This window comes from Lycium barbarum, chromosome 11 (assembly GCF_019175385.1).
Source record: "Lycium barbarum isolate Lr01 chromosome 11, ASM1917538v2, whole genome shotgun sequence".
Classification (NCBI taxonomy): Eukaryota; Viridiplantae; Streptophyta; class Magnoliopsida; order Solanales; family Solanaceae; genus Lycium; species Lycium barbarum.
In genome coordinates, this window is record NC_083347.1 from 5,925,201 (window position 1) to 5,997,289 (window position 72,089).

Consider the following 72,089-nt stretch of genomic DNA (forward strand, 5'->3'; position numbering starts at 1 on the left):
TCAAACGAGTCGACGAGAACGAATTTTGGAAAACTGGGCATTATACGGCCAAACATACTGGTCGTATAAAACATAAGGGTTGTATGTTCAACCGTATAATCAGCCCAGATTAGCACCTCTCTCTGGACCAAATCTACGGCCAGACATACGATCAGTATAATTTATACGGACCGTATGTTGGTCCGTAGAAACTGGTCGGGACAGATTTATGTTATTAATAAGGGACCAAGTTTTATTTCGTTTCATTTTCCCCTTCACACCACTTCTCTCTTGAACTCTCTAGAACACTCCTCCCACAAGAATTCAAGAAATATTATTGATCAACTACATCAATCTAAGTGAATCAAGTGTAAGAAGCACATTAAAGTTCATCCAAGCCAAGGAATATCAATGGAAGTGAACTAGGGTTTTGGTGCAAGAGAAGTATTTCAACTCAAGGCTTATTCCTACACCATCTAAGGTAAGTTTCATGGTATTTTCATGTTGTTTAAGGTATTGAAAGGTTGAAACACTTGGATTGTAAAAGGATATAGAAAATGAGTCATGAATAAGGGAATAGTGCCATTTTGAGTAGTAGTTTGGAGTGAATCATGAATATTGATAGGTGGTGATTATAAGTACGTTATAAATGACATTTAGAACATGGGGTAAGTATTATATGTGAGAAAACGCGATAGTGAACTATAACCACAATTATGGAGAAATTGAAGTGAAATTGTGAAATGCGGATAATGTAGATGAATGATGATTTTTGTGTATAATATTGTGAATGTTGTGATGGATGTTGGGAGTTGTTATGTAAAATGAGGAAAGTTGTATAAACAAAGGAAATGCTTCCCAATTTTCTCTAGCATTAGTAAGCACGTTTATATAATCAAGTAGCTAATGTTGAAGCGAATTCCTTTGAAGGTAGAGATGTGAGCGTTGAAGGAGAACGACCAAGCGATAGAGTAGCAAAGCAAAGAGGTATGTAAGGCTAGTCCCTTCTTTCTAAGGCATGACTCCTATGACATGAATCTTTCTAATTTTCCAAAATCTTCCTAAATAAAGGAACTATGAGTCCATGACTGGAATGAGCTATATATGTATGAGGTAAAGAAAAGAGATACGACAAGCAAGATAATGATGATGGTGAGTTTAAGTATAAAGAATCCTAGAGTAAAGTAAGATGTCCATGAAGCTAATGATTCTAAGTATGGTTCCATTGATGCTTTTTCCTTGTGTACACTCACCTTAAAATGTTAGTCCCTTCAAGGTGAGATATGATGATGATGATTACTCCATAATATAATCGGGAGTTCACGACCTTATGTCACCCCGACATAGCCATAGTTGCCTTCAAGTTCTAATGTACGTTTTGATGATAAATGTATAATGATGCTAAGTCATGATATGTCTATGAGATGTACAATAATGTAAGTTTATAATATGTCTATGCCATGTATGAAAATGTTAAGTTACGATGAGTATATGACGATATGATTCCACCGTGCCCAAAAGGCCGGACATGTCACCGCTAAGGCGGGCTACTTATGATTCCACCGTACCTAAATGGCCGGACATGTCACCTCTAAGGCGGGCTGCTTATGATTCCACCGCGCCTAGGAGGCCGGACATGATCACCACTAGTGGGTGGCATATGATGGTTACCCGAACGCGGGTTAACGATGATGATTTATACGATACGATGACGTACGCGCTATAATGATACATGTACTACGGTTATGTATATGATATATGTATGAAATGTATCCAGCCTTAAAAGTTACGCAGGTTGTATCTTCACCTTATGACTTATGATTTCTCTATTATGTTCATTTCATTCATGCCTTACATACTCAATACAATGTTCGTACTGACGCCCGATTTCTTTGGACGCTGTGTTCATGCCACAGGCAGACAGAGAGGTGATCCAGACTCGTAGAAGTTATCAGCAGATCTACAAGAGCACTTCATTATTCCGGAGGTGCTATTTGGGTTATTCTTTTGTGTATATACATATACGTATTTTGGGCCCGACGGGGTCCTGTCCCGTCCATATGTCTAGCACTCTAGTAGAGGCTCGTAGATACGCATGTGTGGGTAGTATGGTCTCACGATGTTACTATTGGTTTTTGCTATTATTTTGATAGCCAAGAGACTTATGTATATAAAAGTAATTATGTTTCCAAATGAAAAATGGTTTTCCTATGATTTGAGTATTATATTAGTGAATGTACGCTTAATGAGTATGATGAGTAATAGAATGAGTGGTGCTTGGGGGTTAGCCCCGGGTACCCGTCATGGCCCCTAGTCGGGTCGTGACATCACGCCTCGAACCATGGCCTGGGCGTAACATGGCATTCGGTGCCTAACTGCATGTCACCGAGCGAACCAATTGGCTGGCTGGATCAACATTTGGTATCACTGAAAGCATAATATGAATACCCAACACGCTGATCTACTACAAAGTCTGGTTGAGTTATCATAAATGCGGAAATACTGAATAAGTCTGAAGTATAAATAAGTAGCCGACAAGGCTAACACAAAAAGCCTGTTGAACATCTGACTGACTGCAACTATAGTCTATGAAGCCTCTAAGAATTATGAAATACTGACTGTTTATCGGGATAAGCCCCTCGACATACTCGACTAACTAGGAATACTGAAAAGATTGTAAAGTGCGATAACGCCCCAAAAGAACTGGGCTCACCAAGTAGCTGGTACGAGAATCCTAGCGCTCTGTATCGTCAACCTGTAAATCATTACCTGCATCGCGACATACAAGCCCCGGGCAAAAAGGACGTCAGTACATTTGAATTAGACTGGTATGTAAAACCAACTAAAAGAATAAATAGTTCTGGGGTGCTCGGAAAAGGGCAGCCCAAAACAATAAACAGATAAACCACTAAAACAGAACATGCTGATAGTTGAACTGAAACAGAGAAGTAAAGTCATGAGTACTTCCTGTTCCGAATAGTGAATCACTTGTTTAACTGAATTAATAATCTGTGGCCTGGGGTATGTATCGTAATGCACCATAGTTCGTGACATGGCGGGTAACATCATCAACTGCCAGGATATGTATCGTAATGCACCATGGTTCATAACATGGCGGGCTACATCATCCACTGCCAGGCTATATATCATATTATCATGCACCGTGTTTATAACATGGCAGGTAGCATCATCCACTACCAGGATATGTACGTGACCGTAGTTCTAACGTGAATTTTAGAGTCATACTGTAATACTGATGTAGGATACTGAGAGTTTCTATACTGAGACCTGAAGACATACTAAAGTGTTGATATGCAGTACTGACTATTACTATACAGAACTAAGGCATGAATTCATGAACTGATCATAACATATTGAGTTTTCATGACTGAGACTCATGGAATATCAAACACTATTCTATACTGATTACGAACTGAGTTCACGATGTTTGGAATGATAATCATGAATGAATTGTGAAAATATGTCATCTAGAGCATAGAAGTTCTATAACTATTCCACCACTACAAAAAGGGGCTTTAGCGGCAATTATTTAGCGGCTATAAGTTAATTGCCGCTAATGTATTCACGGCAGGCAAAACATCAGCGGCTAATGTATATTGACCGGCAATAAATATATTTTTAGTAGCAATTTAAAAGAATTGCCAGTAAAACATTTAGCTTTTGCTTATTTAAATCTTCCATATGTCCATCTTTACCCCATATGTCTCTATTTTTTATATAATTACAAAGCATGATTATTATTGTTTCAAGTTTGATTTTCTATGCTTATTGTTTGATATCTGTTGATGATGGAGTTTTGGGATTTGTCTGGTTTGGGTGAACAAAACAGTGGACGGAAATTGATTTGGGTTGTTCCGGTATTAAATATGAAAGTCGGAATTTCATGATTTTTACTTCATTAATTAGATGTTTCAGACAATCAACACATCAAATATTACGTATAGAATGTTTATTAATTAGTGCGAGTACATGAGTGATTATCAATTTTTTTGTCATGGGATTAGGATTGAAATAATTTCTCTTTCTTAATTCCTTCATCTTTTTATCACGTAAGTAATCTGTATTTGTGATTCTGTTTACAAGCTGTTAAATTTCAGCATATATGTTAAAACATGTTAGCTAACGAAATTTAAAATTGAATTCCCTCAATCTCAATTATGTGTCATAATTTCTTTTTTAATTTGTTCCAAAAAAGAAAAATGGCATACTTTCTTATCTAGAAATAATTTAATTTGAAATTTCTAAGGAAGGCCATAGTTTTATTTGAGATCTTCTCGAATCTTGTAGGTTTTACGGGATCTTTCTTCTTCAATATTTTGCTTCCAGGTACCCAAACACTTGAGCCAATTTGTGATTTTGTAAAAGTAAAGCTTTTTTTTGTTTGCCAAGTGATATTTGTGATTTCCGACTGCTATTAATTTGATGAGCAATTGTGAATTGATTCCTCTGTTTCCCTCACTATTTTATGAATTGTTTCCTCTGTTTGCTAAGGCTGTTGTTAATATATTCAACTTCTCCCGATCGTTCGAAAGTTTTCTCACTGTTATTGATGAATATTGATGTTTCAAATGGAATATACAACATCGGGAGCACTCTGTTATTGAGATTTCTGTTAATTACTTGAAAACAAGAATATAAATTACTACCTATAAAAACACATGAATAAATTGAGCAGTAAACATAACCGAACTTTTTGACACGCTGTTGTGGTACATTGATCCGTAACTTTGACTTGAGGGTGTTATTAGATTCGGACTGAATTTAGTCTTGATTTTGGGATTGAATTGAAGAGGCATGTTTGATTTTTAAGCTGTTTTCTCTATGTTTAGAAACTGAACACTTTACCCTGTCTCCCTGTTGAGGTCGAATTGTTGAAGTATTTGAAACCAAGTCGAGTTGCTGAGATTCAGTTTTCAGTTTGTCATAGTATTGTTTTAACAACTCTACGATTTCTGCAGTTGGTAATTCGAAAATTACATTGTTCATTGTTGAATTTTGTTAGAAGCTGCTGTGATTAAAGATGAGAAGGACTTAATGACCTTAGTCTACATTTTTTATCCTGGAACTGAAAAGAAACTGGATTCCGTTTGAGCACAAAATTTGAAATTTAGCTTGGTTGTTTGAACTTGTTTCTGGGAAAGTTTACATGGCAGTTTAGCTACACTTATGTCCATTTTTTTTTTTTTTTGGGTAGCTAGATGTATTGTATTACCAAGGGAAAATATTTACTAGGAGAATGGAAGAAAACTACCAAGGGAAAATATTTACTATGAGAATGGAAGAAAACTAACCACAAATGGAATTACTGAAGGGGGTTTAATCGCATTAAAGATTTGATAGCAAGACAGGAAGGGAAGAATTTCAATTTGGATGAACTAGGAAGCTTAAGATTTATTAAAGAATTCAAGAAAAGGGATACCACGTGACTTGCACGAGATGATTCTTGTCCGATGCTCCACTAAATTCAAATTCGCGCCGTGTAGGGCCCATTCGGGTAAAATGCTTCCTACCAAAAATTTTTCATACCCAGGGCTCGGCAGCAGTAGCATTCCTATAAATTATAGTGATAATGACGGTAGTGAACTACTCCCTCCGTCTCATATTACTTGTTCACATTACTAAAAATATGTCTCAAATTACTGGTCAATTTATAAAATCAAGATAAATTAAAATTTTCCCATTTTATACTTAATATTAAGTATTCTTGAAAATAATCAATATTGATTAGAGTGCAATATATTGGAAAGAGATAAAGGTAAAATAATAAAAATACACTTTTTATTTATGATTTCTTAAAGGGAGTGTAAAAAAAAAAAAAAATCGACAAGTAATATAGGACGAAGGGAGTACTCCTTTGGAGTATGAAGGTCAAATAATTTAATTCTTGGCTTGAATTTGAATATAGATTTTTTCAGTTTATTAAAATAAAATTTATATATTTGAAAATTAAATGAGGAGTACTATAAGTTAATATAATTAATAATTCAGAATACTTAAAAAGAATTTGAGAAAATTGTTGTCAAAAAATAATTATTGGCTCCCCAAATAGTGACATCGCATAAAATGGGACAGACGAATAGCAAAAAGCGAATAGTTTCATTTCCTGAGTTACTGTCGATATTATAACCAATATTGAAATAGGATGAAGTTCTAATTTTTATTTTATTCTAGGGGAACAGTGTTTGTTATAGCATTAGAAATAAGAAAGAAATTTTGTTGATAACGTTTGAACATTGTACCATTTGAGTGCAAACTGAAGATTCAACCTTTGGTTGCAACACTAACATTCTATAATCTCTCTTTTAAGTTTATCGTTTTTTCTCTTTTCCAATTTCATGCAGCTTTGATGTTATTTTTGGAGATTAATTTTTTTAGAAAAAACAAATCCTTAACCATGACAAAGAATTTTGTTATGACTACTAGGGGCAAATGAAGTGTGTCTGTGTCTGTGTCGGGGATAGAGAGAGACTGAGTTTTTTTTGTTTTCTAACCGGTGTTTGATATCCGCATTGAAGCCCGACTAAATTCATATTTGCACGTGTAGGATCCATTGAGAGAAAACGCTCCATACCAAGATTTTTCCATGCCCAGGGCGAGAGACTGTGTGGTTAACCTTTAGATGACCAAGTTATTTTCTCTAATTTCCTTAAAATTTGTTAGCTACGTAGAAAGTGAATTTACTACATTGATCTAAGTTACATTTGACTTTTAAGATCACATATAAATTTATGTTAATCCATCATTTCAAGAAACTGGTTATACTTGATTTTTATTTACATGTAAAAGGTTTTTTTATTTAAGAACTAGTTTCTAGATATGGCATATATTAAGTTGGAATTTATTTTTATGGACATATATTCGCACTGAAGTGTCCAATTTAGTCTTTTAACGTGTATGGGGTGGGGAGTGGAGGTTCAGGTGTGGCGGGGTGTGGGAAGGTTGAGGGGTAGGGGTTGGGAGTATTGGGGTGGTGGGGAGGAGACAATGAACTTACAATGTTACTTGTGGAACTTGTTTTCCCTACTTCCATTAAGAAAGTCATTTTCCTCATTTTTCAAGAAACTTGTTTCCTAGAGAAAATGATTTCCAAGACATTTTGAACAACCAAATATGGGAAAATTGAAAAATATTTTCCTCCATAACAAATACACTCTAAGAACAAAATAGAATAATAGATGAATATAACAGAGAATAAGATGCTCAAAGAAACGTATGCAACCATTATTGGAGATGGGTAGATCATTACATGGAGAAGACAATGAATGTAGATCTTACCACTGCTTTTGTGGGGGCAGAGAGACTGTTTCCGAAAGATCCTCGGCTCAAAGAAAGGGAAAGAGAAGAAAAGAAGAGAAAGGAAAGTGAAAGGAACAGAAAAGTAATTCGAAGCAAATACAAAAAGTTTAGGGGCAAATGTCAATAGATGGCAATGCACATCGAAGAGTAAGGAACTACGGGAGTACTAAATAAATTAATTAGTGATGGAAAATAAAATTAATTCATTCATTTTTCTCTTCGACGCCGACACTTAACATACAGCAAGCCAATTTTCTGGGATTCCCATAACGTTTTCCAGAACTAGTAGCAGTTAAGCAAATAAAGAAAGCCATAGCATAGCAACAAACAATAGGCAATTGACCTTACTTTACTGGTATTAAAACCAATAAGATAGTTTGTATTTGTTTGGTGCATTCGCTGAGTTTTTAATATAAACAAAAAAAAAAAAAAAGGTGTGTGTGTGTGTGTGGGGGGGGGGGGGGGGGGGGATATGAAGTTACTCGTTTAAAGTAGTTTGCTTTTACTAATTTCTTCCCTGCAAAGTGTAAACCTTCATAATTAAAGTCAAATCTCTCTATAACGGCATCATTTGTCTGGAATTTTTTTGGTTGTCATAAAGAACATATAATACAACATAACATGGAAAATCGATTCCGAAAATAACTTGATTGTTAAATAGTGAAATGTTGTTAGAGAGGGTGACCATTACATTTCTAATTTTGTTTATCATCCTATTATTATTAGTACTATATTACTTTTCATGTGCATTTTCGTACTCTGCTTTTCTTCCATCAGGGTTCATTCCCAAATACTTGTTGGATTGTTATTTGAGGGGTCTATATTGTGAAATTGTAGATATACTTCCCCCAATATGTTAAAAAATTCTAGCTTTTTTCCTCATTACTTTGATGTTATTTTCAATGACCTTTCCTGTTTTTCTCCTATTGCAGCTTACTGGAGGCCATTGATCTCAATCTTCAAGGAGCTCAAAATCTTGTAGTCCCTATAGAAAACAGATTTAGGGTGTGTTCAGTATGGAAATTACTGCAGAAATCTTGATAAAATGTTGTACCTTTCACAATGACCGCGAATTCTGTTGGCTAACTCATGGAGATGTGATAGATATTTCCTCAGCTTTAATTGGATTGTTCTTGCCCCTTCAACGTTCTCCATTGACGCCCTTGACATCACTAGACCCGAGTTTTTGTGACATTTAACATGTTATATTTTCACGGACATTTAGAGTCATTGATCTTAGGAGATTTTGATTAGTACTTACATAGTGTTGTTCTAATTATTTGTATCTGGAATGAGGAGGAGGCTGTAGTGAATATCAGAAGATAATTGTACACATCTTTTTGTTTTCTCTTTTGTTTCCATATGACTTAGTAAGATCAACACTTTGTTTTTCTTGGTTCCAAACTTCCCTCTCATGCCCAATTCCAACTGGTAAACAAAGGTCCAAGCTTTAATATTACTATTCCCACGACAAAAAGTTGTCTTTGCACAAGAAGCACTAACCAAAGTTTTAAACAATAGATGAATAAAAGACGAGCAGAATATTTAAGTCTAGTTGAAATATGTTCTTATGCATCTACAAACAATATTTGTGCAGTCAATGTACGTTATTTGATGAATAACAGCATGTACTAGACTTTGGCACATTAGTAGTCAATACCAGTTCTTGTAGGAGGCCTTCATTATTCATAATTCTCCATAAAGATTTCAGTAGGTTCAAGGCATCCCCTTAGTGCATCATGCCCAAGTTGGGCTCTTTCATTGTCTCCAAATCCAAAGACCCGTCCACAATTTGTGACAACAACGGTGTGGTATAAGCCGGTGCTAATTTGAGATATGTGGTGGGATCTCAAGCTCTCCAGGATCCGGGGCTTTAAAACTTTATCTGATGCTCCTCTGTCTAGGAACCCGAGGCTGCCAAAGCCCATCCAGCCAAAGCCATAAACAGAACCGTCGTCCACCAGGACAAATGTTTTCCTCTTACTTGCACAAACCTACCAGAATAAAAAAATTTAATAGAAGTCGATGATTAAGAAAGGTGGAAAAGGAAACTGAACAAAGGAGAGACGGGGCAGGCAAAATACAGCTAGGCCTAGGAAGACTGTTGTATACTTTACAAGCCTCAAATTACTTCTTATCATACAGCCATTCAGTTATTCGTTGTGCTAGGGCTGGCAAAATGGTTAAGAAAAAATAAGTAACCATCCATCCGACCCATTAGACATGGATTGGATAACTGACTTTTAAAAAAAGTACTATATCCATATTGTGTGCTTGTTATTTTTCATCAGTTGTTACTTTGTGGAAGTCTAAGCTTATTTTAGCTTTTAGCTTGTGTTCCCGCCTGACTATTCCTGACACCATGGATAATATGAATATCCATATTATCCGTTGGTTAACCCATTTTTTATCCGTGTCAAAATACGACGGGTCAGATATTTTAACCATTTTTGTTTAACCCATTTGAGACCCATCCATATCCGACCCGGCCCGGCCCGTTTGCCACACGTACTTGTGTTATGCCCTAGTTTGAGATATTTCATATTTCCAAATATTGCCTTAGCTATGCTGATCTTGTTATACCAACTAGCAAATGTAAAAGAATGTCAGACCTGAACAGCTAGTTGGTTCTTAAGGCTGGTCAAGTGTGATGGAGTAGTCTTATCAATCTCATCACCATGCCCCAATGCACCACAGTAACCTTTCCCCCAAGTATATACCTGCTATCACGAAAATCAATAGTCAACCAACTTTTAGCATACATCTTTATCAAATGAAATTGAACTATCATATGTTTTTAGGTACAATGACTTACATATCCAGTGGAATCCAGTGCCACAACATGCTCATCGCCAGCAGAAACACGAGCCACGTTAATGCCCTTCCTCCTAAACGACTGGATGGCACGTGGCTGAAGTTCATTCTGCTGTTCTCCATGACCAAGGCAGAAATTCGTACCGGAACCAAAAGAGTAGAGAGTCCCATCATCAGACACTGCAAGTGCATAACTTGGACCAGCCGCAATCTGAAGTACAGAACCGATAGATGCCAGTAGTTCTATGCATGTTGGTGTTGGCCTATCCAATGTGTCACCATGGCCAAGTTGACCATGTGCATTAGTTCCGCATGTGAACACATGGCCTTTCCTTGTGAGAAACATAGTAAAGCTGAGACCTGCAGCAACCTGAACCAGTTCCAACAGTAGTGAGCAGTGTATTTATGACCAAACTTTACATCGCATTAAATTGATTTCCAATTGATTATGATCAATACTAAAATGGATCTAATTTTTTTTGCATGACATTGGACATTGCCTCAATTCATTAGATGATGACTGGAACCCCCTGTATCATTAATTTGGCATTTTATTTAGTAGTTTTTTAAGATACTAAAAACATGAGCCCAACTCTATAGATAAAGTGATAAACGAACCCAAACATTTACAGACAATGAAAAAATGCAGAAGAGCATCACATTCACATTGCTGGGAATCGATCAGTTCCGCGTTAGCACCTAAACAAGGTATTTCTAACTTGCCACCAAAATTAATAGACATTTCATAGGTGTTGCCCAACTCTGTTTTCCGCCATTCTTAGTTGTATGGGGAAAAAAAGATTTATCCTTGTGAGGCATGGGCCTTCTATTTTGGATCCTACAATACCTTTGTTTTAACTTTTAGTCTTCATTTGTTCAATAGTGGCTTGTTGAGCCATTTTTATCAAAAAGCATTTGAATTCTGAAGAAATGCGCATAAAGGGGTCAAGTTTTTTCTTTCTCCATTTTTACTGCTTTAGTTTCTATTTTTTACAATCTCTTTCTTATCCAATTTCGCCACGAATCTGGTAACCAGAAAAGCGTGAAAGCTGTTCAAAACTTCATTTGTTAGCCCTGTTATGTGCTGTTCCTTGAATCTCCCTACTCTTTAGTTAAGGCATTATCTTCTATCATTCTACGTGTTAAATTGCTGAAAAAACCCAAAGATTTTGAGTTCTCTGTTCAGTCGGATAGAGTTCTTCAAATTTGGGCTAAACATACCACTCAGATAAACGAAGGCTAGAACTGCGACCCGAAGTGCCACATGAGCCGAAATTGGATATCCCCAAAAGCAAGGGCTAAAACTATTAATTTTCATTTTGTATCTTAGTTGTGAAAGATCCATTATTTACAAATCTTTTCATATAACTACATATTTATTACCTCTGTCCCAATATTTTGTCTTGCTCAAATTACAAATAATGTTTAAACTATGTACATCTCAGAGTGCCCAAAAATACAATCAATGCCACTTTAGGACAATAACTTATGAGTAGCTCAATATTGGAAAGTAACAAATAATGAAGGAAAAAATTCCCACTCATGGGCACAGAACAGCACATTGAGACAGACCAAAAAAAAAAAAAAAAAAACCAACAACAACAAAGAGAAATATCAAGCGTGGTGGATGCTATAACTTCTAACAATGTGCTAACCCGATGAAAGAGTGCGGTTAAAGGTGTTAATCTCTGACCTATCTCCTAGCTGTTTTGTTTCTAGCCTAGTTATGATGGCAAAGAAACAAGGATATCAAGGCTTATTGCAAAAGTTTGAAGATATCATACCATAATTTATGACAAGAATGTGATCAATATTCAATTTAGCAAAAACTTGATTAGAGATTAGAAGCAAACTAGTTTTGATACACAAATCCTAGAGCTTTTTGGTTAGAAACAGGAGACATTGATCTGAACCACCATACAGGCCAATTAGATAAATGAATAAATGTAAGTGTTTTTTTTACATTTTTATGGCTATTTCATAAACCTCAACAATGGATAAAGCATGGCAACAATTTTCTCAACTATAACATAGCTTTCTTTCTCTCTTTCTCACCCTTCAATTCCCCATTTCTTTTGTAGCTGGTCTTGATAAGAGGAGACAAGAAATTCCTTTTTTTTGGGGGGGATGACGTATATTCCTGGCAGTTTCTGATATCCTCCTAGTTTCATGACTTTAAGTTGCAGATATTTCAAATCAGATTTTCAGCAAAGAGGAAAAAGACATACAAATTATCACATCATTTTTCTTTTCCAGTTCTCCTCCAAACAAAAGAATAAACCTTGAGGCAGTATCATTTATTCCCATAAATTGATCTAGCAGAACTACATGATCGACTTTTTATTTAATCGTTAAATGTTTCTTCCAGAATTATCTTGGAACTAGGGATCTCCAGATCTCTCTTTGTTATCCTAGTAGCAATTTAGTCGTAAACCTTGTATAGAATCCCAAACTCTGTTTAACTTGCCTTTTCAACAAAAAAAAATCCCAATCTCTATACATGTATTGAGGTAATCATGCCAATTAGTTGGTACAACATTGTAGAATGAAATTTACCTGCTTGACAGGAATATTTTTCAATGCTTCAACCATTCTGGGCCTGAAGATTGGGCGTCCGGTGTCTCTATGCCCACAACAGTATGATGAGTTGTCTCCACATGTGAACACCTATATCAAGAATTGTAAACCTTATGAATGATAGAATACTCATTCCAATAGTGTGTATGTACATATATATATATATATTCTGTATTGTGGCAAACGAGTAACCATGGGAGTTTTTAGCATACTTCTAACAAAGAACTATTCTCTAACACACTTCTACTATTCCACGAGGCTACTTCTCACCAACATAGATACTGTATAACTCTGTCAATCAAGGCTTGGACAAATGAAAACAAATCATCACTGTATTTTTGGTCTCTACTAGGATTTGAACCTTGGTCTCCAAAATTTGCACCCGCTTCATTGACCACTAGGCCAGTCCATTCACCTCAACTATTCCACCGGGTACCTGCTACCGCCCACCAGCAAAGTATCAACTCACTCTGCACACTAAAGCTTAGCCAAATAGGAAGAATCACCTAGTTTTTTGTCAATAGTATCCAGAGTTTGCACCCACTTCATTGACTGTGATCACACCTTGTCCGTAAGTTTTAGGTCTAACTCGTACTAAAACAGTAAGAAAACCATTTGCAGAGTGGCATGGTGTGGCAGTTCTTACATTTTTCAAAGTCAACATATATTTCCACAATATTAGTATCAGTCTTCCAAGGGAGCCTCTCAATAAAAAAAATCTCAAGAAACCCAAAATGAGATTGAATTGCTTGTCTTTCAGTTTCATTCTTCTTCTTTCACTTTCGTTACTTTACTCCTCAAGAGAATGACGATTTCTTCTTTTTTTTACTCCTTTTTGTCCTTTTTCTTTCTTTTTGTAACTGCAATAAAGTAAGAGACTTATCCTCAACTCTCATAGTTTCTTCCCTCTAAATTAGATTTCCTTCTTTGCTTTCTCTCAGGAGAGAGAGAGAGAGAGAGAGATGCATCCAGAAGAGAACAATCTAGGAAAAGAGATATCATGGCCAACAAAGTAGATAAACTAACCACAAATATAACATGGAAGACACACAAGTCATTACTTGAGGCAAACTAATACTCCCTCCGGATCAAAAAGAGTGTCCACTTAGCCATTTGCACACCCCTTAAGAAAATACTAACCCCTAGAAAAGGTAATTTGACTAAGCTGCCCCTAATTAAATAGGTATAGGGATTTGATCACATTACACTTAATAGGGGCAAATCTGGAAAATAAGGTTAATTCTTTCTTGATTTGATAAATGGACACTCTTTTTGACCCAAGAAAACAAGGCTAAGTGGACACTCTTTTTGATCCGGAGGGAGTATCATCATGCATGCAAAAAACAAAGTGCACATACAACGTAAATTAATGTAATAAAAAGAGGAGATGTTGATAAATATAATACGGTTGCCAAACCTGTCCAGCCCCTGTGACAAACGCAGCATGATTATGAGAAGCTGAAACTTGGGCAACTTGTACGGGAACAGGAAAACTAATTCGAGTAAATTCCACACGCTGAGTTGTTTCAGGCCCATGACCAAGGACTCCGCATAAACTGGAACCACAAGAATATGCTGCTGATTCTTTGATTAGCAGTGTATGATACCTGCCACTCCTTATTTGCATCTGCCAATAACTTGTTACAGTAAGTAACCACAAACGATGAAGTCCCAGCTGCAGATTATCCTAGTAAACCGATTAACTAAAACTAGAAATATTCTTTGATCAAGAAAAAGGACCGGATATGGATCCGGGGATACTAAAATCTAGAAATATTAAGGCCAGAAAGATAGAAATCAATCAGCAACTAAACCTCAATCACAAAAATAGTGAGGTTGGCTAATGAATCATCTATATCCATTCAATTCTACTTGATCCCTTTTTTTTTTTTGTTTTTTTTTTTGTTTTGCAATACTAAATAATTTACCTAAACCTCACATACAAGTCCCTAACCAAACTCAAAAAGATACCCTTCAAACACGCATATACCGAGTATTTACTGCTATATGTGAAACAGAGGAATCACGTGCTCCATCGACAAACGTATCTCACTAACAACAAAGAACTATAGTTTCTTAAAACATTCCATCTATGTATATTTTGATAAGTAACATTCCATCATATATTTATTAGTCCCAAAATAGCAAAACAGCATTCTACCAAACAAAGTGAACATTTCCAAAGGCATTACTCTCCCTCCGTTCCAATTTGTTTGTCTGAGTTTGACTGGGCACCGAGTTTAATAAAATAAAGAATACTTTTGAATCTTTTCGTCTTAAACTAAAGATGTGTGTAATGTACCAAAATGCCCTTTAACCTTGTGGTATATGCATATGGGTTGCCAAATTAAGAAAAAAACATTTTTTAAACAACTAAAAAAGAAAGTAAGACAAACAAACTTAAACAGAAAGTATAAGTTTTCCAAAGAAATAGTACATTGCCTGCAGAAGTTTCAACCATATCAGAGGACTGTTCCACAGCCTGCAAGAACCTCAAAAGCCGCTTCCAATTGTCGTTACATCGACTCAGTAGCTCTTTCTGAGCATTACAATGCAAAGAAGCATATATTGGACTTAACCCACAGATCAAAAATGCAGCATAATCTACCAAAGACTTGAACTTTTTAGGAAACAATCCATGTGTTCCCCTAAAAGTCCTTGAAGTTAGCTCCAAACTTATTAAATCAATAGCACCTAATCGACCCGATGTCAATATTTCAAGAATCAAATGTATTGGCAAATCCTCCATTAAAGTTGACCTCAAACGATCCCCCATCTTTTTTTTGTCAGTTAAAAGATCAATTTTTTAGACAAAAATGGAAACAATTTACACACTTTTATGAAGAAAATTTGATGAAATTGAGTAGGAAAATGAAGGAATTGGTGGGGAAATTTTATAATCTAAGTCCAAATAAATCATCAGAAACAAGAACCCCAAATGAACAAAGCGAAATTAAACTTTTTTTTTTCTAGCAAATTACAAGAAAAAGCCACCAAGATAGGAACTTTCTAACCCCAAGTGGCAAACCTGAATGAAACAAATGAAGCTAAACTTTTTTTCTAGCAAATTACAAGAAAAAGCCACCAAGATAGGAACTTTCTAACACCAAATGGCAAACCTGAATGAAACAAACGAAATTAAACTTTTTTTCTAGCAAATTACAAGAAAAAACTGTAAAAAAAAACACCAAGATAGGAACTTTATAAGTCTAAATTTGAGCAAATATCGGATCTAAATAAAACAAAATTTTGGATCAAATTGCAATACGTGGGGAGCTTGATGGACAAGAAATTAGGGGGAAATGAAAGCAAGTAGGTAAAGAAATAGTCTAATAGTGGAATTTCTTTAAATAGAAAGAAAGTGGGAGAAAAGAAGAAAGTGACTAGAGTTAAGCTTTCTTTTGCCCCTTTTTTTTCGGTGCTAATTAACTTAGACTTAAGGTATATAAGTCTAAGTTATAATAAAGTATTGAAGATTGACAAGCAAGGCAAAGAAAAAAAAAGAATAATCAGAGACAAAACTGTCCAACTTGGAAAGAACCAAAGTTATAGGCGAAGACTTTTTTGTTTTTTTCCCTTTCTTGTGCTTGCTTTATGGTCACATTTCCACTCTGATTTTATTCTTTTTTAAAAAAAAAATTAATAGTATTTCTTTTTTCTGTTTGTTTTGATTTGGTCTGAAACGTTTGATTGTTATGTTGTCGTCATTGACAAGTACATTTTGCAGCGTGGACAAATTACAGTATCACACGTTGGATAGTTTTTGCGAAATTCTCTCTCAGCTGACACGGCTTTGGAAGAGAAAAGAATAATCAGATGCAATTTTTCAATTTGCACTTCTCTCTTAATTCGTTTTTACTTGTTCATATTTAACTTTATATGCCCAATAATTAATAAATAAAGTATATGTTTTACACGTATTAATTAGAATATAGTCTTAACAGATTTAAAAATGAAAAATTAATGTAAAGAGTAAAAACAAAAGGAAATATTTGTCTTTCTCTTGATATATTAAAGTGGATAAATAAAAGTAAAAATTTACTTTTAGTATAGTATAATAGGCAGCAAAAGTGTACAGGGAGTATCTTTTTCTTTCATTTTTTTTTAAATTGCTAAGGATTTGAACAGTTCTTTGAAAATAGAGGAACTGATCTTATCGAATCATTATTAATTTTTCTCGATAAAATTATTATAGACCTTAAAAGATTTTATGTCTTTTGAACCGGCTTTGGGTCAGCAATTCAGTAATCGTTCTAAGATAGACTTTTGGTTTGAGAGCATATAATATTCCCAATTAAGAGATAATGGTCAAAAGTGTGTGATGAATTAATTAGCCTATAAAATTTCGTCCACATGACAGCTGATTCATTAATTTCAAAGTGTATTTTGAAAAATAATTAGTGTTAGTTCATGTAGAAACCGCAAACACCTTATATTTTATGTAGGAAATTGGCAAAAAAAATATCCTTAAGGTGTGTTTTTAACTTTATCTCTTCATTGTTTAAAAAAAAAAAATTAATTCCTTTAATTATCAGCATGGGGTGCCATTTGGCACCATTTTTAAACAAAAAATAGAGTGTACACCATGCACCATTGGATACTAATCAATGTGTGTTTTGAGAAATAATTGGTAACGGTTCAGATAGAAAACGCAAACCCTTAATAGTTCAAGTAGAAAATTCACAAAAAAATAATACTTCAGTTATGTTTTTGACCATTATCTCTTAATTAAGCTATACTTTATATGTCATATTTAAAATTGTTATGTTTTACACATAACTAACGAGACATCAGAATGATCAAACAATACCAATATCGCAGAAACATTGATTGAGTCAGTTTCAAAAGGTCTAATTTTAATTATATATATAAATGAGTAATTGAAAATTGTTAAGATATAGACTTTTTGAAATACCGGATCAAACCAAACTAATGACACCCAAATTTTTTACTTATGTTTATTTTTATTAAAATATTTTATTACTTACTTTTTAGTCTACGATCCTCATTCCAATTTACGTGATATTATTTGATTCATCATAAATTTTAAGAGTAATTTATTTATAATTTATTATTTTAAATATATCTTAATATTAAAGGTAAAACAAAAAGTATAAAAAATTATAAATTTTATATACAAACATAAAAATACAATTTTTTGGGACGAAATCATTTTGGAGTTATATATGGTTTGCTTAATTTCATTTAATTAAAAAATGAGTTGAAGTTTGAAGCATTTTTATTATGTTACAGAAAAACCACAAATCATTTACTACCATAGAAACCCTTCTTCTTTGTATTTAATTCCTTTTGTATCCTTTAGTTTCGACTGGCGACTGCTGCTGTGCATTTCGTTATAGAGTGGAGAAAGAAGTGAGTGATTCTCAGAAACAGCGATAGCCTTACGCCGTTCCGGGTAATATTTCTGTGTCTCTGTCATTTTTAATTCTCATCCAGGGGTAATAATATTACTGTACTGATGCTTTTTTATCATTTCTTGGACCGGGGTGAAAAGGTATATTGGGTACCCTCTACCCTAACTAGACCCCACCACCTAGTGAGATTTTACTGTTTTATATTAGGCATAGACGGATTCAAGATTTGAAGCTTGTGGTTTTCAGCTAGCAGTGTGTGTTGTTACTGGTTGTCAGCTCAAATTTCTTATATATTTGAACGGTTTTACATTATAAATACAAGATTTGGATAAAAGTTGTGTTCCTGCGAACCCACAGCGCCCCTGATCCTTGGGTACATATTTTGTGAAACCTAGGGTTAATGAGTTTCTGCTCTACCATGAACATTGTTAATTTTGCTTGAGAATTATTTGCTTCAATAGTTTATCTCTTATGTTGAAGGTCTAAAAAGGAACTCGGTCGATGGTAACCATTTTGATGCCAAGTAGACAGCTTTTTATCTGGGAAGTAGATTGAGGAAAGGGGAACTGGAAACCATATCAATTCACTCTTTAACATTCAAAAGAATAACTTTATCAAAGGCAAAAAATGGTGTACATAGAAAGACAACATTTTGAAGAGCTTATATTAGCTGTAAAACTACCAATTTCGAAAGTTAGAACTACCGATTTGCTCAGATACAGGGAAACAAGCAAAATTCTGTCATTTTTTCTTCTTTTCGGAGAATATACGGGTCACAACTACAAAGCTGCAACAGCTAAAAAAAAGAAAGAGTCAATTTTTCATGTTAAAAAAGGGTACAACATGGCAAGGAACACCCGTAGACCAAAAGTTAAAAATGAAGAAAAGGCCAAGATAATCATATCATCAAGTATATAACCAAATAGGTAAACCTTGAAAAAGATCACCTTTTTTGATCAAGTAATTGAATTCTCCATTGGATGTTAAGATTCATCAATTCCTACAAGTTACAAATTAGTTACCTTTGCACTTGATAAACTACTACATCATCCCTACAATTTGATCTGAAAGAAGATCAATGAATCAGAGACTATGAAACAACAGAGATTTTGTTTCCGCTAGACCAACAAAAAATTCCCACTGTAGATGTTTTTTATTCAAGGGGACATGCCAATACGATCTCGAATTCGACTTGATCTCCTAACTGGGGTTGTCAACACCACCTTCTTGAGTTCTTCTCCATCTTTCTCCACCTTTTACTTTAAGATCTTCTTTTCAGCTGTAAAGCTTCATATGATGGAGAATCTGTTACAGGATAATCCACAACAGATGGCTGAGCAGGAGGTAAAACAACTTTAGATAAATTAGTGTTGCTCCCTTCTGCTTCAATCATGCTGTTTTTCTTAACACAGCTTCTAAGAGCTGCTGCTCACTTCTTCAACCATCATCTCACTTAGTAGTTCAATCTCTGGAGCTCTGATGTGGCTGATCTCTTTCGACGCTTCCTTTGTTGGTCCACACAAAGATGAAGTTTGTGTAATGGATCCAATGGCAGGTGTTCTTCTCTCAAAGTGAGAGATTCTGAGATTTTCTGATGGATCATTCATGTGGTTCATGTAAAGTTGAAACGTTTACAGAAGTTTCATTTTTCCTCTCTAAGAGTTCCCCAACACTAGGTACTCCAGCTCGAGGAGTTCCAATGGAAGCTTTTGGTTTGCTTGATAACATAGATGATAACCAAAGATGCCACCAGAAGTACTGAAGCTGCTGAAACTCCAGTGATAATAACTGTGTTACTCAGTCCAATTTCTTTGACTTCAGCATTCTGTGACTCTATTTCAATGTCAAGATTGCTGATTTCTAATTCTGTGGCAATTTCTTCAGCTCCTTTTGATACTGTCTCCAATATTTCTTCCTCTCCAGCTCGTTCCTGAGAGATTTTTTCGACCTGCTCAACCTTGTTGTCAGCATCTTCTGCTTGCTCAAATTTGTAGATTGAATGAGCAGCACAAGTACTTGAAATGTCATCAAGCAATGGTTCAAGGTTGAGTGGAAACTGATAGATAATAGGATCCTTCTTATCAAGAAAGAACTTGGTCCTTCTGCAGCTGCTCATCAGAACCTTCAACTTCTTCCTCATTCACTTCATTGGAACTAGTAACTTCACCAGCAGCTGTTGACATGGTCTCCTCCTCTTCATCACACTGACTAACCTCAACCTCTGTGCTGTCCTGGTCAGCAATATCAATATCTGCACTTAGTCCTTCCTGTGGCTCAGTTGTCTTTTCCAGTTCAGCATTTTCCACTTCCAACAACCCCATTAAGTTCGACCGCATTAAGTTCGACCGCATTAAGTTCATAAGTAGTCTCTTTTTGACTCAACTCAAGAAAACCAGTTTGAGAATCTCTGGCTGATCCACATATACACCTTCACTCCCGTAAATTTCGTGTAAACCAGCTTCAAAGATGTTCTTGCGAATCTTGTTGCCAGTATCTGAAGTCATTATCGAGTTTGTGGAAGATAAATTTGCTCCTGACAGAAAGAAAACAACCAATATAAGCAGAAGTTTGAAAACACCTTTCAAATTCCATTCCTGATCCACAACCTCCTCTTCCATTTCTTCTTCATCATCCTCAACACTATCCACCGCATCTTCATCATTCTTCGTCTCCATGTTATGTTTTTCAGGCATATGAGGAATCTTCAGCTTGCTGCAATGACTCTTGATTATCATTACATTTCTGAGGGTCAAGAAATGTCCCACTTCGTCTGTTTGGTTTGTAGCATAGATACTTAGGCCTAGGGCCGAGGTCATTAGTGAGAGAGTCATATGGCTTAAATGAGGACTCAACAACAGAGTTGTTTTCTTGATCAACTCTAGGAAGAACTGGGTAATTTTCCAGAACGATGAGAGGGTGAGTTTAGGGATTTTGTTTTAGACCCAAGATTTGAGGCTTTGTGAGAAAGGCTTTCACATGAGCTGGCAATTTCATTCCTTTCTGCCAAAATTTTCTTTCTAATTGGAACTGAAGCTTTGGAAGATGCAGATATGGTGGGTGACATGAAATTCTTAGTCATGGGTTTCTGGTCAAGTGGTTGCTCCTTTTCATTCGTTTCTCTTGACCCAGAAAGCGAGTGATTTGGAACTGTAGAAGGCTTAGGTGAGCTCAATGGTGGAGTTTCTTTCCGTGGAGTAGCACCCATATCTATATTTCCTCAAATCATGATTTCAGAAATTCCTCTTTTTTTGAAAGTTTTGGTATATATGAACAATGAGGGAACAACCTTATTCTCCGTTGTAATCCCTAGAGCTAGCTTATCCTTAATTCTCCATTGACACACCTTAGCTCCTACCGTATATTGTATTTAATCAAAGCAATTTTGTCTATCATAAGGAACACCAAATCAAACCTAGTTCACTCATTTATGAAGCGGATTAAATGAAATTCTGGGTATGTTGTTGTATAAGAAAGAATAATAAAAAAATTTGAATACTGATTCTTTGTTCGTAAAATATATGCTAGTTGGATGAAGGATTGATGATTTTTGTAGTTTTAAGTTCACAATTGCTCAAATATAAGGAGATTTTCAGAAGTTAACAAAAATGATGTTCTGAAGCATGATAGTAGTAATGCATAGGGTGATCAAAAGGAGAAGGTTTCCTGTTTACTGTTTGATAATACATTTGCTGCATTATGTCATGATTGAAGTTTGGGGGCAATAAGACACCTACATATAGGGTTGTTGTACAATGAAAATGTAGATTTTTCCTTCATCGTAGTTTTACACGTTCTCTTTTCTCTTTTCAGCTTTTCTCCTTCACTTCTTTCGCTTCCTCTGTGTGTATTATCCGTTGCATTTCTTGGTGTTGTTATTTTCTGCTGCACTGTATGATGGAAAACCAGTCGCTTTGTGATGATAACATGAAGGAGGAGGGGGAGGAGGAAGCAGAGTATGTATTGCTTGATCTGGATGGCCTTCCTCCTGAAGTTCACATACCCCCAAATGCACCATATGTTCTCTCGGTACTATTTTCTAGCCCAAATTTACTTTTCTGTTTAATTGTTTTGATGTTCTTATAGACTCAAAGCTAAGTGATATCCCTTCCTTCTATTTCTTTTGACTTGTTAGGTACTCATTGTTTTCAAGTTGCTCCACAATACACTGGGTTGGTCTTGTAGCTTCTTTGCACTACAATTGCTTTGCTTCTTCAATTTTGTTAATTTTTTTTTGCAGGGCCTAGACACATTGAACCCCATCTTGACCATTGATGGCAAAATCAAGCTGGTGAGTTGATGGTTTTGAGGCTGATTCAAGTGCAAAACTTTTGTGAATATTACAATCATGTTTACAATTTTCTTAATTTCTTGAAGTTATATATATCTCCTTAGTGACATTAGCTGTTACAATGGTAAAAGTTTTCTAAAGTAATAAAATCTCCTTAGTGACATTAGTCATTACCATGTTCAAACATCTTGATCCCCGCTGTCATCCTACACCCCAATAGTGTGCCACACTTACGGCAGTACCATTAGGTATACTTTATTGTCTCACCATATCTTGCAATAATGCGCTTAAATAACACTTTATGGCTGATACGTATCAGTCCACACAGTTTTGTCTTCCATTCATGAGAGAATATAAACAGATTGTATCTATTTCAATCCCATCTATTGAGAGTGTGTGTAACAATAGTGGTTTTACACTTGTACCATATGCTTATGAACGCCCGTTAGGCATTAAGCTGATTAGTTTATATGCTATTTTTGTATCAATATTCATTCCATCTTGTCTTTGCGATTATAGTACTGAACATTTCTCTGTTTGTGTTTGTCTCAACTGCCTTTTATTTCTGTTTTGCAGATTGGACAGTATGATGAGACTATTGGGACATGCCTTGTTTTTAATGAAAGTGGTAAGCATGCTCCTCTTCTAGCAACATATTATATAGATAGCACAAGAGAAGGCATGATATACTTATCTGATTACTTTAATCGAGCTTCAATGTTGCTGGTGTTGTTCCAAAATCTGAACATATTCCCTCCATTTCACCTCCACCCCACCCTCCCCCCCCCCCCCCCCCCAAAAAAAAACAATATTATTAAATAAAATAAGAGGGGATTCTCATTGTGAGTTTCTACCATACACAAGTGTCTGGGGTCAGAACTTGCTGCTTTCTAACTGAACAACATTTAGATGTCTTGTGGTGGCAGATTAAGTTGTTTTCTGATTTTGGTTTCTCGTGGAACTCCGACACAGAGCTTCCACCTGGTATCCATAAATGTTAGTTAGCTACAACATTAGGCACATAGTGGACTGTGAACCGGGAATCTGTCTTATTTAGGTTCATATGAATGGAGTACTTTTCTCTGGAATTTATCTTCCATCACAGAAATGCTATGTGACTTTCAATTTCTGCAGGAAATGTAGCTCTAACACAATGTGCATTTGACATAATGAAACATAAAGATAGGCAATCACACTTCTACTGCACCCTGCCTTCAAAATCTTTTAGTCCACGACTCCTTGGCACGAGCCTTGTTTTATGTTAAGACCTATATCAATTATTTCTAATTTCATGCTTTTCGCATATTAGCTGGAAGATTAAAATAAAAACAAAAATCTTTGAATCAATCTGGAATATTATAATCCAACAGAAGTTCTTGCAGATGACCCTCCGGTAGTCCCTGAAGACGCGGGGCCTTCTGAAGCTAACCTTTTCCCAGGAAGACACATGTCAGATCCTAAGCAAACCAAGTCCAAGCAAATCATGCCTGTAACACTGCTTCAAAAGATACTCAAGTTCAGGTTGTTGGAGGATTGTGAAGCTGAAGATGCAAGAGAGAAGCCAAAAGAAGATTAAGTAACTGAGTTTCTTAGTAAATTAGAAGATACTTAACTATGTTTGAGAATGTATAGGGTAGTCAAAACAGAGCCATTCCGACATAGCAATGATGTAGCATGAATAGTACTAGCATTATCTTATTTCTACTATATAGAAGCATCGGTTTAGATCCGGATCGACATGTGTGCTTTGTGCTATTAAATTTCAAATTGAGGGTGCTTATGTCATTGCTTCTTAATTTGATATACCAATACCTACGTGGCTCTTATTTCTGTATCCACCGCATACTCTCTCATCTTTGTGGCTTTATTGAGTTCACTCCTTTTTTCTTTGTTGTCTCTTCTTCTCTCTTCCCCGCTCCTTGCCCATTTCTCTCATTTGCAGGTACAGAACTATGTTCTCTCTCTTTGTGCAATCAAAGTTCAATTTTATTTTGATTTTAACTCAGTTAATTTCTAGGGTTTTTAGTAGAAGAATTGGTACTTTGTTCAATTTTAGAATTTGTGACGAAAAATCATTATGTAGAGATTGTTGTGTACAGAGACATTACAGACCATCAACTTGAAGATGCCTTTAGCCCTTTTGGTAGAAATGTCCATTGTCAGGTTTGTACTTCCCCCCATAGTTCAGTTTTCTTTGCAATTTATGCAAATTTTTGGGATTTTTTAGGATCCAATATGTATGTGTGTGTGCTTTCTGTTGAATGCAACCTTCCTCTGTTTTTCCTGAAGCATCTAACTGAGTATACCAAAACCGACAACTCAGAAGATATGTACATGCGAATGAACGAAAGTGACAAAACTACATTTAGTTTCTCTAAAGATGATGCATTCACTACATTACTTCAGTTTGGTTCCTAGCAAAAACTTAATGGTTATGTTAAAATTAACATGCTTGCTTGCTTAGTACCTGATTATCATAGGAGTAACATTTATGGTGGGGCTAAATTCTATTTCAAGCAGATGTCTGACTTTTACTGATTAGTGCTTGCTGCCAACTTGCTACTTCATAATCTTTCTCCCTTCCCAGATCTTTTCCTTCTCTGTCATCTTCAATATTTTGTGGAAAGCTGGATGGAATATGGGTTTATTGGAAGCTATTAGCATATGTCGATCTGAGAATTTTGGAAACGTTTCCATTGCCTAATAAAGTAACAGAACATTTATTTTTCCTTGGACAATGCCGGGAGTAATTAATCAAGAAAAGTGAACCGTCGTAATAGAAATAGGATTTGGTTTTATGCCCCATCGTAGCTCAAAAACATTTACTATCTTTGAGTTTTATGAACCAATGATTTGTGCAGTTTTAAATCTAGAGATCGTGTGTTCGCTTGCTTGCTCGCATCATGAAAGTCTAGGAGCGTTGTTTTTTTTTGTGGTATCGAGGCTCTTGATACTCAGGGAAGTTATGCAATCTTAAATCTAGAGACTGTGTTTTGCTTTGCTTGCTCGCATCATGAAAGTTGAGACGCGTGGTTCTTTTTTATACTATATACGATTGATACTCTGGGAAGTACCAAATGGAGTATTTTCTGCTGTTGACAGAATATGCATTGGTGGATGACAGATGGCTGATTTTGCTGAGCGTCGTCTTTCATTAAGTAAATGAATTTAATAAATTGAGTAAATGGTTTATTAAAGGAACTAGAAATTGCTACAGTTTCTTTTGTTTGCAGGTTCTTTTGCCAGAAGAACTAGCTACAGAAGATGAGGCACCACTCGCAAAGTGGAGTCTACCTGGAAAGTGGGACTGCCACTGGGTGAAGATACACTTGACAAATAAATTTGCTGGTGGTGTGGAGAAATCATCTTCCAAAGGTAGAGTGCCTTACTGAAGATCACTCCGAAGATCATAAATTATCAGGCTCTGGAAAATGGGTTGAAGGAAGACGCTGCTGGTTGAATGCAGTTGTCAGTCATGGTGAAGCTGTTAGAAGCTCATCCCCTGAGACGGCTATTTCTCATATTCTTATGCACCAGGTAAGTTTCACCACTAATCGTGTCTAACACATTTATTTAATCCGGTGATGTTCGGCTCACATTGAAACTACAATGCATATTCATTTGAAGTCATTGCTTCCATTTGAGTTATGAAGAGCATGTAAGAAAGATTAGAAGGTAGCACATGGTCCTATGTGTGAAACATTTAGACCAATATGACAACAACAACATACCCAGTGAGTCCCACAATGTGGGGTCTGGGGAGGGTAGATTGTACGCAGACCTTATCCCTACCTTAGGTAGGGAGACTGTTTTCGGAAGACCCTTGGCTCAAGAAAAAGCATAGGAAAGGTTACATACGGGTAAACAATTCAAAGCAATTATGAAAATGAAAACAACGAAAGTGAATAAGCCATGATAAACCATTCTGTGCAAACAGATACTCGCAGAAATCAAGGGACAAGAAACTAAATATCAATGCAATTACTCGCAAGAAAGGATAAACGCGACTACCTACTAGCTTTCTACCCTGATCTGAGTCCTCCATACCCTCCTATCTAAGGTCATGTCCTCGGTAAGCTGAAGGTGCGCCATGTCCCTGTCTAATCACCTCTCCCCAGTACTTCTTCGGCCAACCTCTACCCCTCCTATTTAGACCAATATGCTTGAGCAAATAGTGAAACTTCCTGCGAAGAGAAGTTTTGCCCCTTAGAAATTTCCATCTGTGAATAGATGCTTATTTTTTTTTCCAGAAGAATGCTATTTGAATGAATTTGAAGTTGTAAGTAGAAGATGCATTTTGAGGTTTTATGAATTATCATCTCCTAGAGTAACAACAACAACATACCCAGTAAATTCCCACAATGTGGGGTCTGGGGAGGGTAGAGTGTACGCAGACCTTACTCTCACAGAGTATTTATCATCTCCTAGAGTATTCCCTATAAATATTTATTGATTTGTGGAAGATCCTTGGTTCTTCTCTTTTGTTAAGATATATTCTCGAACTGATTTGTAGTTACTTTTTGAATGTAGGCTTTACTGAAGGCAGAACCGTTAAATCTTAATTTCTTAAATTGGTGGAATAACATCAAAAAAGGACAAATTTTTCATTCATAATCCTTGACCTGTCTCTATATCTGTTGTGAACCTTTAATCAGTTTTACCTGCTTTTGACCTTCATTGCAGTTTTCCCATTATAATTTCCTACAAAAGCTTGGTAATATTGTATACCAAATCCAACTTTTCCCTACTTAGCACCAAAGTTATTGTAACGATACAAAATATCTTGCTTGGTTTCGTCATGTAATTGACATGTTCTAATATGTTTGTCGAAGAGTTTAAAGAGGAAGCTTATGAGAAGGTAAGCGGTAAAGTGATTGATCTTCCAAGTGAATGCATCACCATTTATCCAGTATGCAATAAGCTTCTGTCATGGAAGATAAGAATATTTTCCTTCTCTTAGTGGCTTGGTCAAGTAACAGAACTGCTTTGGAGATGTACGATATACATAATATAGGTATTTTATAATTTATTGTACATTTTTCTCAAGCTTTTGTTGCTTAATGAATGTAATTCATTTGACAACGTTGCCTCCTTTTTTCTTTAATTCTGTTAGACGCAGGAAACCTCAGGTAGAAGGAATGAGAAGTGAACTCTTTTAGGACCTTTGGGGTAGCTTTACAGCCTATAACTCTTATTTATACATTTTGAGACCAAATGAAAATTTTAAAGGGAAAAAAAGAAAAGAAAAGCATAAGAAGGGGAGAACATTATTAGCTTGGTTTGATGCATGTCTTAATGTTCGACCAAAGAAAGTGTGGTTTCGCGCACAAAAAAGGAAACCGGTTACCTGAGTTTCTGTACTTTGCCATAGGCAGAGGCGAATTTATGTAGAAAAAGTGGGTTACGTGAACTCATGGTCACCCGACTAAATTCAGTATGTTATGTGTATAATTCTTAAAATATATATAATATTAACTGAAGTAGTTCATGGTCAATCGAGACCGAATGGAGCATTTGTTAAGCGTCGAAGTTTAGTTCCTTAAGTTCGAGGGTTCGAACCCAACTTGCTGCACTTAGCATTTTTTTTTTAATTTCTAAAGCAACCTTTTAACGGTTTCATTTTCGTATTATTTCTAAAAGCAATGGTGAACCCATCGTTCAAATTTTGGATTCGCCTCTAGGTATTCACCAAGAAACCAATATGATTTGTGACGATTTTGCGTCTAAAGAGCCATCCTTGCCCTCTTCATGTGTTAAGTTTGAAGTTGAATGTGACTTGTGATCTTATGTCTGACTCGAACGAATAGAAGTATTTGTTGGAGTACAGAACCCCCATGAACAACACAAAGGAAAAGAGAAAGAGCAATGATGAAGAAGACGGGTGGAAAACACAAAGGAAAAGAGAGAGAAAAGTAAAGAAGACAAATGAGTGTGTTGGTGTTGCTTTCAAGCAATGAAGAAGACGGATGGAAAACACAAAGGAAAAGAGAGAGAAAAGTAAAGAAGACAAATAAGTGTGTTGGTGTTGCTTTCAAGTAAGAGAATCAACTCTTACTTTGACTGAAATAAGAGACAAAAATGCCTAGCCAGGTGGATTCATCTCAGCCATACAACACACACACTTGATAGATTAATTCTCAACCATTAGATTAAAAAAATACAACAGATTCAAATGTGGTCATGTGACCATCACGTGAAAGAATCAAAGTTTGTTACATATTGGACAAATTAGAATAGGACAAGTGTAATTAGTTTTGTCTATTTCCCTTTTATTTCTATTACATAGCATTGTATATAAATAGATGTAGAGGCTGATGAATAAAATTACACAGTGAAAATTCCTAAATACAGTGTCTTCATCTTCAATTTTCATCATGGTATCAGAGCAACTCTAAGCTCGATCCAGATCTGTGTCAAAATCTCAAAATCATCTTCAAATTTTAGTAAGCCAAAATGCCTGAAACAAATGTAACAGAATCAGGCAGTGGTGAGAAAGGAATCACATATGACAATGGACATCCTTATCACCTAAACAATTCAGATTCACCTGGTATGACTCTAGTCAACACTGTTTTTTATGGAAGAGGATACCCAGGTTGGAGGAGATCCATCCTCCTATCTCTATCAGCCAAGAGGAAACTTGGTTTTATCAATGGAGCTTGTAAAGCCCCAGATCTGAAGTCTGCAGATTTTGAACAATGAAGTTGTGTCAATGATATGATTATATGCTGGATATCAAATGCATTATCTAAGGATATTGCAAACAGTGTGATGAACTCCAAGACTGCAAAAGAACTTTGGGACAGTCTAGAACAGAGATTTGGCAAGTCAAATGGTGCCAAACTCTACCATCTACAAAAGGAGTTGACAGGACTAGTACAAGGTAATAGTGACATTGCTGGGTACTTCACCAAACTTAAGAGGTTATGGGATGAATTAGATGGGATAAATGTGATTGTTTGCTGTTCATGTGAATGCACTTGTGATGGGAAAGCATAATTAACAAAATCCCTGGAAGATCAGAGGTTGATTCAATTCCTAATGGGATTAAATGATGCATATGCTCAGGCAAGGGGTAACATACTTATGATGAATCCCTTGCCTGGAATAGATGTTGCATATTCCTTGCTTTTGTAGGATGAGAACCAGAGGGAAGTATATGCAAATGCACACTTCACCTCTGATTCTGGATCATTTATGGCAATTGGTCAGGCAAAACAACCAAACGGCACTTTATTTGCTGAGTTTGCAGCATTCATGGCTAATGGACAGGGAAGAAATGCACAGAAATTTAAAAACCAAGCAATGAGAGGACCAAGCACATATCAGAAATATAATAATTCAAACCAGAGGACTGCCAAGCCACAGAACAAATTTAGGGGTAAGAAGAAATATGATCCAAATGTATCTTGCACCTATTGTGGAAAAACAGGACATGTGCATGATGATTGCTACAGACTGCATGGATTCCCTACAGATTTTGAGTTCACTAATTCCAGAAACTATCAGCCCCAGATTAAAGCAAATGCAAGTTTAACTCATGAGGCAGAGGAAAGCATGGGAGGACAAGATTTTGGAGTCAATGATGGGAATTTTGAGGAGCAGTTTAGCAAGGAACATATTGCAGAAATGATGCAAATGTACAAGCAAAGTAAATTGACACAAGCAGGAAAAACAGGAATTAATGCAAATGCAGTGGCTGGTACCATTCTTAAATATTCAAGTTCTGTGTTCACTAGTCTTAAACAAAATACTTGGATCATTGATTCAGGAGCTTCAGAACACATGTGTTTTGATCCCAATTCTTTTCTATTTCTAATTCCTCTCCCTGTGCCTTTAAATATCAATTTACCTAATTCTTTCAAGGTAAGTGTAACTCATATAGGCAGTATTTCTATTTTACCAGGTCATGTCATAACTGATGTGCTTCTTGTGCCAGATTTTAAGTATAATCTGTTGTCAGTCCACAAATTATGTGTCCAGTTTCAATATGATGTCCTATTCACAACCACTGGATGTTTGTTGCAGGACCTTTCAATGAAGAGTCCTCAAGCTTTTGGTGAAGTTAGAGAGGGACTTTATCTATTGGAGCCTAATAGTGCCAAGTCTAGAAGTAATTTCAATTCCAATGATGTATTTTCAATTCCAAAAGGAAGAAACTCCATTTCACAATCAGTTTCAGTTTCTAATCCAGTGCATGTTAATGTTGTTCCTAATGTAAAGCTTTGGCATGTAAGGTTGGGACATCTCCCATTTTCAGCAATGAAACATTTAAGTTTTCTTCCTTGTGATTTCAATTCTGATTTTATTTGTGATGTCTGTCCTAGAGCTAAACAAACTAGACAACCTTTTCCTACTAGTAGCATAAAGTCCAAACACATTTTTGATCTCATCCATATAGACACTTGGGGACCCTACAAGTGTAATACTTACAATGGATTCAGTTTCTTTCCCACCATAGTAGATGATTTCAGTAGATGAACATGGACATTCTTACTAAGCACTAAGAGTAATGCTTTCCCTGTATTAAAAAGCTTTCTATCTATGGTAGAGAGACCGTTCAATGTGAGAGTTAAAATGATCAGGTCTGATAATGCTTTGGAGTTGGGGAAAGGCACACAAGAATCAGCATTTCTAGCCTCACAGGGGATTCTGCATCAACTGTCTTGTGTAGCTACCCCTCAACAAAATGGAATTGTTGAGAGGAAGCATAGACACCTCTTAGAGATTGCTAGAGAATTGATGCTCCAATCCAAATTGCCTATGTCCTGCTGGGGAGAGTCTATTCTAACTGCTACACACATCATTAATCGATTGCCATTTAGTGTGCTCAAGGGACAGAAACCTTATGACATATTGTTTAGACAAAAGCCTACTTATGATCATTTAAGGAATTTTGGGTGTTTGTGTTATGCTTCCACCCTCGGACAGGGAAGGACCAAGTTTGATGAAAGAGCTACTGCTTGTGTTTTACTAGGATATCCTTTACAGCTGAAAGGATATAAGCTGCTGTCTCTTGATACAAAGAAAGTATTTGTATCCAGAGATGTGAGATTTCATGAATCACACTTTCCTTTCAACTCATCTGATAACTCGCACACACCTATTTTCCTCAATTCCCCTTCTTCCTTAGATCATCATTCTGATTTTCCATTTCAAACTCAATCAGCTCCACCTGTAAATGATCTTTTTCACCCAGTTACACCCTCAGAACCTCCACATACTACTTCTGATCATCTGCCACTAAGTTCTCCTCACCAAATGAATTCTACAGACCAGCCTCTATCACCACAACTTGAGCCTACCTACTCAGGTTCTCCTACCCCACCAATTTCTCCTTCTACCTCTGTCCCTATCACAAATCCACCAAGAAGGTCTAGCAGGATCTCTCATGAACCTGTTTACCTAAAAGACTACACTTGCAATAGTGTGATCTTCACTGATCTAGCGAAAACTTGCTTTGATCACTCTCATAAGCCTAGGAGTTATGCTTTCTCTTCCTTATCTATCAACAATCAGCAACTACTCCATTCTATTTCTAACATTACTGAACCTAGTTGCTACAGCCATGTTTCCCAACATCCAGGATGGAGAGAGGCCATGAACTCAGAAATTCAGGCCTTGGAAAACAATCAAACCTGGGAAGTTGTGCTCCTACCTAAGGGAAAAAAAAGCTTTACCTTGAAAATGGGTTTACAAGGTAAAGCACCTCTCAGATATCAGTATTGAAAGACTTAAGGCAAGGCTTGTGGTGAGGGGGGATGTCCAAAGAGAAGGTATAGACTATGGAGAAACATTTTCACCTGTTGTGAAAATGACTACTATCCGGTGCTTACTTACCATTGCAGCTAAGAAAAAGTGGTCTGTTTCACAACTAGATGTCAACAATGTGTTTTTGCATGGTGACCTCCAAGAAGAGGTTTTTATGAAATTTCCAGCAGGAATGATACCTCCTAGTCCTAATCATGTCTGTCTTCTGAAAAAATCTCTATACGGTTTAAAGCAAGCTTCACTGCAGTGGTATGCTCGACTTGCAGGAGCATTAAGTTTCAAAGGTTATTCCTCTTCCTTAAACGACTATTCTCTGTTTTTTAAGCAAAATGGGCCACTAATTTCCATCCTAGCAGTCTATGTCGACGATATTCCCTTAACAAGGGATGATTTGAGTGAACTCGAGAATATCAAATGTTTTCTCAATACAGAGTTCAAAGTTAAAAACTTGGGAGAAATTCACTACTTTCTTGGCATAGAAATCTTACGAGAAGAGCATGGTTTTATTGTGAATCAAAGAAAGTTTACCTCAGATCTACTTCTCGAATTCGATGTCTCTCATTTGCCTAAGGTTGGCTCTCCTTTGGATCCTTCTTCCAAGCTTCGAGCAGATGATAGTCCTCGCATGGATAACCCCACGCTTTATCGTCACTTGGTCGGAAAGTTGAATTATTTGACCAATACTCGCCCAGATCTGTCCTTTGCCGTCCTTGCTCTGAGCCAATACATGCAGCGACCTTGTTTGTCACATTTCTCCGCTGCTTTACAAGTTTTACAATACCTGAGCTCAGATCCGGGTCAAGGAATATTACTATCTTCCAATCCATCCTTTTCTTTACTGGCTTTTTGCGATGCGGACTGGGCATCGTGTAAAGATTCTCGTAAATCAGTTAGTGGGTTTTTTATTACCCTTGGAGGTGCTCCGATTTCGTGGAAATCGAAGAAACAAATCTCGATCTCTTTGTCTTCCGCAGCGGCGGAATATCGGTCCATGCGTCGTGTTACTGCTGAGCTTACATGGTTAATCCGTCTTCTTGAAGATCTTTCTGCTCCGATCTCACTCCCAATTCCGCTCCACTCCGATAGCCAAGCTGCCATCCATATAGCCCGTAATCCGGTCTTCCACGAACGCACCAAACATGTCGAATTGGACTGTCATTTTGTGCGCCAACAGTTCCAATCCGGTCTGATTACATTTTCCTTTGTTCCCTCTATAGATCAACTTGCAGATCTATTTACTAAGGCTCTTTCTGGGGTTTCTCACAGAGCGATTTTGGACAAGTTGGGGGTCATGACTATCCCCTCCAACTTGAGGGGGGATGTTGGAGTACAGAACCCTCATGAACAACACAAAGGAAAAGAGAAAGAGCAATGATGAAGAAGACGGGTGGAAAACACAAAGGAAAAGAGAGAGAAAAGGAAAGAAGACAAATGAGTGTGTTGGTGTTGCTTTCAAGCAATGAAGAAGACGGGTGGAAAACACAAAGGAAAAGAGAGAGAAAAGTAAAGAAGACAAATGAGTGTGTTGGTGTTGCTTTCAAGTAAGAGAATCAACTCTTACTTTGACTGAAATAAGAGACAAAAATGCTTAGCCATGTCGATTCATCTCAGCCATACAACACACACACTTGATAGATTAATTCTCAACCATTAGATTAAAAAAATACAACAGATTCAAATGTGGTCATGTGACCATCACGTGAAAGAATCAAAGTTTGTTATATATTGGACAAATTAGAATAGGACAAGTGTAATTAGTTTTGTCTATTTCCCTTTTGTTTCTATTACATAGCATTGTATATAAATAGATGTAGAGACCGATGAATAAAATTACACAGTGAAAATTCCTAAATACAGTGTCTTCATCTTCAATTTTCATCAGTATTTAATAGCTGCTCGAACAAATAAAAGTATCTAATAACGTAAATTGTTGGACCCGCTAGCCATATAATCAGTACTTGCTTCAGAAACTCAGATGTTTCACAATGAGCATATGGCAAACAGAACTGGTTGGACACTGCAACTTGGGAACAAAGTTGAATTCTGTTTTATTCCAAATTGTGAACCAAGTATAACATCACGTTTCAGAAGTAAAATAGATTTTAAAAAGAATTTGAATTCTGTTTTATTGCAAATTGTAAACCATAGTTTGATTTAAGAAAATGGAGAGAAGATATAAGAATGACAAATAGAGCTACAAGACCGTGCTTGTATTTATTTTTCATTTATTTCTTTTGCTTACAATTTTTGGAATATTTCGTGCCCTTTTTTGCACGATTCTTTCATTGAGAGTGAGTGTGGGTGTGTAAATAAGAAAATACTTCAAAATCTCTGTATATGAAGAAAATGACAAAAATATTTAATTTTGGATTAAAAAACAATGGCTATATCTCAATGACCTCAATAATTAAGAGTGCAAATGTGTATATGAAATGATGTAGAAAGAATATAAACATAGTAGGCTTATAAACTGAAGATGAATTTACATTGCAAACGAGAAAAAGAAAACTATGAATGACACTAAAAGTTTGTAAAATGATTTGTATCACTCCCATTTTGAACATTCCATTTATCGTCCTTTGTATTTTCTTATGTCCCTCTCATTTGATTTTAATGTGTGGTATTATCTGTTGCTTCATATGCTTTGTATCTTCATGTTTTGATGTCATGTTTTCCCTGCTTCTGCTTCGAAAACGTCTCTTTTGAGCCGAGGGTGTGTATCGGAAACAGCCTCCCTACCCCCACAAAGGTAGGGGTAAGGTCTGCATACATCCTACCCTTTTCAGACCCCACTTGTGTAACTAAGGTGGGTATGTTGTTGTTAGTACTCCCTCTGTCCATTTTTACTTATCACGTTTCGTTTCTGGAGAGTCAGTTTGATTAATCTTCAAAACTAAATTAAATTAGATTAATTTAATATTTTAAAACTAAAATTTAGATGTTCGGAAACTATACGAAAAATATTATAAGTTGTAATTCTTCTCATATTAATATGATGAAAAACTATATCTTAAATTGTTGGTCAAAAAGTGAAACGTGGATTGATGGAGTATAATTTATTTCTCTGACCTAAAAAAATTACAATAATCAGGATATCCAGTAAAAGGAACAAATATGAAAAGTTCTAGTACTCAAAAGATAAATAAGCTAAAGTATAGAGAAGCTTAGGGTAAATATTTGCATAAAATCGCAATATATATTCTGTTGACATTCTCCATGAAGTACGTAATATTTTAAGACGGATTACAGACGCCAAAAACCCTATTTTTTATTCTCACAATCAAAATGGCAAAAAATAAATCTCGCGACCGTAGCTCCGCCACAAATCGACGGCTCAAGATGTATAATAATAGGCCAAAACGTGATCGTAAGGGAAAAATATTGAAGCATGATTTTCAATCAAAGAAGCTTCCATCGACAAGGATACAGCCAGATGTCGTTGGTTCAGTATGCTATTTATTCCCAAAAAGTTATACTTTTTAACTTATTCATGTCCAAACAAAGTAAACTTTTTCATGAATATGTAGTGGAATATCTGTTTGTTCGTCATTATAAGGTAAGTTACAACTTATAGAGTTATAGGGTTTATATATAGTTTATGATACCTATATTTGTGTCGGAAACAACTTTAGTAGGGGTAAGGTCTTCGGTACACTCTATCTTTCCCGGACCCACCTGTTGGATTATACTGGTTATGTTGTTGTTGTTGATATCTATATTTAGTTTAAAGTAATGAAATAATCCAGTTCGATTTAGTTCCTGATATTGGTCGAATTGACGCTAAAGTGTTAAATAATTGGGTCACAGGTGCGGGGTGTAATCTAGCTGAAGGTTTTGAGTTTTTATTGTTCAATTGTTATATCTGGCGGATTAAGTTGCTCATAATGGATACGTAGTCTCGTGGCAGTGAACGAGTATTTTCAATAAGGAGATTCAAATATAAAGAAGCAAACACACGAATGTCATACCCCTTTTTAACCGGGTTAAATTTAGGAGTATAACATATTGGTGATTCCTATTTATTTTGTTTTAAAGAGTCGCCACCTAATTAATTTAACGGTGAATTAGGACACCTAAATGTTAACTAAGGTAAAGTTAAAACTAAACCTCCGTTAATAGTCTGCTTAACCAATGTGATTCTAGGTAAGGGCTCTATATTATCCTAAAGGAAAGGGGTTAGGCATCCTTTAGAATCCGTTAACTTACGGTTATCCGACCAAACTTAAGTTAATTAATTAGATTAAATACAATGCTTAAATTTTAGAAAATGACTTAAAATATTGCTAAGGTTTTAAAAAAGAAAATCATGTTAGTTAAAATAAGATTTACAGAAAAAATAATAATTTGTATAAAAGAAAACTTTAAATGTCATTTTTGAAATAAGACTTATAAAGGTTGTTAAGGCTTTAAATGAAAGTATAATAAATGTTATTAGACTTGATGGAAATATGATAATTTGCCCATAAATAATAGCTTTTGAGAAAAAAAGATTTAGCGATTTTGAACAAATTATGTTATACGAATGTAGCAATGTAGAAAATCCAGGCTTATAAATAGAATTCAAAAGGGAGTGAGTTTTCTTATTAATTATGCTTAGTTAAAAATATGCATGATTGATTCAAACTTGAAGAGTTATCTATAAAATATACTTGAGTTTATACTCGCGTATTAGTGACGTTTTTGAAATTCCTAAGATAATAAAACATGATTCCTTTGACTCAAAAAATATGAATTTCATGCTATTGAAAATTAATTATCCTAAAATATTTCAAATAACTTCAATATAAAAGAAGAAAATGAAACTTACGAAACTAATTATTAGTTTTCCTTAGATTGACTACCCCTTACTAAACCAAAACTACTAATTCATTAAGATTCGTCTAAATTAGGAAAATAAAACAAAGTAAAGGGTTAGATGCATAATACAAATTAGATGCACAAAATAAATAAAATAAAGGAGTAGATATAATTTAATGGGGCTCAGCCCATTTTTAGAACTGCTGCTGCTGTTTTTCATTTGGGCTTTGGCCCAGCATTTTATTTTGCTGCAGACAGAGTTGATGCGAGGGAGGTTTTCGTTGGGCTTTTAGCCCAACACCGAATGCAAAAAAGAGATAAGTCCCTCGGACTCGTATGTGATGGTCATGCAAAAAAAATGAAGAGAAAAGAAGATTAGTATACAATCAGTGAAATATACTAAACATATGATATATAACTCAGACAAACCAGCAGATTGTGTATATTATATGTATATCTTAAGTATACCTTACGTATACACACTTCAACGAGATATGCTTGCAAAATATGCAAGGTTCTAACAAGGATATGTACTGATATCCGAATGTATGCATGACTTAACTAACATGTATTTCACTCATTCATTCAAAAGACTTCAAAATATTCCAAATCATACAACAAATATTGCACTGCCTGTGTTCCAAGATACTAACATAACACATGAAAAGAAAAATACAAACTGAGTGGCAATCAACTTATATTTATCAAATTTATCCTTGGCATGGTTTAACCCAATTCAAACCATGAAGCACACATTAAAATGAATTTTAAAAGTTACAGGGGGCGGCATACATGCGTGCATTACAGAGACAAAAACAGAGGGAGTATCGAGTTCAAAATGATATCAGGAATGCATAGATGAAATCAAGACTTGCACATGCTATAAGTCAAAGAAAAGGGGTAAAGGGCAGGAAATCAATTATGCTTTTGAAAGAAAAAGGATTTAAATAATCCTAGTGATCAGATGATTTATTTTCAATGAGTTAAGATTTAGATCCCATCTCTGTTAAGCTTTGCTCTTCCTTTTAATACTCAGCAACCAAACAACAAGCCATAACAATGAATTTATCAAGCAGCAACAGTCTAGACCGAAACTTAAAGTGATTTAGGATTTAGAGTTATTTACTACGATCCTTAAAAGCCTGCGAGCAGCAGCTAACTGGAACAGAGGGAATACCCAGATGTCTTGACATGTATCAAATAGGTAATCAAATGAACAGGCATTTGGCATTCCCATTCCAACATGTTAACTAGATGTAGCAGCTTCAACATTCATACAGGTTTAAATGAATATCCCTAAGGATATATACTCATATGATTCATACAATGCTCAGAGGCAAGCTTAGACAGATTCAACTCCACAGGGAATGATCACATAGCATACAGTTAGCATGTTTTATCAATAAGGAACCTCAGATATACTTTCGGAACTCAGCAGAGCCCTAGCATATATTTGCAGATACTGAAGTTGGATCTAAAATGTTGATCAGCCTTATTGACATATCTTCAGTCCAACCATACCCACATCATCTCAAAATAAACCTAACATGCTAGATATCTATAGCTAAATCATGCTTACTACTATTAACGAGTGATCAACCTACAAGATCATTAAATCATACTAAACTTTATCAAAGAAATAACCACAGTAGAGGCATGAAGCATACTAACCATATTCAGACCAATTGCTAACAATGATCATATGCAAACTAAACACAAATGAAGCAAATAGCAACAAAGCAAACAAGCAGAGATTAAATAGAATTAGACAGAAAAAGGGGAGGAAGGTATTTACTTACTTAAAGTAAACTAAACTAAACAATCATACCTAAACATGTTTGACCACATAAACAGGCTAACACAGAAACATATTTAACTAAACCTGAATCGAACTTGATATATAAACGCAAGGACACATCTTGACTGCTAAAATAGAAATTAACTAAATAAAGAAGAGTTGTTTACATACTTAAGTAGACCAAAACTAAATTATCATACATAAACGTGTTTTACTACATAAACAGACTAACACAGAAACGGATTTGTTTATCGAACTAGAATAACTTAACTAAAACTAACATACTTGAACTATGGAATGATAAACTAAAATAACACAGAACAACAAAAATGCAACAGAAATATAAAAAAGGGGAATGGAGAATTACTTTCTTCGGGTGCAGCGAAGTGAAGCCTCGAGTCTCCGATCTACCTCGAAATAACACAAACTCCGAGCTCTCAGCACTCAGATTCGAACGAGCAAAAACAGAATGGGTTTAGCATTTTTGAGGTAATATCAAGGAAGCTGAAACTAATATTAGAATGGAATTTGAACGATTCAAGACTTTGTATTTTCGGGTATTCAAAAGGGACTGATACAACTCCTATTTTTCACAGATTCGAAACAGCTATGAGTAATATTTTCTCGGGGGTTTTACTTTAAAAAATCTTATATTTCTTGGGGTCATTTCCTGAACCAAAAAAAATCCCCCTATTTGGATGATGAAAACGAATACTTATAGACTGATTTAGGGTTTGAGTTTGAGAGGAGAGGGGACAAAGGGGAGTGGAGCGCAGAGGCATGGGCGTAGGGAATGGCAGAAGCGTGGGGGGACAGCGGGAGTGGGGTGACAAAGAGGAACGTGGGAGAGAGAGTGTGGATAGAGAGAGAGAGGAGGGGAGGGAGACGAAGAAAAAGGGAAAGGAGAGGAGAGAGCTGCGGCTGCTCTCTCTCTCTTTTTGTTAAAGATGAGGTTTAGGGTTTGAATAGTAGTGGGACGGGTCGGGTAGTGTATTGGGTTGGGCTGGTCCGTTTTGAAATATTGGGTTGGTATTTGAAATGTGGATTGGGCATTAAAATGGGTTGGGCTGAATTAAAATGGGCTAATTGATTTGGGCTAGTGAATTAAAAGAATAGGCTGGTTGAATTAAAATGTGCACTGGTTTTGTGAATTGGTCCGAAAATAGTATGAGTTGATTGGGATATTACATTTAAATAAAAGACCTATTTAAATAACTTGTGTTAAAATATTACTTAATATAAAATATGCAATTATTAGTGCTCAGATAAAAAAAAATGGCGTTGTAATAGCCGTGTAATAATATTTCGAAAATCCACAGTAAATAAACACTATTATTTAATTATGCAAAGATAAATGCGATGTGTATGCGTAAGCTGGTACAGTGCCGAAATGATAAAAATTGTGAATTATAATAATAATAATAATAATAATAATAATAATAATAATAATAATAATAATAATAATAATAATAATGGCTAGTAACTGTAATAGAATAATGAAACGCCGGTATTGATAAGAGGCTCGTAATTATAGTAAAATATAATATATATATTTTTTATTTTCCAAAAATATTATAAGCGTAAATAGGTATTTCGGAGGAGAGGCGGGACAAAATTGGGTGTCAACAACGAACAAGCCAAAACAATTCAACATCTATTATATATACATAAAAAATTGACTTTATATATACCATGTAATTAGATCTCTGGCTCCGCCCCTGTATGAAAGAATGATATAAAACGTCTGAATTAGGATATGATATTCGGATTTTATAGTCAATAATCAAGTGATCAGTCGGGAGAAATTGGAATCCTTTAGAGAAGAGATCGACAGTCGGCTTTCCAGTAACTACAATGTTATTTTGAATGAAGTGAAATTGCTCATGTCCCTTTTGAATGATCACAAGAAGGTACGTGTTATGTCTTGTCCTTGAGATTATTTGTTTAAGAACTTGGTTTATTTGTTAAATTGCGCTTCTTTTTTTTTAAATGCATACCCTCTCCGAATCAGTGTAAACTTCTGTATTGGTCACTGGTTAATATCCTTCTTATATCTCACAAAAGTATCCTCACTACACTTTTTTGTTTTTGCATATTTTTTCTCCTTTTTGATGAGTGAGTTTCCTGATATGCATTGGATAGCTCACTAATAAGAACACAAGCTAGATCTTGCTACATTCGTGCTTGATTCCGCATAATGTTTAACTTATTTTGTCCTCTTGGGTGTGTGTGGTGTCTTTTCCTTGAGCTCATTTGTTAAAGAACTTGGTTTGTTTTTGTTCTTTTGTGTTTTTTCTTAAATGTATATTCCCTTCGAATAAGTGTAAACCTATGTATTATTTACTGGTTATATCTTCTTATATCTCGAAACAGTATCCTCCTTAGAATTACAACACTTTTGAGATTTTAGCTTACTATTTTCTTTCTAGGATGAGTGAGTTTCCGAATATGTATTGAATAGCTCACAAATAAGAGCTCGAGCTTAATGTTTGACTTAACTTGTTTAGTTGGAATAAGTAATAACTTGACTTCAGTAAATAGCAATGAACAACTTTTTGATTCTGTTAGCCTAGTTTCTGTTGTATTCGAGCTAACATACTTATTTTGTGTAAGAGTGTCAAGTGGGCCGGGTCAGCCCGAACCCTGCCCGGTAAACCCGGCCCACCATCGGCCCGGTCCAGACCCACTAAGAGGTGTAATGGGTTGGGCTAGGTGGGATTTATTAGGGGGCTGGGCCGGACAAGGTGGATAGCCCACCAGCCTGGCCCACCAATAGGTCGGGTGATGGGCCACCGGGGCACCGACCCGGCCCACTTCAAATTAAAAAAAAAAGATAAGTACTACATTTATTACTAATAATAAGTATTTTAAAAATATTGTATTCCAATAAATTAGGAGTCTCTTTTTACGGAGCACTTTAGTTTTCTTTAAAATTGTATTTTAAAGCTAGACAATCATGTTTTCTCAACAAATATACCTTTGATACATTTTCAGTATATAGTATATATTAGATTGTGATACTACTTATCTCAACAAATATACCTTTGAGAAATTATTCAGTTCAATTTCATGCCTTTTCACAAGTGTCTACGCAACACACCGGTACCCCCTCCACCCCCACCCCCCTAATAGGCTAATACCTGACGCTCCGGACTTGTGGAGATATATGTCACCACAATGTTGACATTTAACATGTTCCTCATTTACTCGCTCAAAATGCATCCACACCGCACTTGAAGTTGATCTTCGAACTCGAGGAGAAGGTGGAGGTGAAGTAATGTACACTAGTTGAATAGTAAATTTAGATAAAGAGAGAATTGTGGAAGAATTGTGTGAAAATGAAGAAGAATGGAGGGGTATTTATAGTTTGAAAATATGACCAAAGTGCAGTTATTCATAAATTTAGGGGTTCAAATAAAATTAGCAACGACTAGTTTTTTAAATTTACAACGGCTAGCTTTTTGAATTTGACGACGACTAAACTTTTTTTAATTTAGCAATTTTATCATTAATTGTAAATGTTAATTTTATTAGTAGTAGTAAATGTAAATGTCTATTTTTGTATTAGAACTTTAAAAAAAAAAAGACCCGGCCCACTAACTAAAACCTGACCTGGCCCACTTAGCCCACTACGTACCCCTACCCGGGTAGGGGATGGGCCGGACACCCCTTTACCTCCTCCAACCCGGCCCACTAACTATGGCCCGGCCCGACCCCATGTGACCCCCATTTATATGGCCCGGCCCGGCCCACTTAACACCCTTAATTTTGTGTAATTTTACATCTTCGTGAGGCTTTTTAAATATAACTTATTACTTCATCAATAATAAGAGCACGACGTAGATCTTGCTAAAAACATGCTTGATTCGGCATTTTGTTTACTAATTTCGTCCTCTTTTATCTTTGTGAAGAAAGGAAAAGCTCATCGTATTGACAATGAGCCTTCTGCTGATGCTTTAGAACCTAAAACAAAAACGAAACTACCAAAACATCTTGAATCATTAGCCAAGAAGGCTGATATGTCTTAAGGTATGAAACGAGAATGCAAAATGTTCAAAGTTTGTGTCTGTTTTTCTATGTATGCACTTTTATACTGATAAAAACAAAAAAAAATTGTTTCTAATATGCACTTTTAGAAATTAGACGGAAGCTAACAAGAACGCAAAATGTTTGAATCCGTTTATATTTTTTATCCACTAAACAAAGATTCTTTTTGCAGATGCCCCTCCCACACAGTTCATGAAGAGACGTGATCATCTAAATCCAACATTTTTCTCAAGAAGCCTAAGCAAACCCTGTCCGAGCATTTTCAAGGATTTAGAAACTGAAGATGCTAGCGAGAAGCGAATATAAGATTAGATAACTCATTTTTTTTAGCAAATCAGTTGTTCTTTAGTAACCCCTATTATATTGTACTTAGTTCTGAGGAATGCTACTAGAAATAGCGATTATTTGATCATTGCTGTTAACTTTGGATTTAGAGGAAATAAATCCGCAATGAAATGGATGCATGCTTGTCTTCTTTTTTCTCTCTCTTTTGTCCTCCTTTCTCCTCTTTTTATTTTTCTTTATAATTTGTTAACAGAAAATGTTCGTAGTTGAAGGGTTGCTGCTACTTGTTTATCGATAATAACTACAAGATAATTGCATCACGAGAGAAATAGATGCCTTATCTCCATCTCACAATGCAGAATTTGTTCATTAACACAACGTTACGTTTTATGTCCAACTTTGCAACATAAACGTCAGCGGGAAGATGAGTGAACGTTAACAAACGTACACATATCTAGTTGGTCATCAAAAACTTGGTCAATTTGGTCATGCTTAGCAACAAATTATGCGTCATAAGGCCTCGTCCATGTTTAGATGTTCTGTACATACGTGTGACACTGTCTTCAATTTAAATTGCATAGCTAATCGTTTGTTGAAAAATAAGAAATATACATACGTCGTGCAAGTATAAACATGTAGGAACCAATCCGGATGAAATTGACTTTGCCCACTCATGAGTGGAAGTCATTTTTCTTACTCTATCGTAATTCGAATTTCATATTCTTTTGCTCTACATATTATTTATCGTTACCACCCAAAAGTCTCATTACAACACTTCTCTATTTGTTAATATTATTACTAATCCTTAATATGTATTTTTGCATAAAAAAATTCATTCGATAACCAAACACTCGAAAACAAAAAGAAATTGACATCCGTTATACCAAAAATGCTATTATTCATAGTAGAGTGGTTCATGTTAATTGAAGTATATGTATTCGTATTTCTGGTTTTATATCTTCGTTCATTTAAGAATTAATATGGTTTTAACTAAAGATAACAACAACCATATTGTTAAAAAAAGGTTATTAGACGTAAAATTGAAAGGCCAATATCATTATATTCGTAATGAGACTAATACTTTGCTAAAAGATCTATCTCACTTCGATTTAGAAAATTCTATATGTCTTTTTAAAACCCACAAACACTCAAATTATTTGACGGAAAATTAAATTGTTGCTACTATAAACGGAAAAGGTGTTAAAAAGCCAATCTATAGTCATATATTTAAATTAGAATAAGTAATATTTTGATAAAAGCTCTAGCCGACTTCTAATAAAAATTTCTAATATTTCTCTTCTTCTTTTCTCCATTTCTTTCATTTGCTGATTTATTGCTTTGATCTATCTCTACAAACTCCAAAAGTCCCAATCGAGAAAAAAAAATTGAAAAAAAAAAACATAGTATACCAAAATATAATAAATAACCTAAATTTAGAGCACCTTATTGTAATTTTCCAAGCAAAATAAAAATCTAGGTTTTAGTTTAATTGGCTCCTCACTACTCCACAACCCATCATCGCCTACTTATTTAAGAAGTAGGTAATATTTTAAGAAGCCAAAAGCCCTACTTATTTTTTATTTTCACAATAAAAATGGCGAAGAATAAAACTCGCGGCCGTAGCAACGCCACTAGTCGGAGGCTCAAGATGTACAATAATAGGCCAAAACGTGATCGTAAAGGCAAAATATTAAAGCATGATTTTCAATCAAAGAAGCTTCCATCAACACGTATACAGCCAGATCCCCGTTGGTTCAGTATGTTTTACTATAAACCCTAAAAGTCTTACACTTTTTAACGTCTTCATGTTGAAAAAAAAAAAAAAGGTAAACTTCTTCATGAATATGTAGTGGAATATCTTTTTTTTTTTTTTTTTTTGTCATTATAAGGTGTACATTACAACGTGTAGGGTTTATATATAGTTTATTTTATCTACAAATACGCAAGTGTAGTCCAAGACTAGTAGTAACTATAAGCATCAGTAACGAATATATGGTAGAGTAGGATAAAGTGAAATATCAATTGTTTAGTGTCGCCTATTCCAGATTACGCTCATTGGCAAGGAAAAGTATACCTTGATCACAACACTGAAGCGCTTGTTAAGCGCTCAACATTTTTTGCACTCACAAGCGCGCCTTTGACAACACTGTAATTGCGTCAAAGGCGCAGGGTGTATTAATGGTTAAATTTAGCTGAAGGTTTTGAAATTTAATTGTTCAATTGTTTTATCTGGCTGATTCATTTGCTCATAGTGGGTACTTTGTTTCATGTAAGAATTATATAAAATGTCTGAATAATCATATGATTTTCAAATTTTACAGTCAATACTCGGGTGATCAGTCGGGAGAAATTGGAATCCTTTAGAGAAAAGATCGATTCTCGGCTTTCCAGTAACTACAATGTTATATTGAATGAAGGGAAATTGCCCATGTCCCTTTTGAATGATCACAACAAGGTATGTGTATTGACTTCTCCTTGAGTTTATTTGGTTAAGAACTTGGTTTGTTTGTTATATTGTGCCTTTTTTTTTTCAATTTAAAAATGTATACTTTCTCTGAATCAATGTAAACGTCTGTATTGGTCACTAGTTATTCTTATTCTCGAAACAGTATCCTCACAACACTTTTGAGTTTTTGCAATTTTTTTCCTTTTTGATGAGTGAATTTCCTGATATGCAGTAAGTAGCTCGCTACTAAGAGCACGAACTAGATCTTGCTACATTCGTGCTTGATTCCGCATTATGTTTACTGATTATGTCCTGTCTGGTATGTGTGGTGTCTTTTCCTTGAGCTTATTTGTTTAAGAACTTGGTTTGTTTTATTTGTTTGTGCGTCTTCTTAAATGTATATTCTTTTTGATTGAGTGTAAACCTATGTATTGGTTACTAGTTAATATCCTTCTTATATCTCAAACAATATCCTCCTTGGAATTACGACACTTTTGAGATTTTTGCATATTTTTTTTCTTTTTAACTATGAGCAGTTTCCTCATATGTATTGAATAACTCACAAATAAGAGAATAAACTGGATGTTTACTTGTTTAGTTGAAATAACTTGACTTCTGTAATCAACACTTTAGAATGTAGAAGATGGTCTGTTACCATTATTAAAAAAAAAAAATGTAGAAGATGGTGTTCTTCGGTAAGAGAGAACAATTGCTAGTTGAGGAAGTATCATCAAGTGTATAAATCAGTTCTGGTGAAGATATCCTGTCAAAATTTGATTCGTCTTGTGGCTCAGAGAGGTTTGCCAGCTTAGTAGATGTTTATCAGGAAAAAAGAAATAACGAACCAGAGTTGGAGGCCAAGAATGACCAAATGCAAAACAAGGAAGTAATATCAGACATTATTTCAATTTTTGAGAAGAATGGGACATCGAATCTCAGACAGGTTACACATTCTAATAGTTTCTTACCGAGTGAAGCAACCAACAAATGGTGGGATGTTCTTGTAAAAAAATCAGTATTCTCTGCAAATGAACACCATCCGGCCGAAGACATCTCTATTCGGATCTCACTTTCTAAGTCCGAAATGGACGAAATTGCATCAGTCTCCGATAATTCTTCTCACGTGGAAGCTGATCATCGAGCAATAGATCAGATTGTCGACCCAAAGAGTGAAAAATCTGTACCTAGAGTTTGAGCCCCTTAATGGAACTTCTCATAATATTTTGGAAAGAGTGGCGACATAAAGAGCTTAATAGATTGTATTAGGGAGCTGCCTCCTCAGAAGCCATCTGTTGTTAGGCCTGAGGAAATGGTTATTGACAAGAGATAGGGAAAGAAGTGCAAATAGCAGTATCCAAGCACAAACTGCTAAGCAGACACTTGACAGGAAAAAAAGAAAGACTTCATCTGAGGATGTGATTGGAAAGAAGGAAAACAGTAGGCTATCTAACCAAGAGATTGCATGATTGAGGGAAAAAGGTGACCTGAACAAGGGTGAGAATGCCTCTTTATCTGAAAAGTTATCAGATGAAAAACAAAATGGCTATAAAGTTGGTGAATGTAAAAGCTACAGAAAGTGATGTCTCTAAAGTTTTCAAGGGTTGTGGGGCTGTTACGAAGGTTGTGTTTCCAAGTGTAAAATCAAATAATTTTAAAGTCGCACACGTTTATTTTGAGTCAGAAGAAGGAAGGCAAGAGAATTATGAATACAGCAGCTTTGGAGGCCACTTCTCCTCGGAAAGGAAGAGAGAGCATGTGCATACATAATTTAATTGGTTATCCAGAAGTTCCCGCCTCATTAGTGAAGCATCCTTCAAGGACAGTTATGATAAAAAAAAATTAAGAACAATGTGTCCTTTCATGACATTAAAGAAGCTCTATCCTTCTGCAAAAGCAACATAAATGGAATTTTATTTGGTTCGTCAAGCTCCGTTGCTTATGTGGAATTTGAGACAGTAGAGGGCAAAGAAATTGCTATTGAGAAGCATTCATTGATCGTGCTTGGAAAGAGACTATCAATCTTGAGAATCGATCCACCAAGAACAACCATCGTAAGGATATCAAATATGGATTCCCTTGCATTGGGTAAAGTGACCTCCGTTTGCAAAAAACTGGAAAAGACTAGGCAATTCTTCCCGAGAACGAATGACATCCTGGATGTGCATTTCAAACTTGCTGAATCGCCAAGAATGTTAGAGATTTTAAACAGGCTGAACGGAGTCGAAGTAGATGGTCAACAGCTGATTGCTAAGCCTGCACCTGTCTATCCCCCCGGGTGTGCTCAACGTTCTCTAGAGTCAACCCGAGGGGAGAAAACATTTGAAAATTGCATTCAACAGCATGCTGCTGAAAGTAGGGGAAGATAATACTGGTTTAGCAATACTTGTTGATAACTTTTATGCTGATGTACAAGAAAGATAATTAACATTAAGATGGTATAAAGTGTGTTATTTAGCCAAAAAAAAAAAAAGAAAAAACTGGACTTCTGTAAATAGCAATGAACAACTCTTTTATTCTATTAGCTCCCTGAGTTTAGCTTAGTTTCTGATGTATCGATATAACACCCCTCTTTCTGCACTTTTGCATATTCTTGAATCTTGATGTTTTTTGTAATATAACTTATTACTTCATCAAAAATAAGAGCATGAGGTAGATCTTATTACACCCGTGCTTGATTCCGTGTTATGTTTACTAACTTTTTTCCTCTTTTATCTTTGTGAAGAAAGGAAAAGCTCGTTATCTTGACAGTGAGGCTTCTGCCGATGCTTTAGGAGCTAAGACAAAGAGGAAAACCCCGAAACATTTTGAATCATCAGCCAAGAAGGCTGATATGTCTTAAGGTATGAAATGAGAATGTGAAATGCTAAAAGTTTGTCTACTGTTTCTATGAATATTAAAAAAAAAATTGTTTCTAGGTATACACTTTTAGAAAATTAGACGGAAGCTTAAAAAGAGCGCAAAGTGTTTGAATCAGTTGGTATTATATCATCTACTAAACAAAAATTCTTTTTGCAGATGCTCCTCCCACAGTTCGTGAAGAGACAAGACAATCTAAATCCAACATTTTTTCCAAGAAGAGTCCGAGCAATTTTCAAGGATTATGAAACTGAAGATGCAAACGAGAAGCCAATATAAGATTAGATAACTCATTTTCTTAGCAAATTAATAACCATTATGGTACTTAGGTCTCATTTGTTTTTCCTTTTTGTTTTTGGCTGACATTCACTTTTCAGTAGAAGCTTTTTTTGGCTTGTGATACAGTGGGTAAATTCTAATCTCAGACGATTTAAGACAACACTATTATGTCCAACTTTGCAGCATAAAAGCCAGAAGGAAGATGAGTGAATTTAGCAAATGTAGGCATATCTAGTTGGTCATCAAACTTGATCAATTTGGTCATTCTTTGCAACATAGTATGTGTTACAATGGAGTCCGGCACTTTTGTAACCCAAAAAAAAAAAAAATTAAACCAAACTAACCCATTAAAAAAAACAAACAAACTAGGCTTCACACACAGATTCTGTGCGTGAAAGGGCCAAAGTGTACATTTGCACTTTGGTCCTTTCACGCACAAAATCTGTGCGTGAAACCCATACCAAAAACCCCCGTCCCCAACCTTTATTCTTGCTCTTCTCTTTCATTTCCTCCATCTTCCCCTTTCAACACACTTTTGCACTTTCAAAAACATGTCTCAAAGTTTTGAAACTTCAATGTTTGCTATACAACCCGATATTTGTGAATGCAGTTATTACTGTAAACTAAAAACATCAAAGACCCAAGATAATTCGGGTCGCCGTTTTTGGCATTGTAAAGTGCCCAAAGTAAGTGTTTTTACATTTTGTAGTGTTTTTTTTTCACGTTATCCATATATTTTACTTTAAAAAACTGATTTTCTTGTAATGTTTATAGGATATGGGCGGTTGCAAACACTTTCGGTGGGAAGATAGCATTCACGTGGATAAAACGGTGGCGGCGAAGTTTAAAAATCCACTTTTTGATAGAGATATCGTGACTTCACGTATCTCTAGAGATACCGTTAAGTTGGACTCGCAATTTAAGCTTGTGGAAGCTGAAGAAAAAATTGAACGTTTGGAGGTCTTGCTCACCGAGTCAGGAAAAAAACGAATTTTGCTGAAGGCTAAACTTAGAGAGGCTCAACACGAGAAAATAACTTTGAAAGAAAAACTTAAATTGTGAAAGATTATTTGTGCTATCTTGTTGTTGTTCATTATTTATATATATTTTGTTTATTAAGTTTAATATTTCTATGGATTATGTTTTTTACTAGTTGTACCTTTTCCCCTATAATGTAATCCGCACTCTTTATGTACTAATTTATTTGTGTTTCTTTGTGAAATTGTCAATTAATAATAGACTTTAACAATAACCTTTGAAGAATTAAAAACATGCCAAACTAATTCAAATTTATGACTTCATCATAAAATAAAAATACAAATTAACAGCCTTAGCCCGAAACTTAAATGACCCATAATCTAAGACAGTGAGCTTAAATAGACCCTAATCGTCATCAGAATAGAAGTTCTCAATATCGTCCTCAGAACGATATTGGTGGTCTCTTAACACATATCTTTTTTCAGGAGATGTTAGTTCTCTACCGGTTGATGATGCTTGTTCTTCGGCCAACTTTAGCATGTAAAATCTACAACGTCTTGCCAGCATTCTGTTGTTTTCTTTTCTAATCCTTTGTACGGCCATCTCGCAAGTTGCTGGACCTACTCGAGGCATGGTTATTGAGTACCTTGTTGGGATTGGAGCGTTGAGATTTTTCAAGTCACGAACAAGACGTTCTAATTCGGCAATCCGATGTGATCATTCTCGGCGTAAACCGCAATAATATTCTCGCGAATCTGAATATTTCACACTACAGAAATCATCATTACGCTCTATAAGAAGGTGCGGATTTAGCTCGTCTAGTTTGAAATCACTGGTATCACTCGAAAAACTGCTATGATTTGAACTCTCATCATCACTGCTATTTGGTTCTTTTGGAAGGAGTAAAGACCAAGCTGAGCTTCCACTACTCTACATTGAATATGTTGTAGTCTAATAACAAAAGAAAGGGCTACTTATATAGTTGCAAACCCCCAAGTACCCTCGGGGGGAGGGGTCTTTATGACCCTACCTACTTACCTTATTATAAGAAAAATATTAATCTTCATCGGACATTTCACAGTTTGAATCCTTCTTGAATCTAAATCTTGTGCTACCATGTATACCATATTCTGCCCTATGGTAATGTATTTGCATCTGATTGTTCTCTTCGCGAAAACGATTAAGAGCAAAATTAAACTCTTGTGGAGTTCCGCGAGGCATTGACATAGCACGTTTTTTTGGGCGTTTAAGCCCTATTGAAGCTAACTTTTGCTCCAGTGCTTCAACCTCCCTAACACGCCAATTCCACTCCTCTCTCATTGTTTTATTGTATTCTTGATTGAATCTTTTGTTAGGATTATTTGAGTAATAAAAATCATCATCATCTAGTTTTCATGTCCTACCCATTGCTTCAAATATGTTTGCTGGGGTAAAACATGTAATAGAATCAAGATTACCAAATTGGGTGTAGAATATCATGATAACTCATTTAAAAGTGAATACTAGTTATTTGTCAATCATGTTATAAATAGTACTACCTTTTTTGACCGTTTATTTGAATATAATTCATATTACGAAATGTTTCAATGTGAAATAGAACATGATGTGACAACACATCATGCATGCCAATTTCAGCTTTTTTTATGACACGTAAAGGACCGATTTGACAATACAATGTTGTATTTTTGACCGTTTATTTGAATTTAATTCATATTACGCAATGTTTCAATGCACAATAGAACATGATTTGACAACACATCATGCATGCCAATTTCAGCATTTTTATGACACGTAAAGGATCGATTTGACAATACAATGCTGCATTTTTGACCGTTTATTTGAATTTAATTCATATTACGCAATGTTTCAATGCGCAATAGAACATGATTTGACAACACATCATGCATGCCAATTTCAGCTTTTTAATGACACGTAAAGGACCGATTTGACAATACAATGCTGCATTTTTGACCGTTTATTTGAATTTAATTCATATTACGCAATGTTTCAATGCGCAATAGAACATGATTTGACAACACATCATGCATGCCAATTTCAGGTTTTTTATGACACGTAAAGGACCGATTTGACAATACAATGCTGCATTTTTTGACCGTTTATTTGAATTTAATTCATATTACGCAATGTTTCAATGCGCAATAGGGGTCAATATGAATCTATTTAAGAAGAATGTTGGACGAGGTAAAAACTCATCCATTTCATAAGTTTAAGTCTCTTAAGTCATTCAAAAAAACCTCTCTTAAGTCCTACAAAAAATGGCTCAAGATATTCCACCAGTTAAGGTTTCAATACATTGGGATGGTATTATCCTTGATGACAATAGTACAGTTCGTTACAATAAAAGACCAAACGTTCATGTTAAATGTCCACTTGAAATATCTTATGAATTACTAGTCACTTACGTATATGAAAAAATGAAGGTTAGTACAGATGAGTATGAAATCTCTATAACAGCCAGATATCCACAATCAGTTTCCAATGGTATAGTGTTTTATGGTAGGCATTATATCAATGATGATGATTCTTTGAGGGATTATTTGAATGCGCTAGAAGAATTAAAACATTTAGTCGCCCTTAATGTTCTTGAGATGTATGTTGAAAAGATACCTCGAGAGGTCCTGCAAGAACAACCCAGTCAAGCTAACACGTATGGAGATTTTAGTTCTTACGGGGGTATTTTGAGTGGCCATGTGCCGCTGGAAAACCTTACCCAACAATTAAATCAAACTTGGCAAATATGCATTCTTATATTATTATTTTGTGCAGTAGCACGTGTTTATTGTATGTATCGGTAAATAACCATTTTTAAATCTTTGTAGGGGTTATAGACCTGATACGAGTAATATCGGGCAATCATCTCAATTTAGTGGAACAACTCATTATTATCAGAACTCTCAATTCAGTGGAGCTGATTATTATAATAATTCTCAGTTCAGTAGAGCTGATTATTATAATAATTCTCAGTTCGGTGCAGCTGATTATTATCAAAACTCACCAGTGGTACCAACTGTGGATGAAAGGTAGTCCTCTCAGTTTGGTGGAGTTGATCATTCTCCACACCATGTTCATTCTCAATATGTGTAGGTTCATCACCTTGATGTTAAATAATTAATTTATATATATATATATATATATATATATATATATATATATATATATATATATATATATATATATATATGCTTTTTAACATATGCTTTTTATCGTGTAGAGAAAAGCTTAACATATGCTTTTTATCGTGTAGGAGGAGGCCTTTCTTAGATGGCGCTGATTGTCCAAGTTATGTGGATACATCAGAGAGTAATGGCGATGAACCAGCTAATAATGCAGAGGTAACCGATGATGAAGATAGTGAAGGGGATGAAAAAGAAACACATTTTAGTCCCCAGAACCAACTCACCACCGCGTACCACCTCCGATGGCGGAAAACCCAATTCCTGATAGCCCAATGCAGTGGCATTCTGACTATATTCCATATCTTGACAGTCTCCAAGGTCGTGAGGATGCATTTGTCTTCACAAGAGATGATGATCAAAGTCGCCAAAAAACGTGGATTGAACCAAAAAATCCCATGACTGATGAATGCGTCATTGCAAAGGGAATGCAGTTCACATAAAAAAAATGTTGCAACGGGCTGTCAGAATGTATTGAATAAAGGATATGAGGGAGTTTAGGGTTGATGACTCAAACAAATCGGTATGGAGGCTGATTTGTAAGCGACATACTCAAGGCTATCGGTGGTTGCTTTGGGGAATTGCTAAGTCTGATGGTCTGTGGGAAATCACAAAATTCCACCCGAAGCACACTTGTGATATGGGACAAAGTCGAGCAGATCATTTTAATCTAGATATAAACATGATTGCTCATGTGTTACTTAAACACATTGAGGAAACTCCAATGTAACTTATCTGACCGTTTACATTATATATCTTATATCAATTAAAATATCATTACTAAATGTTGTTTGTTTAAACTTATACAGGATGCCTATCAAAACTTGTATTCGCATGGTTCACTCAAAATATGGTAAAATCATAAGCAAGAGAAAGGGATTTCTCGGGCGTAGACGTGCTTTTGAGATGATCTTTGGAACTTGGGAATCCTCTTTTCAGGCATTGTCGGGGTATATGCAGGCGGCTCTAAAACATGTTAATCCTGGCACTGTTGTACAGTGGCGGCTTTTAGAGGGCAGAATTTTTGACTTCGTCTTTTGGGCATTCAAACCAAGTATTGATGGTTTTGCTTACTGCCGGAATGTGATATCGATAGATGGGACGCATGTATATGGCCGATATGACATTAAGCTCATAATTGCAGTAGGTATGGATGTCAATAGGTCAATATGCCCTCTTGCTTTCGCAATTGCCGCCAACGAGAGCAACGAGACATGGGGGATGTTCTTGACTCATCTATAAACTCATGTTATTAAGGGTCGTCAGGGCATATGTGTCCTATCGGATCGTCATAAAGACATATTGCACAATATGCGTACACTGGAAGGGTGACAGCCTCCACATGCTTACCATCGATATTGTTTAAGGCACTTAAAAGCTAATTTGCAAACAAAGTTTGGAAATGGCACTGTAAACAAATTGATGTGGGGGGCTGCGACGCAGCATTAAGAAAGAAAATGGGTTGCAAAAAGAGAAGTGAATGAAGAGGCATATGTTTGGTTGATGAAATTAGAAGTTGAAAAATGAATGTTTTATGCTGATGGAGGAAGGAGATGGGGCATGCTCACAACGAACAGCTCGGAGTCTTTCAATGGACTCCTCAAATCTACTCGAGGACTACCTGTCACCGCAATGGTAAGACTAACTTTTAGGTAGGTCGTGGAGCGATTTGCGGATAGGACAAAGCAGGCCAGAGCTATATTAGCCGATGAGAGAACATGGATGCCAAAGCCCTACAAAAAGATGGAGCACCATAGAAGAAAGGCAGAGGATCACCAAATGACCGAGTATGATGTCGTTCAACGTGTGTATGAAGTTAGAACGGGTTATTGCGATGGCAAAGGAGGAAACAAACATATCGTTACTGAGCGTACAAAATCATGCACTTGTGGTAAGTGGCAAACGTACCACATGCCATGTTCTCATGCAGTCAAGTGCTTTGAGAGAATGGCTAGAAATGTAACTGATTATGTGGCGGAGGAATATAAGGTCATAAAATACCTTAAAGCATATTCCCGCCACTTCCGTCCCCTTGGTGATCAAGCTTATTGGTCAACCGCGTCATTTTCTATGATTGCGAACAAGAACCATATCCGTAAATTGGGAAAAAACAAGTTAACTCGTTATCACAATCAAATGGATGTTAGCGAAAAGGCTTACTCTCGCAAGTGCTCCACATGTAAGCAATTTAGGCATGATAAGCGTTCATGTGGGCAAAACTCCCGTGGTGACAGCACATCTGGAAGTAGAAGAGTGTCTAGAACTTAATTTTTTTTTAAGTCTATTGTTATTTAATGATGTATTTCATTGCTAATGGAATGAAATATTTTTCAATTATTATGAACCTCTCGTATTGGATGAATTATTTTTAAATATTATATTTATTTTTGCACATTCAAAAGGTGCGGATTATACAATACAATAACAAAATAAAAAAGACATAAAAGAAAAAAAAAACTAATACAAAGCAGAGTAATTTTTTCTTTTCTATCTTTCTTGAATCAAAAAAGTACTTTCATAAATTTGGGAGTAAAACAAAAGAAATTAATCAAAATCCTATAAAATATGACACTTAAACCTAAATATAACAAGTTTTCAGACGTATTTCGGAGCACTTTACAACCCTAAAATGACGATCCAAATGTATATGTATACTTGATGTAATGAGCCGATATTATTGTACACTAAAAAAAATATTAAGTTATATATAAAATATTTATATTCCAGTGTTTTGAAACGTGACTAATTTTCGGTCAAAGTACTCAAAAACCTTAATTTTGAGTTTGAATTCCAAAGAATAAAGGTTGGGGTCGGGGGGTTTTTGGTATGGGTTTCACGCACAGATTCTGTGCGTGAAGCCTAGTTTGGTTCTTTTTTTTTTAATGGGTTAGTTTGGTTTCAAATTCTTTTTGGGGGTTACAAAAGTGTCGGGTCCGTTACAATGCCACATTCATGTTCTGTGAATACGTGTGACACTGACTTCGATTTAGATTGAGTAACTAATTGTTTGTTGAATAAAGAAAACGTCTTGCAAGTGTGCTTGTAGGAACCAATCCGGATGAAAACGACTTTCCCCACTGCAAGTCATCTTTCTTAGAGCCTATTTGGCCTAGCGGATAAAAACTGCTTATTTTGAGAAGTGTTTTTTTTAAAGTGCTATTAAAAAAAAGTACTTTTGATGAGAAGCAGTTTGTGTTTGGCTAATTCATTTGAAAAGTACTTTTAACTGCTTTTAATAAGCAGATTGTATTTGGTTAATCTTCTTAAAAAAGTGCTTTTGGGTGTCAAATTACGAAAAAGGACAAATATCAATACGTTTACTATCAAGATTATTTTACATAGAGAGTTATTTTAAATATGTATTATGAAAGACTTTAATTAAGATTTTACTTTTAACTAATTAAAATTTAAAAGTACATATTAAATTTTTTAATTAATATAATACACAAATAAATAAGTAAATATCAAATATTGATATCATATCAACACTATGATTTAATATACTAAAAAACTACAACCAAAATAAATTTAAAATCATTCCACTAATTAAAATTCAACACAAAAATAAGTAAAATCCTTCGTACATCATGAATATTGTCAATAATTTCATCCCTAATGGATTAATGAGGGATATACTAGGTAAATATGTATTTATGGTAGGGATATTTTTGTCTTGAAGAAAATTAATTTCTGCTTCTTCTCAATCGCAGAAACACTGTTTCTACTTCTACTTAAAAGCAGTTTTACTAATTGGTCAAACACCCCAAATATAAAAAATAAAAATAAAAAGTGTTTTTTTCTCAAAAAAAAAAAAAAAAACACTTTTGGCCTCAAAACTGCTAGGCCAAACAAACTCTTACTCTATTGGAACTCGAATTTCATATTACTTGCTCCACATATTATTATTAAACGTTACCATCCAAAAGTTTTGTTACAACACTTATCCATTTGCTAATATTATAATTAATTTTTAATATACATTCTTTGCAAAAAATACTTTACTCAACAACCAAACACTTGGAAAATACTTTTTAGGAAACTATTTTTGGTGAGGAAACCAAAAAATGACTTCTGTTATACCAAAAACACTCGAAATACTCATAATAGGGTGGATCATGTTAATTGAAGTATATTTATTCGTATTTTTGGTTTTATATCTACGTTCAATTAAGAAAAAAGGTCAAATCCATTGGCGGCCCCTTGTGGTCGTTCAAAATTTTCACGTAGACACCTCAACTAAATATTGTTTCATTTATACACTAGGATTACATTAAATTTGTTGACAATCAGCTAAACTTACAAAGTGTGTGTAATACACTCACGAATGACGTAACATGATGACTAATTAAAAGAGGACATGTGCCATTTGGATGCAAAATAATAATTTAAAAAAAAATTATAAGAAAAGAGAAAAGAAAAACTATTTTCAGCAAAAAAAAAAAATTATATAAAAATACCTATTTTTTAAACCCCACCCCTCCTTCCCCCTTCTGCCAGAGCTTCGTGGACAAGCCACCTGAGCTCCGGCCAGTCATAAATAACCGAAGTGATAACGAAATCATAGCGACTAATTCGAAAAAATGTAAGGACGTGGAGTGGAGTTCCATTACGGATTTTCTCATGCTATTTGTGTAGAAGAAAATACATGACGGAGAAAAACATGGTGAGGAACAACCCTTTTGTGAGATACAAAGGTAATCGAAGTGAATCTGATGCTTTAATAGAGGAATCTTGATGATGATGTTTGTGGGGTTAGAGGGGTTCACCAAAAGCAATGTCGTCGGAATGGTAAAGGGGCTTTACGAGTAGCCGGCGAAATGTCCATTGTGAAATTTTTCGGCGCAGAAATTACAGAGGAGAGAAGGGGATTTGAGAAGTATTGTTAGTAAGAAAGAAGGAAATGAGCATTCTTAGTGTTAAACCTAAAGGGAAGGAGAATTCTTTGGGCTCATTTGGGTCGTTACAGTCAGAATTTCATCGAAATCCAGTGAGATTCCAGATTTGCCCCTTGTTCTTGACAGTTTAGCGAGTTAGTTTGGTCAGAGTTTGTTATCTAGCGTCGCTCCAGAGTTCACCATTGAAGCGATACCACCCCTCTCCCCCCTTTGTTTATCACTGTTACGCTGGGGAAACTTGTCCGGTGGTGGCGTTGCGGTGGCAAGGTGATGGTTATGGCAGATAAGGTGTTGGAAGAGAAGGAAGAAGAAGACACAAAATATTAAAAGAAAAAGTTGTAAAATTACGCCCTTCACGCGCCTGTTTTGTATGAAGATCACACAATTGGCCAACTCAGCGGAAAATGTCTAAATGATACAGTCTAGTCCAACGACAGGTGTCTAAATGTAACAACATTTAGTTGAGATGTCTAAGTGAAAAATATTACCGACTACAAGGGGCTGATGGGTTTGGCCAAAACAATCAATATGGTTCAAACTAAAGATAACAACATCACAACATCCATATTGTTATACAAGACAAAAAAACTAAAATGCTGCGACTTTAAACACAAACAGGAAAAGGTTTTACAAAGCCAATATAATAACATTCGTAAATTAATAATTTTTTGGTAAAAGATCTACCTAACCTCCCTGCGCTTGTTTGGTGTGAAATCTACACAACTTGTCAATTCAGCAAAAAATGTTTAAATGACACAATCGAGGCCCACTAAATGAAACAAGATTTAGTTGGGGTGTTACAATATTGTATGTGTAGGTATATACACTAAAAAATATACTTATACAATATTATACACAAAAATACACACTTATAAACAATTATACAATATTGTATAAAGTAGGTATAAACATAGATCTGGATGGTTTTTGATGTGCCGCGGATTTGTGGCACATTCGACGCCTTTTTATTATGAATTTTGGTTGTTTTCAAGTAAGTCTGATTCTCGTTAATATGTTTTGTTGTGTTTTAGGAAAAAAATGGCCCAAAAGCAAAAAGCAAAGAACAAAGGAAAAATTGGCCAGAAATGAAGAATCGACGTTCCGTCGATCAGCCGACAAATCGTCTTTTGAAGCGTCGATAAGCTCGATTTTCCAGTGATGACAAAGTTGAAGACGACAAAGGACAGAAGCATCGACGAAGCGTCGAACTGATCGACGATTCGTCGTTTGTGTCGTCAAACAGGATCTCTCAACAAGAGGAGAGAAAGACGGAATACTCGACGGAGCGTCGAACTGGTCGACGACACCGTCGAATGGAACACATTGCTAAAGGTACAAAGGACGGAGAAATCGACGGAACATCGAACGATCGACGGTCCGTCAATCTTGCTATCGGGGGCAATTTTTTCAGTAGCTGATGTGCGTTTTTTGGAGCCTATTTAAAGAACATTTTAGGTTATTTTTGGCAGCAGATTTTTATTGTAACCACGTGAACAAAGTTCCATTGGTGGGTGAGCATTGAATACTCCCCTTTTGGAGCTTAGTGAAGACAACAAAATTCCACTATCCATCATCTTTATTACACTTTGTAAACTTTTTGTCTCATTTATTGCTTACTACTTTTGATACCATAATGTGTGAGTAGTTTCATTAATCAAAGTTGTGGACCCAAAATGATGGGTGCTATGTAATGTGTGTCTAACATTGTATATATATATATATAATGGGTTGTGATGTGTTTTATTATTTCTCATATTCATTGTTCATTAGTGGTTGCAGACACTTGTTCATGCACAAACCCTAGTTTATTTGGAAAGATAAACTAGGGTGTGATTAGAAATAATACAACAAGGACTCGAGGCGCTAACCCTCGTTTAATGGACTCGCTTAGGGATAAGATGAGTTCTACTTGACATATTTAATTAATCTTATTTACAACTTTTCCGCATTTGGGAAAATCATGAAAAGAAATACTTTCTAACTATTGGAAAATATTAGAAAGTGTATTAGAGATTAAGTGCATACATAACTCCGACCCATTAGAAATATATCATATTAACACCTATAGCATAACATCTAATCATCGCGGGGACACAACTTTGGTTCTCCAAATCCAAACAAATTCCAAACACTTCAAAATAGCGGATACAAACCAAATCTCTTTTCAAAACATTCGGAATAGGATTAAAGCCTTTAAAGACTAGTATCGCATACAATTAATACCCTTTTCTCTCCATATTCCCTGTGAGATTCGACCCCAACCTTGTTTGAGTTACTATTTTTGACAACGTCCGCTTTACGCCATTAATAGGTGTAATTTGAGCGTATCAATTTTGAATAAAAATTGCACTTTTATACAAGATATATGTTTAAGTGAAAGATCCTATCCTCCTCGGAGTGATCCCGACGGGTTCTGCCTTATCTACGAACACAAAAAGTTCCAAATTTCTAAGACAAAAAAGCCAAATTAAAAAAGCCTAGTATACCAAAACATAAATAACCTAAACTTAGAGCAGCTTATCGTAATTTCCAAAACACCAAAAATCACACATACTAAAAACCTAGGTTTTACTTCCATCGCCTCTGCGGCACAATCCGTTATCGCCGACTGCAAAACCCTAACCCTAATTTGATTCGTCATTACAATGGCGAAGAAGAAAGAGAGGTCAGTTAACGTATCTGGAAAGCCAAAGCATTCATTGGACAGTAACAGAGATGTTAGCGCCGCCAAAAATGGCCGTAGCGCCGCCACTGTGCGGCGGCTTAAGATGTATAATACAAGGCCGAAGCGCAATCCTCAAGGTCATATTATAAAACATGATTTGCAATCAAAGGAATTGCCTTCAACAAGGATACAACCAGATCGCCGTTGGTTCGGTAAACACTTTTCACTTTTAGTGATTCAAATTAAGTATATTCGTGCTAAGTTTATATTTAAACTATGTGCTTTTGCCATCAAAGGAAGATAATTTGTTGTGTGTAGTGTGTCTAATGATTAATTTGACTTAATTCGGTAAAATGTTGCCCCAAAAATTGCACACTTTTCACTTCTAGTGGTTCAGACTAAGTATGTGTATGTTTGTGCTAACTTAATATTAAAATTATGTCCTTTCGCTAGCAAAGAAAGGTAATTTGTTGTGTGTCGTGTTATGTGTGTTTCATTAAGATTAATTTTAAAAAATGACTTAATTTGTTTCGATATAGCCCAAAAAATTTCACACTTTCAACTTCTAGTTATTCAAACTAAGTATGTTCCTACTAAATTAATATTTAAACTATGTGCTTTTGAAGGAAAATAATTTGTTGTGTGTCGTGTTATTTGTGTTTCTAATGATTAATTTCATAAAATGGCTTAAGTTGGTTGAATACAGCCCAAAAAAATTTCAGACTTTTCACTTCTGGTGACTCAAACTAGTATGTTCCTACTAAATTAGTAGGCTTTTGGCCAAAGAAACCAAATATTTTTCATTTTTTTTTTTTTTTGAAATTGTAGTTGAAGATGGAGTTGTGTTTGGTTATATTATGTTCCTACTAAACATGGTCATGCTCAACCATGGGGCTTTCATAATGGAAGCCTCAGGTTCGAAACCCCCTGCCCACGACTGCAGGGGATTTGCCTTCTGGGTCGAGCTCGTCGCACGGGTCTTGCCTAGTGCGGGTTACTTCTCCTGTGTGGTTTGCGAGCTATTGCACAGGAACTGGGTTTACCCTGTGCGCACCCAAAGGGTAGCGGCTGTGGGTTCCCATGTTATCAAAAAAAAAAAAAAAAGATCTAGTCAAATTGACATTGGATTAGGAGGAAAGTGTTAATATTGGAATGGAGGGAGTATTAATGTTTAAACTCAGCTGATTTTTTTTAGTTTTCATTGTTCATTTATCCTGTAAGGTCAATTTATTTATTGAAAGTAAATGTTTCTTTTGTGTATGGATGAATTATGTTGAAAAACTGAATTAGGAATTGATTTTCCGACTTCACAGGGAATACTCGGGTGGTCAACCAGAAGGAACTGGAGTTCTTTAGAGAAGAGCTTCAAACTCGGCTTTCCAGTAATTACAATGTTATATTAAAAGAAAGGAAGTTGCCCATGTCACTTTTAAATGATCACCAGAAGGTATGCGGGGTGCTTGTCCCTTGATCTTGTCATTTAAGGACTTGCTCTTATCTTCTTCTGAAACAATGTGAACCTCCTGACTGCTCAATGTTTAATATCAGCTTTATATGCATGCTTATTGTTATTTGATTTGGGAGCTTCGTGTGATATATGCACACACACATGTAGTATATGTGTGTGTAGAATAACTTAGCAAATTGAGGCTTTGATTCTGCATTCTGTTTGCTAATATTGTTTTTTTTTCCTTCTCTTTTTAAAGCAAGTAAAAGTTCACCTTCTTGACAACGAACCTTTCTCTGATGCTTTTGGACCTAAAACAAAGAGGAAACGCCCCAAACTTATGGCCTTAGATTATGAAGCTCTAGCAAAGAAGGCTGATGTGTCTCAAGGTATGAATTCAGAGTCATCTCCTGAATAACTGCTCTGTGTTTGATTAAGCACTTATATAGCTATTTGCTTCAACAAAATTTGGTTCTGAATTTTGGCAGATGACTTCGAAGACAAACATGGTGCTAGCACCTCCATGGATGAAAATGTAGATGGGTTCAGAGATCTTGTTAGGCACACAATGTTTGAGAAAGGACAAAGTAAACGAATTTGGAGCGAGCTTTACAAAGTCATAGACTCTTCTGATGTTGTTGTTCAGGTTTGTTTCGTGGCTTTAAACTCCCTGTTATTTCTAATATGGAGGATGTTATTTGTTGTTGATGTTCTTCCAACCAAAAGCTTTTCTGGTGAAGAATGCATATTTTCACTTGCATCCAAGTGTAGAACAACCATATCATTCTTAACCAAGTGTGCCAGGCGCAACTTGTCAACCATGATTTTTTCGTTGTTGCTTAATGGTGCACCCATGAATTTCCTTATAGAAGATTGAATGTCGTTCTTAGAGAATCATGTTATGTTGTAGATTCTATACTTCTTGGTATGCTGCTTATATACAGTAGAGTTTCCCATTATTAATTAATTTGTTTACCTTATTCCAAAATCACCTGTCTGCCGTGATCTGTCTGCTGCTTATGGAATTGTTACGTTCTGATGTAGCTTTCTCTCTGACTAATGAGGAGAATTTAGGATATTTTAGATGAAAAGGATAATGCAGGCAGTCGTAGCTTACCGTGGTTAACCTGGATTGCAGGTTCTTGATGCCAGAGACCCCTGTGGTACAAGGTGCTACCATTTGGAGAGGCATTTGAAAGAAAATTGCAAGCATAAACATATGGTCCTTTTGTTGAATAAGGTTTGCTATTTTAACTATATAACAGACAGTTGTTTATAATTTGCTTTACGGATGTCAATTTAACTTCAGGACTTGACCGAATTGATAATTTCTTCTGCCTATGTAGTGTGATTTGGTCCCTGCTTGGGCAACAAAAGGGTGGCTTAGAGTGCTCTCCAAGGAATATCCAACTCTGGCATTTCATGCAAGTGTCACCAAGTCCTTTGGAAAGGTATTCTTGTAATATCTTCTGAGCTTTCCTCACCTCTTAATACATACACTCAAGCACCATACTGATGTGAAAAATTATGTTTTATGTTTCTCTCAATATCCTTAAACACATGGCTAATAGTGCTTCCATGTGCGTGTGCCCCTTGTGGGTAACTTTTTTCTGTAGCTTATTTTGTTTTCATTTGCATTCAGGGTTCTCCCCACATTGTGGGACTCACTGGGTATGTTGTTGTTGTTGTTTCATTCAGGGTTCTCTTTTGTCAGTCCTGAGACAGTTTTCTCGACTGAAGAGCGACAAGCAAGCAATCTCTGTTGGTTTTGTTGGCTATCCCAATGTTGGCAAGTCATCAGTTATTAATACATTGCGCACTAAGAATGTAAGCTTTTCGATCATACTTCTTTTCCCTTTTTTAGGCTGTTGTAGTTGTCTTGGCTCATTTTGTTTCTGTACTGAGACGGTTTGTAATTTGTCTCCTTGAGAATTATATTTTCCGTCATATTTCATTGTTAGACATGATTTTGGTGAGTTTGCACAATTTGCAACTTCACTTTTTGCACTTGCTTAGTGCCGACCCTTTACCTGATACAATTCTTATCATTATCAAAAATTGTAATTGCCATTAAAGCTGTTCCCAAATTTGACTTTAGTTTATCAAGTGATGCTGCTTCTAAGATCAAATGCAGGAAATTTGACTTTAGTTTATCAAGTGATGCTGCTTCTAAGATCAAATGCAGGAAATTTGACTTTAGTTTATCAAGTGATGCTGCTTCTAAGATCAAATGCAGGATAGAGTAAACTTGCCGTTCCAGACTGGAATCTGGATTGAGTATCAGACATTTATAAAGTTCTAGAACTTAATTTCCTCTCCTTTCACCTTCTCCCTAAATATCAAATAAAGTAAACTTGTTTTCTCGTTGGATAATGGCAGTTGCTTTTCATATCACCTTTACTTGGCTTCTGAAAAGTCAAATCTTGTGAAATGAAATCTTACTTTGAGTACTATGCTCAGGAAACGACATTCTTTTTGATTCGGGAGCGGAACTAACCTTTGTCCCTTCCCTTTGGAATAGGTTTGCAAGACGGCTCCTATTCCAGGAGAGACTAAAGTGTGGCAGTACATTACACTCACAAAGAAGATCTTCTTGATTGACTGTCCTGGTGTAGTTTATCAGAATCATGATTCTGAAACAGATATAGTCTTGAAGGGTGTGGTATGTATTTCCTACTTTTGCTTGGTTGGGCTTGTGCTTGTGACTTCTTAAAGCCAAGCTATAGTTCTTGGTTTTCTTTCTTACCTACAGCTTTACTTTTAGTTTGCTGATATAAGGGCCTTGGGATGTAAAGGATTATTAAGGCAGAAGTGGTCTGATGTGGCCTAGATAATCTTTCTTGCAAAATTTATGGTCCTCAATAGAGAAAATGCCCGAAAAGTGTTGTTACAGGGAATTGAGATCCTATATCCTATTGTATTCACCTTTTTTTTAAGTACTTTAATTTAATTTTCCTGGTTGCCCTTATTGTTGGCATTTTTTTGAATTGACAATTTGGTCATGGATTTAAAGATAGCCTATTAGGCGAGCACTTCTAAGACTATCTATCATGCAAAGGATCATCTCATATAGTTTTGATGTCGGATGCATTTAGTCATGAACACATTTGGATAGGGAAATATCGGAAAAAATATCAATTTCAGTCATGCGTGGAACTTAAATGACCAAACTCGCTAAGAGTGGTGCTTTAATCCTGTTGCAAGTTGGATATGTAATACACCATGAACCGGGACGTACAGTCTTAATAATGAAAGGTTTATCATTGTGTTGTATAGGATTTGTTCCCTTCATTAGAGATTCCTTTGCCTCCTCTCTCAGTTGATGATATATCTTCGTTGTCTATTTCCTCTTTGCTGTAAGCATGAGGTTCTTTGTCTGACTACTTAAAAATTTGGGGTTCCATCTCCAGGTACGAGTGACAAACCTGCCTGATGCTTCTGAACACATTGGCGAAGTGTTGAATCGCGTTAAGAAGGAGCATCTTAAAAGAGCTTATAAGATAAAGGATTGGTAAATTTTACTTCTCATTTGATTACGATTGTAGATTCCTCAAGTATTCAGCAGGATGTTCTTCTAGTTTGCTTAGCCGGCTTCCTTGTAGGTAGAAATGGAACACAGCATAGTTGTATCTGCTTCATTATTTTGTCCTATTATATCTATTTTTTTAAGTAAAGATTTTATTAAAAAGTACCAAGTCGGTTCACAAAAAAGTACAGGACCTAACAGCAAACCCTTTAAACCATACTGCATATTATCTCCTAGCAAGTACCAAGTCAGTTCACAAAAAAGTACAGGACCTAACAGCAAACCCTTTAAACCATACTGCATATTATCTCCTAGCAAGTACAAAAAGTCCAAATACATCTCCATCCTATCTATAGTACTGCTATAACACTGCTTCATCAAAAAAAAAGTACTGCTATAACACCAAAAATACAGATTTTTAATGCATTTGTTTTGTACTCTAGAAATCTGTGTCATACATTTGGTCAAGGATTTCTCACCTAGGAAAATGAGAATCATGTATGCTTTTGGCAGTTTGTGTTGACATTTCCAAAAATCTATATCCAGAATCTCTGTTCTGCTGAAATGATCTTTTCGATATTCCAGGGTTGACGACAATGACTTTCTTCAACAGCTATGCAAGTCAACAGGCAAACTTCTGAAGGTAAATTGAAAATTTATAGCTTGATACAATATTGTGATATTTACCCCATATTCCCCTTTCGGGTATGATCTGAAGTATTTTGTTTGATGTTCATCAGTTCATATAGGACAATAACTTGAAATGATTATTTTGATGTTCATCAGATTATGTCGGACGAAGTGTAGAGCAATTATTCTGTGCTATTGTTGGATAAAATAATTCAGAACTCAGTAGGCCTCTAATGGATGTTGATACCGATAGTGAAGTAGCTCTTTCAGGTTGAGAAATAATGTCCAAAATGAGAGAAAAATCAGGCTGTTGCTTTGAACAGTACTACCAGAACTGTAAACAGGGGGGCGGGAGGCTGGGAGCCAGAATTGTAACCAAGTATTTCTCATAAAAGTACATTCTTTCTAAGTTAATATAGCTTTAGCTTGTATCCTATCCTCAAAACTAAAACCAAGGTATTAATTGTATGAGTTTCAAAATTTTCTTGTCTTTCAATAATCACTACTAAAATTACTGTTGGGGTCTACTTGTAGAACTACCCAAAAGAAAAAAATTAGGTATTAGAGCACATCTAGTGTCGTCATGTCAGGCTTGGTTAAATTTAATATCTGAGCTAGTGGAAATATAAATTCAGGAATTTCTGTTTTTTGAAATTGGGGAAAATCTTGGTGACATGGTAAGCATTAGATTACTTTAGCCTGGTCCACTTATTTTTTAATTTTGAGTTTTTGGGGTTATTTACTGTTCAGTATCCTTCAGAGATCCTGGGAGGCTTAGCTGTCTGAAACAATGAGGATGTTGCATCTTTGACACCATAGGTGGACCAGTTATAGAAATTGCATAATGTCAAGTGTTTTGGGGTTACTGGGTCAAGGGTATCTCAATCTTTGCATATATCTTTGTTCCACAGGGATTTACAATAAAATCTATATCTGTTACCAACACGTCTAGTGATTAACATGTGGCCTATTGGGTTACAATTCAGCAATGTGCATAACGTCCTTCAATTGGGGTGTATACTTTGCTTTAATTTAGTGGTTAGGTTGTCAGAGTAATGATAAGCTGTAATTGATATACTTATTTGTGCTATCCAGGGAGGCGAACCTGACTATAAGACTGCTGCCAAGATGGTTCTCCATGATTGGCAAAGAGGCAAAATTCCTTTCTTTGTTCCACCTCCAAAGCTGGATGATGATGCCTCTGACGAGCAAAATGAACTTGTCTCTGAGGCAGACACAGCCGTGGATGACGATCAGGCCACAGCTGCTAAAAAAGCAATTGCTAACGTCGTTTCATCACAACAACTGAAAGAAGTTCCTGTTCAGGAGGAGCTGTTCAGCAAGGCCGAGTTGTTGGGTGAAAGTTGAAATGAGCGGTGATATATAGTAGTCTTGAATGATTGTATATCCCGAAAAGCAGCAGCTGCTGCATAGTTCTGAAAATGAGTTTTTCCGTCATTTTTACCTTTTAGGTCCATTGCTTTCTAAGAGTTTTCTAGTCCTGGCAGAGATTGATATACTATTAGAGAAAATATATATCTTCTACTCTTTTCTTATATTTATTTCGAGTTGTCTTATATAAATTATTGAATTGTTATGAGCTTAAATGGTGCTAAATGAAGAGTGATGGATTCTATGGTTGATCCCAAATTGCTTAAGATTGATGGGTAGTTCCTTTTTAGATGTGCTACACAATGTTTAGACGACCCAGCTATTCTTATCAAGTTGTCATTTACTGGTCATGAACTGAGAGATATTTGAAAAAGAAAATAGTACTATTTAAGTTAAGAAAAAGGTATTTGGAGGTTGAAATTGTGTATTGACATGTATTTCACTTTCAAAAGTGTGGAAGTTGTCTTTCTCTTGAAGAATTGGCAAATCGGTTCCAAACTTAAAAACTTGGACTTTAAAACTGATTACGTGTAACCATACAGTTTTTTTTTTTTTTTTTTTTAAAGAAGTTATGTCCAAACGGCCCCTTGTTCTCTTGGGTTTAGAGTTTCCCATATTTACGTGGTATAAAATAATTCCTACTACGTTATAAGTGAAATGTGCATGTGCATCTAATAAATGCCAAGTATCTAGTCAGTTAAAGCCTACCACAAAGGATACTTAAAAATACTCATGTTTGGCCGCTGCAGCCTGCAGTGAATTGAATTGGCTGTCTAAATTTTGATTTGATAGAGCGTAAGAATCGCATGAATGAAACCAGTCTGGCTCAGTCAATAAAGAATTATATTTTCTTATTACATGTAAGATGTACTAATAACGTTAGTACGTATATTCATTACTTTAATGAAGACATGGGTTATGATCCAATTTGGCGTTCTAACATGTTCGCATTCCCATATGCTTGCTTAGTGTCTTCTTTTTCTGGCCTGAGAAAAAGTTGTATATAGAAATCCATGGAATGTCATTGCCTCTTTGGAATGTATTTCCATAAATCATTTTAGTTAACCAAAAAAAAAAAGAAAAAAAAAAAGAGAAGAAAACGAAGTCGGTCTATAGGTATCCGTAGACGTATTTTATATGACTGAATTGTTTCATGAAATAATTAAGAGTTTTACTTAATTTAGGATAGCTGAGTGACACTGACTAGTTAACATTGAAAGAGACAATATAGGGCTATAGGCTAAAGATATGGGCTTAGGGAGCAGCTGACACAAACATCTTGGCTCTTGTTGGCGGTGATACTTTTCTTTCTTTATTACTTGGTGGTTACGAGAAAAGTTCAGGTATCTATCTAATCGTTGGTGGCAACTTGTGTCTATCTATAATCTCGTCAATTTATCAAGTGCAAGAAAAATGGAAAAGGGCATGTTAATGCGCAAGAGTATGAGAATCGAATTACAATATCTATTAGCCGTGGCAGACCAAGGATTTTCTTCAAGCGGGTGCAAATAAGCACTGAAATCACAATGGTAGTCAATGATAGGAATTACACTGCTTTTGTCTTTTCCAGTAATATCCCTAATTGTCGTTTTTGAGCTGACATTATTTAATTCCTAAAAATAGATACTACTAAAATTTCATGAATTTCCATCAGAAATTTGCTTGTCGAAAATATTTCCAACATCTTGTCGAAAATATTTCCAACATACTTTTTTGTCGGGAATCGTAGATTTCGACGAAAAAATCCGTTAAATATTTGCGCCTTTTAGTAGTGAAATGAATAGTTTGAAACAATATTATTTTGTACTATGTAAATCATAGATGTACATGCATGCAGAGACACACGCCAATTTTGACTATCTATCAGACTTCAAAAAAATTCTTCACCTTTAATTTTTATGTTTTACTCTTATAACAATAACAATGTAGGACTTTTGAAACACCATTTAAAAAAAAAAAAAAAACAACATACTAAAATAATAAATAACTATATAAAAATGAACTATCCTAACATTTCATGTATACTAAAGAAGAAGAAAAAGATGGAACTTTATAAATTATAGGAGGATTAAAGTAAATAAAGTAAGATATACAAATAATAATTATTATAACAGTTTAAGAGAATTTCAATTTAATTCTCAAATATTGAATTCAGAAGAAAAGGTAAAGCTAAGAATTTTTAATACTACACTAATACGTTGAACTAATTTAACGAAAACAACAAAATAGGACATTCACAGACACGCTAGCGTAGTTTAATGAGGTATTAAATCAATGGACCCTTTGGTGACTTCAAAAAAGTAAAAACAAATACGGATCAACGGCCTTAATTGGGCCAGTATCCAGGTCAGGTCTACCACTGAGCTGAGTTTCACATTTGTGTTAAGTTGGTTCATTTGTATCATATAGCAAAATTTCGAGTATTATTTATACATGCAAGTACTAAATTTTTCTGACGACGTGGGTTGATCAGTTGAACCCTCTTGGAACAACCTAGGTCCGGCCCTGTCTACTAGAAGGAAAAAGGATCAAAACTAGAAACGAGAAGACAAAAAAGTGCTTCAATATTCTACCAGGTAAAAAGTAATACAAATCCATGACAAACATCTCATAACAGCATCAAATTTTAACAGGATTTTTTGAGTTCTTGTTAAGTTTTGCTAATATACTTCTCAACAAAGGCATATATAGACGCTTATTATAAATTGAGTATAAATTATATATATATACATGTGAAAGAAGTTCTAGCTCCATTCAGTTGACAATTTCAAAGAGATGTTTTCAAGGCTTAATAAATTTTGTGTAGCCATTTATTCTGCAATTTCCTTTCCTTTTTGCCACCATCAAAGTAAACGATTATTTTTTGAAACTCCGTTTATCGAAGTGGCACGTAGGGAGTAGGGACTTAATAATTATCTATGTAATTAACTATATTTGCTTGTGCCTAACATGCAGCTGTCCCTCGATTTGTTATTAATGGCATCCTCAATAAGTTGAAGGGCGTAATTATTTGTGATTTGTGGCTAGCGAATAACGACACTAGGGGTGTACATGGACCGGGTTGGTTCGGATTTTTTAAACACCAAACCAAACCAATTGTGTCGGGTTTTTAAATTTATACACCAAACCAAACCAATAAAATTCGGGCTTTTCAACCTCGGATTTTCTCGGGTTATTCGGGTTTTTTTTTTGAATAGTCTTGATACAAAACATATAATTTTTACTTCAAATATTTCTTTAGTCCTAGTAAGATATAACTATATAATTAAGGTGTTTCATAAGAAAATAACACAAAATGTGAGAAGAGTGATGACATTGTATTAAAATATTCAACAAAAGATAATAAAATCGGTTAAAATAAATATTGCTAATTAATAAGCCATAAAGAAAATGACCATAATCTAAAAATACTAAGTCATGCTAAAATAAGTACGACTAATAAGTATTAATTACATGACAAGAAAAAAAACTTAAGTTATGTATTTTCACTTCTAAACTAATTATGCAAAACTAAAGAATAGATATCCAACATTATTTTCATTCCTAGTGGTAAATTGATTTTTTTTTTTTAGTATTAGTGTTGAGTTGGTTTTTGTTTGGACTTTATATGAGTTACTAACATCCATAGGATATAAAACTTATTCACATTCAAAATTCTAAGTTCAAGCTTGAATAACATGATAATAGATTAAAAAAACTACGAAAAAATTTAAGAAATATTTATAAATTACATTACAAATAAATATTTTATGTATAAAATATTTTTAAAATTGAATACATGTAATGTCGGGTTAGTTTGGTTCGGTTTGACTTTTTTTAGTTAAAACCAAACCAAACCAATTATGATCGGGTTTTTTTTTCAACACCAAACCAAATCAAACCAAACCACTAGTCGAGTTTTTTTTTTCGGTTTGACTCGGTTTATCGGTTTGATGCGGTTTGTCGGTTTACTTTGTACACCCCTAAGCGACACCCATTATCCACATGTGCCATGTTGGTCTATTTTAGACTTGGGATGATTAATTGAATTAGTGTTATCACCTTAAACAAAAAATTATATGAAGTCTGGTTTTTGCTTACTAATTGCTTAGACAAAAATGAACGGACATCGTTCAGAACAAAGTTATAATTCTTTTAAGACAAACATAATATCTTAGGAGTATTCTGATCATGTTCTTTGACATGACAAAGAGGACTATAAGCTACCTCAGTTGCTTTGTCTTATAAATTTGCCGATGTATAACAGTCTAAGTGGATTACCCATAAGAAATGTAAGATGCATATAGTTAAAACTTTTGGTATGTGAAAATGAGAGCTTCCGGATATTGATACAACAACATAGAGCTAGTATAATCCCACAAATTTTCGGATATTGATATTTGCCTAAAATAATTTAAAAAGTATGATCAGCTTCCAATTCACTTAATCATTTTTTACTAAGTCAAAGTCCATGATCATTTATTCAAGACTCGAAATGTCTTTTTACCTCATTCCCATTAATAAGTATTTGAGTCAATCCCACTTACCCCCCTTAACATTTAAGGGTTGGGAAATGATATCCTTTTCAAATATTGAATGAAAACGATAACCTCCTTATATAATATTTTCCGGTAATTTTTTTCTTTTTTTGAGTAAAGGTTTTTTTCTTTTTCTTTCTAGAATTAAAATATAAAAATATATAACTCTTATTATTGTCGCATTCACCTATTTCATTGACAATGTTGTACTTCTTT

At 35.4% G+C, this 72,089-nt stretch overlaps 4 protein-coding genes across 6 annotated transcripts; 3 read left to right on the forward strand and 1 right to left on the reverse strand.

Moving 5' to 3' along the window:
- Positions 1-8,728: 8,728 nt before the first annotated feature.
- On the reverse strand, positions 8,729-16,134 carry LOC132616886 (ultraviolet-B receptor UVR8). The gene is made up of 6 exons (XM_060331646.1): positions 15,125-16,134; positions 14,105-14,314; positions 12,667-12,777; positions 10,112-10,480; positions 9,909-10,016; positions 8,729-9,290 (listed from the first exon to the last, which is right to left on the reverse strand). Exons 1-6 carry the CDS (start codon positions 15,461-15,463, stop codon positions 8,979-8,981), a joined length of 1,449 nt encoding a protein of 482 aa, XP_060187629.1. The 5' UTR covers positions 15,464-16,134; the 3' UTR covers positions 8,729-8,978.
- A 1,812-nt stretch (positions 16,135-17,946) lies between these two features.
- Positions 17,947-24,184, forward strand: LOC132617900 (uncharacterized). 3 transcript variants are annotated; one of them, XM_060332967.1, is made up of 5 exons: positions 17,947-18,103; positions 21,873-22,088; positions 22,300-22,350; positions 22,927-22,978; positions 23,733-24,130. In XM_060332967.1, exons 2-5 carry the CDS (start codon positions 21,954-21,956, stop codon positions 23,924-23,926), a joined length of 432 nt encoding a protein of 143 aa, XP_060188950.1. In that variant the 5' UTR covers positions 17,947-18,103; positions 21,873-21,953; the 3' UTR covers positions 23,927-24,130. The 3 variants fall into 3 exon arrangements, with proteins under 3 accessions (XP_060188950.1, XP_060188951.1, XP_060188952.1); XM_060332968.1 differs by lacking the exon at positions 17,947-18,103 and adding an exon at positions 20,299-21,224; XM_060332969.1 differs by lacking the exon at positions 17,947-18,103 and adding an exon at positions 22,195-22,231 and having other exon boundaries at positions 21,947-22,088; positions 23,733-24,184.
- Positions 24,185-44,157: 19,973 nt separating this feature from the next.
- LOC132618060 (nuclear/nucleolar GTPase 2-like) lies at positions 44,158-48,789 on the forward strand. The gene is made up of 4 exons (XM_060333116.1): positions 44,158-44,805; positions 45,370-45,503; positions 48,217-48,334; positions 48,510-48,789. Exons 1-3 carry the CDS (start codon positions 44,643-44,645, stop codon positions 48,331-48,333), a joined length of 414 nt encoding a protein of 137 aa, XP_060189099.1. The 5' UTR covers positions 44,158-44,642; the 3' UTR covers position 48,334; positions 48,510-48,789.
- Positions 48,790-60,233: 11,444 nt separating this feature from the next.
- LOC132616702 (nuclear/nucleolar GTPase 2-like) lies at positions 60,234-67,607 on the forward strand. Its single transcript, XM_060331296.1, has 11 exons — positions 60,234-60,573; positions 61,675-61,808; positions 62,068-62,197; positions 62,297-62,454; positions 62,947-63,048; positions 63,155-63,259; positions 63,507-63,635; positions 64,330-64,470; positions 65,219-65,319; positions 65,920-65,977; positions 67,060-67,607. Exons 1-11 carry the CDS (start codon positions 60,342-60,344, stop codon positions 67,330-67,332), a joined length of 1,563 nt encoding a protein of 520 aa, XP_060187279.1. The 5' UTR covers positions 60,234-60,341; the 3' UTR covers positions 67,333-67,607.
- Positions 67,608-72,089: the final 4,482 nt, after the last annotated feature.

Bases quoted from the DNA above. Each gene is read 5' to 3' on its own strand.
- LOC132616886 (XM_060331646.1), bottom strand. From the start codon at position 15,463: ATGGGGGATCGTTTGAGGTCAACTTTAATGGAGGATTTGCCAATACAT. The intron at 10,017-10,111 runs GTAAGTCATTGT...TCGTGATAGCAG, and splicing joins CACTGGATTCCACTGGATAT to GTATATACTTGGGGGAAAGG. The intron at 9,291-9,908 runs GTCTGACATTCT...TTATTCTGGTAG, and splicing joins AGAACCAACTAGCTGTTCAG to GTTTGTGCAAGTAAGAGGAA.
- LOC132617900 (XM_060332967.1), top strand. From the start codon at position 21,954: ATGATGGAAAACCAGTCGCTTTGTGATGATAACATGAAGGAGGAGGGG. The intron at 22,089-22,299 runs GTACTATTTTCT...TTTTTTTTGCAG, and splicing joins ATGCACCATATGTTCTCTCG to GGCCTAGACACATTGAACCC. The intron at 22,979-23,732 runs GTAAGCATGCTC...AAGTTCTTGCAG, and splicing joins CCTTGTTTTTAATGAAAGTG to ATGACCCTCCGGTAGTCCCT.
- LOC132618060 (XM_060333116.1), top strand. From the start codon at position 44,643: ATGGCGAAGAATAAAACTCGCGGCCGTAGCAACGCCACTAGTCGGAGG. The intron at 44,806-45,369 runs GTATGTTTTACT...CAAATTTTACAG, and splicing joins GCCAGATCCCCGTTGGTTCA to TCAATACTCGGGTGATCAGT. The intron at 45,504-48,216 runs GTATGTGTATTG...ATCTTTGTGAAG, and splicing joins TTTTGAATGATCACAACAAG to AAAGGAAAAGCTCGTTATCT.
- LOC132616702 (XM_060331296.1), top strand. From the start codon at position 60,342: ATGGCGAAGAAGAAAGAGAGGTCAGTTAACGTATCTGGAAAGCCAAAG. The intron at 60,574-61,674 runs GTAAACACTTTT...CCGACTTCACAG, and splicing joins ACCAGATCGCCGTTGGTTCG to GGAATACTCGGGTGGTCAAC. The intron at 65,320-65,919 runs GTAAATTTTACT...TCGATATTCCAG, and splicing joins GCTTATAAGATAAAGGATTG to GGTTGACGACAATGACTTTC.